This window comes from Triticum aestivum, chromosome 3A, assembly GCF_018294505.1.
Source record: "Triticum aestivum cultivar Chinese Spring chromosome 3A, IWGSC CS RefSeq v2.1, whole genome shotgun sequence".
Lineage (NCBI taxonomy): Eukaryota > Viridiplantae > Streptophyta > Magnoliopsida > Poales > Poaceae > Triticum > Triticum aestivum.
The window spans coordinates 727486692-727557575 of NC_057800.1; the positions used below are offsets into that span (position 1 = coordinate 727486692).

The window sequence follows — 70884 nt, forward strand, 5'->3', positions numbered from 1 at the left end:
GAAATGGCATTTGAAGAATAACCAAGGATATCAAGAAGCTTTTGGATGTAGGCAAGCTTGGAGCTGCTGTTTCAATGTCATGCTTTGATGGTTGTCTTTTGAGCTGTTGTTTCTATGTGTAATCCTTTAAGTCTGTTGGCTGTACCGGACTATTTAAACTCTGAACTATGCTGTGATGCTTGAACTGTTGTTGGACTGTTAAGGGTTATGATGGAGGCCACTTTATAACTAATGTGTGCCTGTTAAGTTGGACAGATGCAGTTTTATTAATCCCTAGAGCTTATTTGCTGAAGTTTATATGATCAATCCTGATGGTCGTTGTGCTGCTATATTTATGCTCTGTTTTATTTCAAATCTTGTTTGAATTTTGGCCGAATTTCGGACAAATTTTGGCCAAATTTTCAAATTTTGATTTTGAAATTTCGTCCGAGATTTTGCCGAAAAATTTAAAATTCCCAAAATTCGGCCATTTCGGCCAAGGACGAAAAAAAACACAAACCGAAAATCAAAACGCAGGTCCAGATCCGAGAGCCTGCTGCTCTCTGGTATGGCACGCTGGGTGTCGATCTCCGGATCGCCCTTGATCAGGGATTTCCACCACTCGCTCTTCATGAGCAGTATGGACTATGGACAGCGACCTCCCGTCCTCGATGCTCCAGAAGCAGTCCTCGACCTTGACCGGTTTGTGGAGGTCGCCGTCGATGATGAGAGGCTGGCCCTTGAGCCCGACCTTGAGATGGTCCTTCTTGATCTCGCATAGGACGAACCTCGCCTTGGTTCCTTCGGGGACGGGGATGGAGAGGTTCACCTCCGGTAGCTGCTGCGACCACGAGTACTTGTCCAGGTCAAGGCCGTTGCCAGCGTTTGGTTGTCTCGCTTTGCTCTCCTCCTTCCCCTTCTCCATCTCTGTGTTGTTATCCTTCTTGGCGGCGAGGACGGGGCGTCGACCCGTTGGCTGGGCAGCTAAGGTTGCTGCCAGCCCACCCGAGTTCGAGTCCTCGCTCGGACGTGCGGTGCTCGTGGAGTTTCTTCTATAAAAAAATGCCAACAAGGGTTAGCTCTTGGGTTGATCTCATTTTTTTATCCTTCTTGGCGGCTGCCGCCTGCTGCTGCTGGGTGGCGACGCCTCGTCCTCCTGCATGATGTCCTCGAAGATGATCGCCATGGCAGGGCTTCGATTGCCTAGGGGAGGTGCCGGACTGCCGGCCCTTGCGCTCGCGTCGAGATCTCGGTGAGACGTATTGGGGTGGGTTTTGGATCACAGACGAGTTGACGAGGCTCTGGCCTTTGGCTTCCGTCCGTTTATACTGTGACATGTTCGAGGCCGACCCGGCTGAGATTTCCTAGTAAATGGTACTGGTGGTCTGAGAATTTGCATTGCGGGTGCACTTCAGTCACGGTACTTGCAAACCGGAAAAACCCGTCATAAAACTTGCGTTGCGGGTGCAGTTTGGTCATAGAGGCCATCTGAACCGGCCAGCCGCCCGGTTTATATACTTGCGCAACATGATGTGCCCCACCGTGCCAAGGCAGCCGCACGTCCGCACAGCAAGCACATAGGCGCTGCATGCATAGAGCACATGCATGCGTGATATTTTTTTCTCTTACGATTTTTCTTGTTTTTTCCCTTTTAGTCATACGTACTCTGTAAAAATATTTATAGAAAACTGGGCGGCTGGCCGGTTCAGATGCCCCGTATGATCAAACTGCACCCGTGACCCAAGTTTTATGACGGTTTTTTTCAGTTTGCAAGTACCGTGATTAAAGTGCTCCTACAGTGCAAGTTTTTAGACTGCCAGTGTCATTTACTCAAGATTTCCGGAGGTGCCCGGCCCCGGACTGGAGTCGTATTCCGCTTCGACTACGTACGTTATGTGCAGGCACCCCGTCTTAGCTGTCCGCAAGTGTCCGATGCCACGTACGTACTGCTCAATGCCTCCGATGCGCCGACGTTCCTTGTCTTCTTCACTTCATCCTGACCTGAAGTCCAACTCATTTACATCCTACTATGATTCGAGTTGCTGATTACATGCATGACTGCAAACAGTACAAGGGCGCTCATCTAAACGAAGCGGCCTATTGCACTTGGAAAAGGCAAATTAGGCCTAAGAGCATCTCTAGCTGATGCCTAAAAATTTAGGCACTTACACGGCCCCTTATACCTTAACTCCTTATATCTGATCCGCTAAATAAAAATGGTTCCTAGCCAAATCCCTTAAACTTAACTCCATATAACTTACATTTGGCTCATGCATTTCATCGAACACTTGCAATGAAGCGCACACACACAACACACATACAAGCTAGAATGTGGTGGCCGGGCGACCGCAGCGGTACCGGAAGTATCGGCGGCGGCGAAAGCAACAACACCAGAAAGCCCGTAAAAACCAAATTTAATCATGGGCCACTATACCGGTTGTGATTGCAAAATAAACTAAAAATAGCGTTGGCGCAAAATAAAGCACGTGATTTGGATAAAGCTTTCTGCGTGAATCCCAAATCATAGAGCTACGGCTGATGCAAATAAAAGGTGCACATCTTTCACCGTGCTCACCTTGTTCCTCAAACCGTAGGAGACAGGGGAGCCTCGCCGGGGAGGCAGAGGGCGGCGCTCGAGCCTGCGGCGGCATCAACGGGTAGGCAGAGAGGCGGCGACTCGTCAGGCCGTGGCTGGTGACAACCGTCAAAGGTGGTGTGGCCTTTCACCCGCAAAAAAAAAAAAGGTGGTGTGGCCATGCACGGAGTGGTCCGTGACTAGCCTGCTCCGTTGAGCGGCACGTTGTCGCACAAGTGGCAGGTGGATGCTAAGCACTAGACCCCTGCAACCCCGCAGTCAGAGAGAGAAGCCGGAACCCAAAGTGAAACAAGCCCGAGCCTCACCTAGCGCATGAAGAACAATAAACCGTGCGACCAAGCCAGCAACCCCCCCCCCCCCCCCCCCCCCCCCAACGATCGGCCCCCCTCAACAATACGTACGTACGTATATGTGAGCCTGATTTGATTAGAATTAGGCCTAATCTATATTGGCTGGCCTGTAGTTACGTGCGTATGGCTAGAAGCCCACGAACATTTACAGCCCAGCTCACCGTTTTAATCATGCCATCGTAGACATTCCTTCCGTCGCGTATCAAACTCCTTTCTCAAACCCTAAAAAAGGATTGAACTCCTTCTACGGCGTCCGCCGCCGCCGCCGATCTCGCCCGCTTGCCATCGGAAGGAGTCATCAGCCATGTGATCTGACTAAGGCAATGGGAGCGGTGCAGCCGGTGCTAGCACCTTCTCCATCCACGCTGCGCTGATCCTGATGGACTGCCGCCTGCCGGCTAGCTCTATCCGCCTCGGTGCGGTGCCCCCGATTCTACCCGGCCGTCACAGCATCGATCAAGTAGGTATGAACTTGTAGTACATGATTATCTTATTGAACACTCAATTCTGAAGTTACACAGTATATACAAGCTGTAGCTAGTATCTAAAGTAATTGAATAATAATACTAATTAGATGTGTCTTTTTTCTACTTATGCCATGACTCAAGGATTAAAAGAACACACCAGGCCCCCCGGTGATTGTTAAAAAAAAAGAACATACCAACAATAAATTCCTTGGTTTATATACTAATATGAATGCACTTTCGTTTTTATAGACAAACATATGTTGCCATACGTTGCACATGTGGTAGAAAGCTCCAAAATCCTTATCAAATGAAGATGTGTCTACCAGGAAATATATTAAACAAACGCTATATTGACACTCGATATGTTGTAGTTTTTATGTCAGTTTTGCTAAACCACATCTAGATATCAGCTTTTTATGTCTTAGTTGATCATTTTGCCATTTCGCCCCCCTATGTTCAAATCCTGGCTCCGCCCCTGAAGCCAGCGACACCGAATCGTTTGTCACACTCGAAGCCGGCAACACTCCTAGGAGAAAAATCAGAGTTGGGAACGCCCAACGGGCTAGTCTCCAAAATTGTGCCTCCGAGAAATTCAACAAAATGTAGACATTAATACATTTTTTTCATAAACTTGGTCAAACATAAAGAAATTTGACTTAGAACAAAACTAAACCTTCAACGAATTTGGAACAAAAGTACTTGATAGTATTATATGAACATCCATTGAATATATTTTTTTTACAAAAAGATATTACATTTGGACGGCAATTACTGCTGTTTGCGAGAAGCTCGTGCGAAGCTTCCGGGCGAAGAAGAAAGTCCTGAAATTCCATCCAACATGTCGGGTAGGGTGGGGTTTCGCCTGTCAAGTTGGCTCGACCCACCTGTGTCGCGCCATGGAACGCGGGACCGCGTCTCCGTGTCTCTGTAGTCGCTTCCCTCCCGACACCAATTAGAAACCTTTTATGAAATTTGACCAAACTTACATAAAAATGTATCTACATTTACAATACAAAATAATGTTATTAGATTAATGTGAACCAAGCTATTATTAGTTTGTTAGAAGGACAGTAGGACCCTTGGCCCATCAGTGTTTAATTTTTAGACTTGACATTGATGCTCGCACACTCTTGAATTTATTTTCAGTCTTTTCGGCAATGTTGTGGTAGAAGACGTTCCTGTCGACGACAAGGCACATGTGGTGACTTCGTCAATCTGAAGATGTGATGCCAACTCAGTCTTTCAGAGGTGCTCTTAGGATAGAGTGTGTGTGCGCTTTCATAGGGGTGAGTGTATGTGAGCGACTTCGATTGTACTGTGTCAAAAATGGCAATAGATTAATATAAAAAAATTGTTATTACAAATGGTCATATTTTTTTTATAAACTTGACAAAATATTATAAAGTTTACCTGGACAAAAATAAATTATATGTCCTATAATCTGGCCAAGATGCATAAACTTGATCAAAAATTAAACTGAATAAAAATAAATTATATGCACTATGATTTGGCCAAAATGGAGAAAGAGCTAAGAAGCATCACCATGTTAAATTGTATTGTATCCGTCGAAAAAATGTCCAAGAAAACATATGGATGGCAACTGTTGGTGAGAAATTCATGTTGGAGTAGGGTTGGGTCTTGGGTGCGGCCTGTGAGTTGGCTTGACCCGCCTGCGCTTGGTCCGTGGACTGCGGGGCCGCGTCGTCAGTGCCTCAGAAGTTGATCTCATTTCCTACCCGGCCCTCTCTTCTACTCCTATATCCTCCTCGTCCGCCCGCACGCCATCCCTACCGGACTCCATAGGAGCGGAGCGGAGATCTTCCTCCTCCTCTCGGTAGGCCCCGGCCAGTTCTGGGCAGGTGGTCCGGCGCCGTCTCTCTTTTGCGGCCGCTCACGCCAATGGCCCAAGCGCAGACGCCGCCCGGAGGCACAAGGCGGCGCTGTCGGCAGAGCCAGGAGAAGCAGCGGCGCCAACTAATTCTTATTCCTGGCTCCATGGGGAGCAGCGGTAAGGCGGTGTTCCTGTGCAGTTCATGGCCTCTGTGCTCTGTCGTGTACATGAAGAAGTTTGAAAAAAGGGGACTCACATTGCCAGATCCAATCGTGAACAAAGGTTAACCAGTGTAGTATTGTGAGTGGATATATAGGAGTGACATCGACATGCTTATAGCCTCTGGATATTCTCTGTTGTGGACAATCATTTTGACCTGTGCCTGCTAGATGGGTTTACAAATAGAGAGGCAGCCTGCAGATGCAAATTGCTGAATTTTTTTTTACCTGCTCTTTGTATGAAACGCCCATGTCTAATGGTATGTAGTAGTACCAAGTAGGAATTCTTTTTCGAGATGTACTTTTCTTCCCTTTTTGCTGCTTATTTCTGACAGATATACATACATGCTCTGTTTTCTAGGGAGGGAGAAGAATGCACTTGGAGTTGGGAGGATCTAAGACTCACAAGAATATTCTAGTTTCTGCACCTTCTGTCATTGGTTTCTTTTGGATGGTTCTCAACAGGCAATAATCTTCCCCTTCGCTCAATATTTATTTATATTCAACTTACTTTAATAATAGTCTTTGACCATTTTGTGTCAGGTTAGCTTAATTCTATATTGACATATTGCTTTGGTTCGCCTATACAACATTTACCTTGCTGGACCGCATTATCCATTCAAATATGTGCTAGCATAGGTGCTTTGAAATGTGCAATGAATATAATATAGCTTTCAAATGGGCAAGGAATATAATATAGCTTTCAAATGTGCAATGCTGTTGTGTTGCATGTTTACGGTGTGTTAGAGTTGGATGACATGTGACTACTCTTGAACAATTACTGCCGTGGCAAAATGTCTGCATCCCGTGTGCAGCTGCTAGGGTATCAGACTTTGTCCTTGGATATTGGATACATAAAGACATCAGCTCCTTTAAACGAGTTCACTGATGTCTCAGCTTCCAATTAAGAACCTCATCACTATATTTTCTTTTGTGTTGAGCTCTTCCTGGATACAATTTTCTATATTTATCTATTAAAAATGGGAAATCTTGATAAGGCCTCATACTTTCATGTATGGCTTGGCATAAAATATGGAAAGATTGAGCTGCATCATTGTACATTATCGATAGTACATATATCAATTGAACAGCTTACAGTATCATCAATTAGGAACATAATCAGAATGTACAGTGCGCAGATAATAATAAAGTTCAAAACAAAGAAAAATGAATTAATAAAAAAAGAAAAATAACAGAAAAATCGAAGAAAAAATGGCAAGGGATTGGTCCAACTAGGCGACGGCACCGCTCCAGTCAGGCACCCGTTCGGCCAGCCAAGCGCTCATGGCTTTCAGAAAAGTTCAATAGTTAAAAAATTCAAGGAGTTTCAAATAATGCTCATGCTTTCAAAATTTGTTTAGAATTTTAGAAAATGTTCCCGTTTTCTAATCTTTTCTACACAAATACAAAAATATTGGTCAAAGTAAAAAAAATTGGTTTCAATTTTTTTTCGTATTCTCTGATTTTTTTAAACTCCAATTTTTTTACTGTTTTCAAAAAAAACCATGATCTAAATTTTGTTCGCTCTTTTTTAAAATGTTCGTCTTTTGTCAATGTGAGCAATTTTTAAGATACAAACATTTTCACTAGTTTTATCTACAACTTATTAAAATAGAAATATTTTTAATTCCTTGAACATATTTTGAAAAAACAAACGTGTTTTAAAATTTTGAACCAATTTTAAAAGAATGAGTATTTTTGGAAAATAAAAAAGGGAAAACGAGAAAATGAAAAAGAAACAGAATACAAACTAGGAAAAAAAAGAAAAAGACACAAGTTTTCTGTGGAAAAATCGATAATCCAAAAAAATATTCACGAATTTGAGAAAATAAATCTGGATTTGAAAAGGTTCACCGGTTTTGAATAAAAAGTGGCAAATAAAATATAAAGGTTCTTGGATATGAAAAAACCTCACTAGATTGTTCGCAAGAAACTGAAAAAAGTTCATGGATTGGGAAAAAGTTTGTGAAATTTGAAAAAGTTCGCAAACTTGAAAAAGATTCACAAATTGAAGGAAATTTCACGAATTAAAAAAACAATTTTTCAAAATGTCACGCATTTAATAATATTATTAAAAAGTAGAAAAAGTAGGAGAAAGAAAAAGAAAATAAAACCCTGAAGAAAAACAGGCAAAAAAAAAGGAAAACCAGAGTCTTTCTTTTTAGCGTTATATTTGACGCACTACAAAAGATGGAAAAAGAAGAACATAGAGATAGCAGGTGAGGTATCTCATGTGGTTAATGTGTCTCGGTCTAAACCGTGAGGTTTCGAGTTCGAGTCTGACATAATGCGCTTAGTCCTTGAAGGTTGCAAGCAAGAACAAGAAAATTGGGCGAGCCCAAGTCAGAGGGGGTGTGCACAATACATCGTATACGTGCCAATGGGCATACGGAAGTGGATACAATTATCGAAAGGTCCATATTACCCTTTATACGTTTAATAAAGGGTGTATCAAGGCGGGGCTCATATCAATATAAAGTAGGTGATTTGGAGCAAGATTTCTGCCCAAATCCCGGATCATAGAGCTCCAGCTTGTGCAAATAAAAGGCGCATCTATACCTTCGCAACGCTCACCTATCATAGATCAAGATTTCTGCCTGAATGCTTGAACCATAGAGCTCCAGCTCCTCAATCCGTAGTAGGCTGGGGAGCCTCGCTAGGGAGGTAGAGAGAGGCGCCCGAGCCCTGCCGTTGGCATAAACCAGGTAGGCACATAGGTGGTGGGTGTCATCAGAGGTGGTGTGGCTGGCCTGCTCCATTATGCGACGCTTTGTCACACGTGTGGCATGTGGAAGTGGCCTCAATCAACTATCGACTTGTTGATGGGGTGAAGAGGAGACGGAGGAGTTAGGCCGGGATGGGACGGGGCCTCCGCCTTTGTAACTGCGTTGGGCGGAGGACCTAGCTAGGCTATGCTTGGAGGGAGTGGGACGGGAGGCGGGCGAGAGGTAGTTGGCATGCTTCGACGAGTTCCATTGAGCGACAGGACGGAAGAGGAGCCGGCACAGATGTGCAAACACCAAGGGAGGTCCGGGCGCACCTTTGAAGCAAACATAAGCCGTAGACGAGTACATTTGAGAAATCGGAGACACGAGGAGTAAAAAATTTACTCCTCAAAGGGATAAGGGATCGGCTAGGTATCCAAAAACTACACAACTCACGGTTTATCTCACGGAACCAAATGAAAACTCATACTCCATAGAGAAAATCAGAGTTGGGAACGCCAAACGTGCCTAGTCTCCAAAATTGTGCCTTCAAGGAGGTCAACAAAATGTAAGAATTTGACTTAGTATAAATTGATTGTAGATATCAATACATTGTTTCATAAACTTGGTCAAACATTTTTTTTTAAGTTAGAGCAAAACTAAACCTTCAAAGAATTTGGAATCAAAGTACTAGTTGATAGTATTATACGAAGCATCATCACTTGCATGAAATGCATCCATTTTTTTAAGATATTATATTTGTATGACAGTTACTTCTACTTATGAGAAGCTCATGGGAAGCTTCCCGGCGAAGAGGAAAGTTCTGAAATTTCCAGACATATGGATGGCAACTACCGTTGGTGAGAAATTTATGCCGCAAGAAGAAAAGTAGAAAACCATATGGACGGTAGGGCAGGTAGGGGTGGGTCGGGGTGCCGCGTGTCAGTTGGGTTGACCCGCCTGCGCCTGGTCCGTGGACCGCGGGCCCACGTCGTCAGTGCCTTGGAGGAGATATTTGTATGTCTCAAAAAAATAAAAAATAAACATCTCCTCTGGTCTCCTCACTCTCTTCTACCGTGTATCCTCCTCCGCCGCCGCAGCGCCGCCCGCACGCCATACCTACTGCTGTACTCCACAGGAGCGGAGCGGAGATCTTCCTCTTCTTCTCGGTAGCCCCCGGCGAGTTCTCGGCAGGTGGTCGGGCGCCGTCTCTGTTTTGCGGCCGCCACACCACATGCCGCTCACGCCAATGGCCCAAGCGCAGACGCCGGAGCCACAAGGCGGCGCTGTCGGCAGACCCGGGAAGGAGAAGCAGCGGTAAGGCGGTGTTCCTCTGCAGTTCATGGCCTCTGTGGTGTACGTACATGAAGAATTTTGAAAAGAGGGGACTCGCATTGCCAGATCCCAACTCTTCTGCCTGCCTCAATGATACCAATCGAGAACAAAGATTAACCAGTGTAGTGTTGTGAGTGGACATACAGGAGTGACATTGCCATGTTTATCGCCTCAGGATACTCTCTGTTGTGGACAATCATTTTGACCTGTGCCGGCCAGATGGGTTTACAGACAGAGGTGACTGCAGATGCAAATTGCTGAATTTTTTTGACCTGCTCTTTGTATGAAACGCCCATGTCTAATGGTATGTAGTAGTACCAAGTAGGAATTCTTATTCGAGATGTACTTTTCTTCCCTTTTTGCTGCTTATTTCTGACAGATATACATACATGCTCTGTTTTCTGGGGAGGGAGAAGAATGCACTTGGAGTTGGGAGGATCTAAAGCTCAGCAGAGCATTCTAGTTTCAGCACCATCACTTGGTCATTTGGTCTCTACAGGATGGTTCTCAACAGGCAAGAATCTTCCCCTTTGCTCAACATTTATTTATTTTCAACTTATTTTATGGCACATTACATAGTTGATAGTGAAACCAGAAAGGTTAACTGTTAATCGTGCATCTACGAAAAGACTGTAGGAAACTCTCCTACAGTCATTCACATTTATAAAAAAAAAAATCGTGCATCTACAAAAGTGTGAGCCATTGCGTCTTGTATTCCGTATCCTGCTTAGTGGACATAGTCTGTAACCATTTTGTGTCAGGTTAACTTAATTGTTTTGGTTCGGCTATACAAAATTGACCTTGCTGGTCCGCATTATCCATGAGTTCACTGATGTCTCAGCTTCTGATTTTAAGAACCCTTCCACTGTACTTTTTCTATTAAGAAAGGGAAATCTTTGAATGGCCTGATACTTTCATGTATGTCTTGGCACAAAACATGGAAAGATTGAGCTGCATCATAGTACATATTGGTAGTACATATATCAATTCAACAACTTACAGTATTATCAGTTAGGAACATAATCAGAATGTACAGTTGCGCAGACATATATATGAAACTGCTAAACAGCAGACCCGCTAGTACATAAGGAGCAAATCCACCTGTAAGTTGTAAATCTTAATCTACCTGCTTTACAAAATCAGCAGATCATAACTAAAAGTCCTGAACGTACAGGAGTTCCTTCTTATCGGCCATCTGGATGCATGATCTCTGAGAATACAGCTTTCTTTCCTGAGAGGCTCATTGTTGAACCTGAAGATGGTCGCACCATGGGGGCCATGAGTGATGGCATGTTCAATAATGGTGTATCCTCAGAGAGGTTCTGGTCGTCCTCCTGCAGCTGTAGTGCGGCCTGGAGGCTCCACAGAACATCACCCATAGATGGCCTATCCAGGCTATGTTCAGCAACACATTGCTCTGCAGTCTCTGCAAATTTCTGAAGCACTGGGGGTGATTTTGTCCATAAGATAGGGGTCGATGATCTCGTTGAGCACGCCTTTCCTCTGGCAAGACAGCGCCCATTCACGCAAGCCCACTTGCTCCTCAAACAAAACAACCCCAAAGGAGTACACATCTGATTTGTTGGTGAGTCTCTGCCGTGGGAAGTACTCAGGATCTAGATATCCAAAGGTGCCTTTCACAACAGTGCTCACATGGGTGTTGTCCACATCGGCAGTAGCCTTAGATAACCCAAAGTCGGAAACCTTTGCGACCCACTTGTCATCCAACAGAATGTTGGTACTCTTCACATCACGGTGGATGATGGTCCGCTGCGCACCGGTGTGCAGGTAGTGCAGCCCCAGTGCGGCTCCAATGCATATCACAAGACGGTGCCCCCATGGCAATGGTGGTTTGTCGGTGTTGTACAAGTGCTCCTGAAGTGTCCCATTGGACATGTAATCATATAGCAAGATCATCTCGGACTCTTCATCGCAATAGCCAATCAGTGACCACTAGTGCAGAACCGGGCAATAGCATCGGTTCGTAAGGCCCTTTAGTGCCGGTTCAGGAACCGGCACTAAAGGTTCGGCACTAAAGGCCCCCCCCTTTAGTACCGGTTCAGCATGAACCGGTGCTAAAGGGGAACCACGTGGCACGAGCCAGCTCCGGGGGCCGGGAGCCCTTTAGTACCGGTTGGTAACACCAACCGGTACTAAATGGTTGTGGGTTTTTGGTTTTATGATTTTTTTTCATTTTATTTTGTGTTTTCCATTTTAATTCTTTTTCGTTTGCTGGTATTTTACGGTACTACACATTGTACACGTTATGCATATATATATATATATATATATATATATATATATATATATATGTATATCTTTCCCTACTAATAAAGCACGGAGTGCTTCTGCCCGTCCGTCGTTGGCACTTTTCCAGAAAAGCCCCTCTGCTTGTGAGAATTCAACCCGCAGTCCCTGTTTAAGTGGATCTGAGATAACGATTCATTTTTACAAAAAAGAACCCTACGTTTGTAAGAATTCGGTCCGCGACCCTTTGTTCTATCTTATCCACATGCTTCCTTTCCGGCGTGGTGGGGCGGCGCTCTTCGCGGCGGCGACAGCTCCGGATGGTTGGATTTCTGTTGTCCGTCACGCTTTTTTACAAAGAAGCCCCTGTGGTTTACAAAGAAGCTCGCGGCCCACGTGATGCTCAATCCGCTGCCGGCCGACGCCGGCGACCGCATCACCCGGCACCACCGTTCCACTTCGGCTCCTCTCACCAGCGCGCCCGAGCTCCTCCTCTTCCTGCCTTAGGAACCAAGTCTTGTGCCTGTGCTAAAATTTCAGATTCCAATTAATAGTCCTACCTGCTCTATTACATAAAATCCAACCAACTTATTTCATGCATTACAAGATCAACAAGCCAACAAAAAGCGGATGAGATGTTCATGTTTACCCTAGAGAAAAATCAAGAAAGCTGCCTGCCGCATCTACTATATGCGTCACCAATTGAAAATGAGCAAAGAGGAGATGCACATGAATCCAAAGAAAAGCACCGAGCCTAATAGAAAGAAATGTCTTAATTGCCATTTGAGCTAATAATCCTAAAGAAGGAGAGAGAGCCGAACTAAAGATATAGAGAAAATTGATGCCCATTGCTGATACAGAGACCAGCTCATGGAAGAGAAAACCGGGGCCCAGGGGCTTTCACCGGAGGCAGCTTCGGCACTCCCACATCCGTGGCCACCGGCAGACGAACACCACCACCAGACCGCCCCCCGCGCGTGCTGGCCAGCCGCCAGATCTGGCGCAACCGAGCCACTGCACACCTGCCCCGCAACCTCGGTTGCCCCCAGCCACCCTCTGGGAGGAGGGGCTCCATCACCACTGCAAGGAAGGGGGCTCCGCCCCGGCCCGAGTGCGCCGATGAGCAGGCCACCAACGCCCCAGCCGTAGCCAGAAAGCACGCCGACGCTGTCAGCTGGGATGTGGCTCAGGCCAGCCACCGCGGCCAAGAACAGGAAAGCAACACTTGGGTGTGAGGCGGATGGAGAAGAGGAGAAGAGGAGGAGGAGCAACGATGGGTGGTCAGGCAGCAGGAGGAAGATGGAGGCGGAGCGGCGCTTGGGTGATGAGGAATGGCGACGTGTTGTGGATAAGAAGGGGCACGCAGTGGGTGGTGACATCGGTGGGGATTTGGTGGTGCCTCTTGCTTTTTTTAATCAACTGTGGACTAGAAGCTGCTGGATGCAGACGTGGTCATCCGAGCGACATCACCAAGGAACAATTCCAGCCACATCTTGCTAAAACGGGACCTAGGATGTAGTACTAATCACACCAAGATGAATAGTAAGTAATGTGGTATTTCTGCTAATTGTATTGCTGTGAGCTATTCGTGGGTGTATATCAATAAAGGGATAGTGTTATTCAGTTTGATTCTGCTTTATTCCATTGCTGCAAGACAAAATATTTGTACAATTTTGATAGTTTTTCATTCATATTTCATCCCATTTTTGTCCAAAAATTCAAATTTTGGATTGTTCATTTCGCCTGAGATCTTTGGAAAAAGTTCCAAAATTTGCTCATTTCATTCAAGGGTGGTAATATTTCAAAATGATAAACAAAACCTACAAAATCATGGATGGATGCTATGCGTGCTAGCATCGTTTTCCGGATGAGCACCAATTATAACTACTTGTTGTTGTTGTTTGTTGTTACTATCATAGTTTACTATTCATGCCTACCACACCTTACAAATACATTATCAAATAGACTAATTAAAAGTGAGTGAAAAATTGGAAAGAAATACTACTTTTTAAGGGAGAAGATATTTGGGGCTCACGAGTACTTTGTGGCGGAGGCAGGGGGTGCGAGCAGGGGCCCCAGCCGAGGCCAACATGCAGATTTTTCCATTACATGACTAATTACCTGTTGCTAATATTGTGTTCCCCGACATGATTTAACATCAGTTGGCCCCCCGATTAAGTTTCTCCTGGCTCCGCCACTGCCGGTACTTGCTGACCATCAACTTATACCTCAAATCTGCTTGTCATCGATGTCGTTGGTGAGATAGGGAGGAGAAAGGGGGAATGAAGAGTGGAGAGAGTGCGACAATAGTGCATCTTGCTCGCGTCTTGTTTAGCCCCGCACGCCAGGGGGTTATGGCACACACGGCGAACTTAAAAAATATGTTTCACATCCAACTTATAAATTATTCTTTTTTGTGAGATCAATAGTAATTTATAAATTATCCTTTTGATTACACCTTTTCTGGTATATAAATTATTGCAACGTCACTAATTTTGCCTTTTTTTTCTCCCGTTGCAACGCACGGGCTCTTTTGCTAGTATATATATATATAAATAGAATTTCTAGTAGAACCAATCATATATATATCATCAATGTCTCACAAACCATATTAATTCACACATACACACATGTATAGCTATATACAATTTCTCCTACATATGCATGTTGCCTTCGGAGCACGATGACAATTGGAAGTGGTTCATGGGGGCGGTAGCGGGTAATAGTATTCTCCCTTCGGATTTATGACCTGGTCGAGCAAAAATCCCGCTATTTCCTCTTGAAGTGCTTCTACGCGCTCCATTGGTAGGAGCTTGTCCCGCACCTCTTTGAACTGTTTAGAAGGAGATCAATATGCATGTGTATTAGTTGTGTGACTAGATGTCGATAATGGTGTAAAAATTGTGAATAGTATTCTGACAAGCGTACCCATTCCCGTCTTTGAGATCTGCTCATTTCGGACGCCATCATGCGAATGTTCTCGCAAACGCAGAATACACACAAATCAGTCCCCTGCGCCTGCTTCAGGGCCTTTATTACGAGAATGGAATTTAATTTGATCAGATAATAATTAATCAAGCATGATAATTAAAGAGATGGCAGCTAGCTAGCTAGGTAGCTAGTACTATTTAATTACTTACCTTGGCTCGAAACCATTTCAGCTTTGGTTTCCATTCGTCTTTCGTGACGTTGATGAACCTTGCCCAAGCCCTGCCCGTCGACAAAAAAATAAATAAAGGGGTTATTAAATAGTTCATATCATGAAATGACGAATTACTAAATAGGCCGAGATATATAGTTAATAATGATTGAATTACCTGTTGACTATCCCAAACAAGATGTTATAGTCACTTTGTTTTTTAAGTAGCGAGTCCAGTATTTCAACTGTTCCGGCGTCAACTTTAATGATACACAAGATCCAGTGAAATCTGCATGCACACACGTTTGCATGTCTTAATTAAGCGGGCATATGTAAGCAAAAATATGTAGCTAGCTAGCTAGTAGGCAAAAACAGAGAATTTGTAGTACAAGAAAATGTGACTCACTGGAAGTTGTAAGGAAGTAGTATATCTTCATTGTATTTGAGGCGCTTCAAGAACTCTAGCATTCTGTCCTCTACCTCTTTTTCTTGATGCTTGTTCATTTTCCATGTGTATTCATTAACGGTGTTTGGGTCAATGAACCCAATGCCATAGGGTTCACCTTTTCTCATTTCATACATCTTCATCCTGCATAATACCACAGAAAAGAATATAGTGAGGATAATTACAGGTAATAATTGATCAAAAGGATCACTACCGCTAGCTTGAGACTTAAATTATAGAAAGAAATCACTTACAAACAATAGCAAGTGACGATAGATTTGTCGAGTGTGTCTTGATTGTATAACTGAAACAGTTCAGGATACTCAACGGCCATAGCTTTCTCATGGTAGTAATCATCCTTCTTGACATTCACCATGAGGGACTCTCGATTGGATCTCTTGGTAATGTCCATGTATCATTGATGCAATTCATACATTCTCGTTGGGAGCTTGTTGACATCTTCTGGCTCGACCAAAGGTTGGCCCCAGATATATTTTCGTTTTATTTCCTCTGTAATCCCAGGCATGTCCTCGATCTCGAGGAGTTGTCCAACAGTGATCTTGAGTTCTTCAGCCTGCATTATATGCTCCTGGGTTATTACCACATCGCCCACCTCGGGAACGTAAACTGTTTGGCCACAATAATATTGGGCGCGCGTACTGTCACGTGTTATTGGCGGCACAACAAGCGGGGGGATCGATTGCGCCGCCTGTTTTCCCAGCTGGGCAACGGTTTTCCCGCATTTTTTGACAGCTGCTTGTTGTTTGCTCAAGCTCGAGCTCGCCTCCTTCTATAGACGTCGTCGATGTAACTTCCTGATGTGGCGCTCATAGTCTGTGTCAACAGGCTTAGGAACTGGTGGTTCAGCCATACGAATGAAGTGGTCAACTACTTCCACAAGCACTTTCTCCCTTGGCGGCGGTGGCGGTTTCGGTCCAAAATGGGCGTCGACTTGTGCCTGCACTATGGCATTGGTTTGCTCCTCGGTCCTGTCGTAAGCCCTCACAGGAAGAGGAGTAGTGAGGTTTGGACCATATTTATATCGCTTGCCTCCGCCTGTACTTCCTGTACTATGACCTCGACTCGTACCGCTACGCACCATAGCTGCGGGGTGTCTCTTCTGCGATTGTTGAGGCGGCGGAGACGGTTGACGGGGCTGAGTTGGACGAGGAGGAGTGGCCTGAAGCTGTGCCGGACTTGCAGTGGCCTGAGGTTGTGCCGGACTTGGAGGAGGAGTGGACGTCTGACGCTGTGTCGGACTTGGAGGAGGAGTGGCCTGACACTTTACCGGACTTGGAGGAGGAGGAGTGGCCTCACGCGTTGGTGGACTTGGAGGAGCGGGAGTCTGCTGACTCGGTGGCGGACTTCGACGAGGAGTCGGGTGACGCGGTGTCGGTGGCCTTCGAAAGATGATGCAATCCTTTCTCCATAGGATGACACGATGTATGGCCTCTCCCAATGTGTGCTCGTCGTCACCTCCAGGAATGTCAAGCTGTAGCTCCGAGTATGGGTCCACCACCTCATCAACCAAGACACGAGTATAGCCCGCTGGAATCGGGTTGCAATGGAAGGTTGCCCCGGGGGAATTTGAAAAAGCAACGGCGTCCGCCACCTTCATGGATATGTTCTTCATTTTGAAGTGTACCTCGCAGTTAGTGTTCTCCGTGATGTCATCCACGGGGTATCTATCCAGCACTACTGCGTCGCCCGGGGCGAACCCACGCTGCTTCTCGGCATGGATGGGGCGGTGGTATCCAATGCTGGATCATCCGCTAGCTGCTGCAGATGCTGAGACCCCCTTTGCTGGCTAAGTGAGTCGATCTGCTCCTGCTGCCGCTGGAATTTAGCTGCCAATTCCGCTTGACTTGCTTCTAGGCCTTGAAGGCGTTCATAGTCCCGCTTCCTCTGCTCCTCCTCCATCTTCCTCTTCTTCTCCTCCGCAATCTTCTTTCTCGCACGGGTTCTGTAGTCGGCGTTCCAGTCCGAAAACCCCTCATACCACGGAAGAGCGCCCTTGCCTCGTGTTCTTCCCGGGTGTTCAGGATTTCCCAGGGCACGCGTAAGCTCGTCGTTCTCTCTGTTGGGCTGGAACACCCCCGATCGAGCCTCTTCTATTGCAACAAGTAGTGCATCGTCGGCTCCGTTCAGACATGCCTTCGTCGAAACATTGCCTGTCTTCGGGTCCAACTCCCCCCCATGCGCATAGAACCAAGTCCTGCACCTGGGGGGCCAGCTCTTAGTAACCGGAGTGACACTTGCATCCTCCATCTCTTTCTCAGACTTATCCCACTTAGGCATTGCCACCGCGTAGCCACCTGCCCAGCTTATGAAACTTATCCTTTTTTTCGGCATTCTTCTTGTTTATTCTCGACCATTCCTTAGCTAATTCTGAATCCTTGAATTTCACGAAATCGTCCCAATGAGCACTTTGATTCTCTAGTATCCCCTCGAATACTGGAGTCTTCCTTCCTCCCTTGACGTACTTCTCCCACGTCATTCTCTTATGGTTCTTGAATGCAACCGCAATTTTTCTAAAAGCAGCGTCCTTGACTTTCCGCACATCTGCTTCTGTGATATTATCTGGTAGGGTGAAATGTTCCATGAGAGTATCCCAAAGCAGTTTTTTTTATTCTCGCCAACAAAAGTAACATCTGGACGTGGCTTTGCTGGCTTTCTCCATTCTTGAAGGGAGATCGGGAGTTGGTCCTTCACAAGAACTTCGCACTGACGAACGAACTTGTCCGCAATCTTCTTAGGCGCTAATGGTTCGCCATTAGGTTTGAATGCCTCGATATTGTACTTTACGCCCTCCTTTAACATTTTGTTCGGGCCTCGTTTCGTCCTTGTGCCTGAAGATTTGCTCGATCCGGATGGCTGAAAGAAGAAAGATCGATTCATTAATATATCTTCAACTCATTTAAAACATGCGATGATCACCAGATTCTTGCTTATATAAATATATATACCTCGCCGGTGTTTGTTGTTTCAGGATCAACATGTTCTTCGTCGTAGTTCATGACTTCATCTTCTCGGTCGTCGCGATCGAATATCATATCACCCTCTTCGGTGTTGTTTAGAAATTCGGAGCCGTCAAAATCTTCTTCATTCTGATCATCATCTGGCCCGCGTATGATATCGAACATGGTCTGTTCTCTCTCTCTGTCGGTATTGTCCGCCATAGCTTTTATTTAACTATGCCAAAAGAAATATAAAATTATTTAGTATAATCTTGAATAATAGATATAATCTCGAATACATCGTCTCGAATAATAGATATAATCTCGAATACATCGTCTCGAATAATAGATTTAATCTCGAATACATCGTCTCGAATAATAGATATAATCTCGAATACATCGTCTCAAATAATATATATAATCTCGAATAAATCATCTCAAATATTATATATCGAATACATCACTAGCTAGCTAGCTAGCTAATAAAGATCGAATACTAGAGAGTAATCTAGGCGGTGGACAACCAAAGTGAAGGAACCATCACTGGATCATAGCTCGGGTGATCTCCCCAAAGAACCTGCCAGGTATTGAAGAACCTGACGTCCATAGCAGCCATGTAGTGATGGACGTGCTCGTCCTCCTCCCTGACACGGCGACGTACCACCTCCAGCGGGGCCGGCTCCGTCCGCACCGAAAGTGGCCCACGCGAATGCCACCAAAGGAGATGAGGGTCGACGACGGCACCCGGGGCCGGGTTCCTCACCAAGCGTCGCGCCCCTGAAGGTAGCACCTCCCAGTGCCAGCCCGGCGGAGCCCAGTCCCGGGCATGGGTCCTCTGAAGCAGGACGTCGTCGCGAACGGGTCGACGGCGAGGATGCGCGCCGGGCATCGTCGACAACAAATACTATATGCAAATGTAACACTAATTATGCTATCATTGCATATGTCAAAATTCTATATGCTATTTCATACTAATTAAGCATCTAACACTAAAAACAGAAAAAACAACTTCTATACATCCATTAAAAACAGAAAAACAACATTATATAAAAAAATTCCATACTAATTAAACACTAATTAGATCCATCTAACATGCATTCATACATATATACTAGTGAAAAAATAATAATCTGAAAAATCTAAACTAATTAAACATACAAAATACGTATATACTAATTAACTTAAGGAAATGTGCGTGTGTGTGTGTTCATCATGCATGCTTGTGTGTGTGTATATGGGCTCGGGGGGGGGGGGCGGCGCCCATGGTGGCCACCGGGGGCGAGGGAGAGGGGTTAGAGGGGGAGAGCTCACAGCGGGGCGACGGCGACGGCGAGGCGACGGGCCGGGGCGGCGACGCGGGGATGGCGCGACGGGGACGGGCCCGGGGCGGCGACAGAGACGAGGGCGGCGACGGCGACAGGGGCGGCGACGGGGATGAGGGCGGCGACGAGGATGGGGGCGGCGACGGCAACGGCGCGCGACGGGGGCGGCGGACGGGGCGGCGTCGATCGATCGGGAAGAAACAGAGGGGGAAGAATGAAATTTTTCGAAGTGCTGTATATATAGAAGACACCTTTAGTACCGGTTGGAGCCACCAACCGGTACTAAAGGCCTGTTTTGGCCAGGCCAAGCAGCGGGAAGGGCAGGCCTTTAGTACCGGGTGGTGGCTCCAACCGGTACTAAAGACCCCCCCCCTTTAGTACCGGTTGTTGCCACGACCCGGTACTAAAGGGGGTGCGCTGCCAGGCGAGGGGCGCAGAAGTTTAGTCCCACCTCGCTAGCTGAAGGGCGCTCACACCTGCTTATAAGCCCCGGCGCCGCTGCTGTCTCGAGCTCCTCTCTAAAGCAGGCCTTCTGGGCCTACCTCTGCTACTCTGCCCTGTGGGGCCTATTGGGCTTGCGGGCCTGCATCCTGGCCCAACAACAGGTTGGGTTTCTAGTCGTATGCAGGCCGCTGTGGCCCGGTAGGTGGCCTTTTTTTCCATTTAGTTTTTTCTTTTCTACTTTATTTATTTTGTTTTATTTATTTTTAGTTGTTTTTTTACTTTATTTAGAGTTTCTTTGTGAATATTTTTGATAGTTTTTAGAAACTTTCAGTTAGTGCCGGTAGTTTTTAAATTTGAATAGTTTAAATTTTGAATTATTTGAAATTTGTGTGAATCACTAGTTTGTGGATAACTTAACTTTAAAAATACATTTTTCAGTGATTCTTTTTCTTATGTTTAATATTAGTGTGTTTTATCATTATATTTAATTTGGTAATGCTTAAGTTATTTAAAAAATGAAATGCCTTTGTAACGGATGAGTTTTCATCCGAAACCCTGATACTTCAAAACAGATTGTCCATTTTGTACACGAAGTGCATCCAATTTTTGCGGTTACCCTCTCTACTTTTTTGCACATGCTATGTGGGTGAAATTATGATACCATGCCAACTTTCATCCTTTTCTGAGTTTCATTTGAAATGCTTTTCAATTTCAGGGTCATTTAGCTGAAAAAATCAGTAAATGCATGAAAGAATTTGCTTGCACATAAAATTTCTTCGCGTTTCAAATGCCAAAACACATAACTAGCTACCCTAACTATTACAGAGATTCCCTCCTGGGTGTGAAACACAGAAGAAAGTGATGATAGTTAAGCCGATCACATCCCAGATCTTTGAGTGTGAAACTTTTTCTTCGTGTGTGTCCCTTTGCGTCGTAGCCATGGAAAATCTTCATCATTTAACGGGATGCTTGGGTCAATATTCACTGTGAATGGAGCAATTTCATCAAACTTTTCATAATCTTCTGACTTGTCTGTCTTGTCATCCACTCCCACGATGTTTCTCTTCCCAGAAAGAACTATGTGCCGCTTTGGCTCATCGTACGATGCATTCGCTTCCTTATCTTTTCTTTTTCTTGGCTTGGTAGACATGTCCTTCACATAGAAAACCTGTGCCACATCATTGGCTAGGACGAATGGTTCGTCTGCATACGCAAGATTGTTGAGATCCACTGTTGTCATTCCGTACTACTGGTCTTCCGTTACCCCGCCTCGTGTCATATTGACCCATTTGCACCGAAACAGAGGGACCTTCAAACCACGTCGATAGTCAAGTTCCCATATGTCATGTATATAACCATAATATGTTTCTTTTCCCGTCTTGGTTTCTGCATCAAAGCGGACACCACTGTTTTGGTTGGTGCTCTTCTTATTTTGGGCGATCGTGTAAAATGTATTACCATTTATCTCGTACCCTTTGAAAGTCATTATATTCGAAGATGGTAACTCGGACAGCAAGTACAGGTCATCTTCAATAGAGGTGTCATGCATGGTACGTGCTTGCAACCAGCTGGCGAAACTCCTGGTTTGTTCACGTGTAATCCAGTCATCAGACCGCTCCGGGTGTTTGGAGCGTAGCAAATTCTTGTGTTCATCCATATACGGAGCCACCAAGGCGGAATTCTGTAGAACTGTGTAGTGTGCTTCAGTGAGAGAATGTCCGTCCATACATATTATTTGTTCCCCTCCTAGCGTGCCTTTTCCATCCAGTCTGCCCTTATGCCGCGATTCAGGAACACTAATCGGCTTAAGGTCAGGAATAAAGTCGATACAAAACTCAATGACCTCCTCATTTTGACGGCCCTTGGAGATGCTTCCTTCTGGCCTAGCACGGTTATGAACATATTTCTTTAAGACTCCCATGAACCTCTCAAAGGGGAACATATTGTGTAGAAATACAGGACCCAAAACGTTAATCTCTTCGCATAGGTGAACTAGGACGTGCGTCATGATGTTAAAGAAGGATGGTGGGAACACCAACTCGAAACTGACAAGACATTGCACCAAATCATTCTGTAACCTTGGTATGATTTCTGAGAGATTGCATTGAGAAATGCACATAGCTTCACAATGGCTAATCGAACGTTTTCCGGTAGAAGCCCCCTCAATGCAACCGGAAGCAGTTGCATCATAATCACGTGGCAGTCATGAGACTTTAGGTTCTGGAACTTTTTCTCTGCCATGTTTGTTATTCCCTTTATATTCGACGAGAAGCCAGACGGTACCTTAATACTAAGCAGGCATTCAAAGAAGATTTCCTTCTCTTCTTTGGTAAGAGCGTAGCTTGCATGACCCTGATGTATGCCGTATTTTCCGTGCATACGTTGCTGGTCCTCCCGTGTCTCAGGTGTATCTTTTGTCTTCCCATACACGCCCAAGAAGCCAAGCAGGGTCACAGAAAGATTTTTTGTCACGTGCATCACGTCGATTGCGGAGCGGACCTCGAGGTCTTTCCAATAGGGCAGGTCCCAAAATATAGATTTCTTCTTCCACATGGGTGCGCGTCCGTCAGCGTCATTCGGAACAGGTTGTCCACCAGGACCCTTTCCAAAGACCACCTTCAAATCCTTGACCATATCATGTACATCAGCACCAGTACGGTGGCGAGGCTTCATCCGGTGATCCGCCTCACCTTTGAAATGCTTGCCTTTCTTTCTTACGGGATGCCTGCTCAGAAGAAATCGACGATGTCTCAGGTACACATTCTTATTAGCCAAATATATACTGTCGGTATCGTCCAAACAGTGCGTGCATGCGCGGTATCCCTTGTTTGTCTGTCCTGAAAGGTTACTGAGAGCAGGCCAATCATTGATGGTCACGAACAGCAACGCCTTTAGGTCAAATTCTTCCCCCATGTGCTCATCCCACGCACGTACACCTGTTCCATTCCATAGTTGTAAGAGTTCTTCAACTAATGACCTTAGATACACATCAATGTCGTTGCCGGGTTGCTTAGGGCCTTGGATGAGCACTGGCATCATAATGAACTTCCGCTTCATGCACAACCAAGGAGGAAGGTTATACAAACATAGAGTCACAGGCCAGGTGCTATGGTTGCTGCTCTGCTCCCCAAAAGGATTAATTCCATCTGCGCTTAGACCAAACCATACGCTCCTTGCGTCATCTGCAAACTCCTTCCCGTACTTTCTTTCGATTTTTCTCCACTGCGACCCGTCAGCGGGTACTCTCAACTTTCCGTCTTTCTTACGGTCTTCTCTGTGCCATCGCATCGCCTTGGCATGCTCTTTGTTTTGGAACAAACGTTTCAACCGTGGTATTATAGGAGCATACCACATCACCTTGGCAGGAATCTTCTTCCTGGGGCGCCGGCCCTCGACATCACCAGGGTCATCGCGGGTGATCTTATAGCGCAATGCACCACATACCGGGCAAGAGTTCAAATCCTCGTACTCACCGCGGTAGAGGATGCAATCATTAGGGCATGCATGTATCTTCTGCACCTCTAACCCTAGAGGGCAGACAGCCTTCTTTGCTTCGTACGTACTCTCGGGCAATTCGTTGTCCTTTGGAAGCATATCCTTTATCATTACCAGCAACTTTCCAAATCCTTTGTTAGATACACCATTCTCTGTCTTCCATTGCAGCAATTCCAGTGTGGTGCCCAACTTTTTCTTGTCACCTACGCAATTCGGGTACAGTACTTTTTTGTGATCCTCTAACATGCGCTGCAACTTCTTCTTCTCCAAATTACTTGCACAGTTTCTCTTTGCATCGGCAATGGCCCGACCTAGATTATCAACGGGCTCATCTGATGCCTCTTCTTCAGCTTCTTCCCGCATTGCCGGCTCAGCTTCTTCCCGCATTACTGGCTCAGCTTCTTCGCCCATTGTTGTATCATCGTATTCAGGGAACCCATGGCCAGGATAGCTGTCGTCGTCCTCTTCTTCTTCATTGTCTTCCATCATAACCCCTCTTTCTCCGTGCTTGGTCCAAACATTATAATGGGGCATGAAACCGGACTTAAACAGGTGGACGTGAATGGTTCTTGACGTAGAGTAATTGTGACCATTCTTACAGCGAGCACATGGACAAGGCATAAAACCATCCGCCCGCTTGTTTGCCTTAGCCGCAAGCAGAAAAGTATGCACGCCCTCAACGAACTGGGGAGAGCATCGGTCATCGTACATCCATTGCCGGCTCATCTTCATTACACAACACCGAATAGACCAAATTAATACAAGTTCATACAACACTTAAATGCAACAAACAAACAACTCTCTAGCTAAAGCATTTAAATGCAACAACAAATACGATCAAGATCGCAACTAAGGTAACAATGGATCCAACAGCATAATGATACCAAGCCTCACTATCGATGGCATATTTTCTAATCTTTCTAATCTTCAAGCGCATTTTCTCCATCTTGATCTTCTGATCATCGACGACATCGGCAATATGCAACTCCAATTCCATCTTCTCCCCCTCAATTCTTTTCAATTTTTCTTTCAAGTACTCGTTTTCTCTTTCAACTAAATTTAACCTCTCGGCAATAGGGTCGGTTGGAATTTCCGGTTCACATACCTCCTAGAAAAAATTTCTATGTCAACTTGATGGGCATAATTTGTCATAAACACGAAATGCAACTAGTTTTAAAAGAGAATATACATACCACATCCGAATCATAACAAGGACTAGGGCCGACGGGGACGGATATCAAAATCATGGCACTATATGTATAACAAACAACGTACGGGTAAGATAATTATACGAGTAACTATATATCCAAATCACACAAACATCAATTTTTATATAAAATTTCATGAACAAGAGGCTCACCACAAGGTGGTGCCGGCGACGGGACGGTGCGGGCGATCAACGGTGGCTACGATGGAGATTTAGAAGGCACTAAGTAAACCACACCTACATATGCAAACTAAGTGTTATTTTTGACCTCAAATTGCATATAAATCAAATACTAGCACATATATATATATCCTCCCAAATCACTAAACTCACAAATTAATCACTATATAAAGCATTACAAGAGCTAATCTAGCAATGAGAGATGAAAGGACAAAGTTGCTAACCTTTGTGATCATTTGAATGGATGGGGGCCTTCAAATCTTACAAATTTTGGGCAAAATATGTGATAAGCTCGAGAGGAAGAGGGGAAGAACAGAGAGGAGAGGGGAAAGGGGAAGAACAGAGCAAGCTCGGGTGGACGAAGGGTTTATGTAGGATGACCTTTAGTACCGGTTTGTGCCAAGAACCGGTACTAAAGAGGCTGGAGGGGCCCCATTCTGACAACATCCTGCCACCACTCTCATTAGCACCGGTTCGTGGCACGAACCGGTGATAAAGGTTCGTCACGAACCGGTACTAATGAAAGGGGCCCGGCTAGCCGTTGGAACCGGCACTAATGTATACATTAGTGCCGGCTCAAATACAAACCGGCACTAATGTGCTTTACATTTGACCCTTTTTCTACTAGTGGACACAAGGTGGCGATGCCGGAGATTGGTCAACATCTCAATTTCATTCTGAAATTCCTGGATGCCCTGCTGGGGCTGAGGGTTACCACGCTTGATTGCCACCTTCAGCCTACCAGCTATCTGACCGTGGTATACATTCCCAAACCCACCTTTGCCTAGGAGAAAGGTCTCATCGAAGTTGTTGGTGGCTTCCTGGATTTGCTTGAACGAGAAGTTGTGGCAAAGCTTCAAATCCTTCGAGTGCGAGGTGGCCAATAGCAATTCTCTATCTCCGTTGGGAGGATGCCCATTGGTCTTGCCATGAGTGTAGTTAGTTTTCTTCCGCCTGTACATAACATAAATGCAGAAACTGGAAATGAACAAAGCCAAGACACCAGAAGCAGCTCCACCACCAATGATCGCTGGGATTCTAGCATTTGTTTTATCTTGACCATGAGATGCTGCCCTATCACGATTTTGCTTGGGTGTAGGGTTGACACCTGCAAGATTATTATTGCTGTTATCCTGTAGCTTGAATACTTCCAGGCCATTTAGAATTGCATCATAATATTGTGGTCGGCTACTGAGATCAGGGTGGAGTGCTACCCACAGATCTGTCTGACCATGACCAACTGTGACAACAACGTAGTTGGTGTAAACTGGTATACCGATTCCTCCGCTCCAAAGAATGACATCCATCTGCTCCACTGCTGTCTGGTTGTTGATGTATATGAAGAAACTCCTCTGGTTTACCTTGGTTATTGGATACTGGATCTCACAGAAATGGAACCTCAGAAGGTAGTAGAACCCTGCATCGACAAGCAAAATCCATGTAAGATTGTACCCCATGTTGATACCTGCATCTCTCCCCATGGATACTGCTGTCTCATAGATATAGATTGGTGCTATGTAATCCGGCATGCGAAGTGGGTAACTGATTGTGACATTTCTGTTTTTGAACAAATTCAAGCCAACTGAAGATCCAGAAATATAGCGGCCGTGATCTTCCCATGAGCGGTAAAAGCCATTATCATATCTCGCAGGGAGCGTCGTACCCCCAACATTAAGACGGTACATTGTTTCAAGGGCTATGCTAGAGGAAATTGGGAATAGATCTGGGTTCCCACCATTCGTGAATCTTGGCACTGGCATCGTGAAAATGTCAGGAGTGTGCACAATTTCGATGCCATTCACAAACGCATAAGACCCAGCATGGTGTGTTGATGGGGAAAATGTGACATTGAGTTGATCTGAAGTAACATTCAAGGAGTATTCACGGATGAGGTAAGTGCGACCCATGGCCTGAGCAGTCTGGAAAGGATTGAAGTCACTTAGAAGGCTATGGATCCCTGCAGTGACACTAAACAAGGCATCTGCAGCAGTATGTTCAGCATAAGAAGTTGGATAGAAGTAGAGCCGAAGGAACATGCGGCCAGGGCCAAACCCAAAAGGATATGTGAAATTCGAAGTGAGGATGCGAGCAGTCATGTAAGGTACTGGGGAAGGAAGTGAAGGGTCCTGGTATGATGCCTTGGCTGAAAAGCCAGGAAAATCTAACCCATAGTTAGCGTCCCCATACCATGTTCGACCATCAGAATCACTGGCATTGCTGGTGGTACCACAGCTTACGCTGAACTGTTCAGAGCCTTTCCAGTCGGCAGACACCACGGGAAACAAGAGAGCTATCAGTGCAAGGCATAGGTAGGCAAATATCTGGAATGATGGATTGAGTAAGCCATTGCTCATGTCTGTCAAGATCTAATGCCTGGGACCTTCTCTTCTTTGATATATTGTTCCAAGAGCAAATGTATCAAGCAAATGCAGAGTTTTCAAGAATTAGCGGAACAAAGTTCATTTTCTATCCTTTTCTTGCTTTCTGGTGAATGTGCAACAGGACCTGACCTGAATATGCAGAAAAGAAGGACAAAAAGAATTAATTGCAAACTGAGTTGAGGACTAACCTGATTTACACCAATATTAGTCAACAAGAAAATGACCCACCATAGCGTTTGAAAAGACTAGGACAGTTATGAAGGACTTTATGTCTAACCACCAACTACAAATTACAAACCCTACAAGAGCCGTAGAAAGCTAATAATTTGAAAACAAGTCAAGACTACTTGCTGTTGGAACATGGGAGTAGCAGATGTGTTTCCCAGTCAAAAAGCATATTATGGTTGCCATAAGATGACAAACTTCCATTCAAATTACCATCTCATCATGTTTTATGTAAATAGGAACATCATTACAGCCGGGGATTTGAGTATGCACTATAATTCTCCAATTTATCTTACCAGTCATGCACCTATGATTTTAGTATGCACTAAATCTTGGGATACGCCCTCCTGTTCTGTATATGTTGTATGGCTAGAGAGATATCCCAAAAATTAGAGATATATATTATTAGTTGGTAGCGTTTTAGTAGTTGCTATCTTTACATATTAGCTCTATATAAGGAGGTCCACTTGTACTTGTTACAATTAAGCAGGGAATAAACTGATCTAATCCTTTCTGTAAAAGAACTGATCTAATCCCGGTGTCCTTTCTCGAGTCCTCCCCTGCCCCTGAAGCACGGCAGCCATTAAGGTGCTGTCGTGCCTCTTGCGGTTCCAGTTACTTAATCCTAACATGCTCCATAACACCTCCCATAATAGAGATTAAGTTTAGCATCCATTATTATGCTAACAAATCTCAAGGAGTGCACAAATAAAGAGAAGTAATCAAAGAAGGGATTGAAGAAATCATAAGGTTGCGTGTACCTGATAAGATAGCTGAAGTTGCCAGTGAAGACAAGGTCGAATGTCTACAGGACGGATGATACATCATTGGCAGTGTAGCTACGCCTTGGGTTGGTGGTCTAAGGACCAGGCGATCAGAAAACGGAGGATAAATGCAGTGGAGTTTGACAAACAAGTACCTATGCTTTGTACAAAATACGATGAATAACTATTTTCTTTTTACATGTAGTATTTCTGTTTTTAGCTTCTACTGATTTCAGCACATCAAATTTATGCGCCCTCGAAAGATTGGCTTGTAATCATGCTTATAAAGTATGTTTAAATCCTTTCCTATCTGAGAATTCAGTTGTTTTAATTATCATCTCATATTGTGTGCTCTCACCATTCCATATCACACCTCGACAGCAGGAACATGACACTTCAGTAAAATTTATGCTCTATTCCATACATACACCCATTATAGTTTAGGTACTTCTACTGTTTGAAAATACTTGGCTGGAACATGGTAAAATACATGTGCATGCATTCTTTTGTACAAAATTATGTTCTATTCCACGTAGAAAGAAAGAAAAGAAATACTTATATTATGAAATGTACTAAACTGACCTGACCACATCCTTAAATCTGAAATAGGGACAAGAAACTAAGGAAGAAGGTGTGATCGAGAAAACGGAAAATGCAAGAAAGAAATACTTATATTATGAAATGTACTAAACTGACCTGACCACATCCTTAAATCTGAAATAGGGACAAGAAACTAAGGAAGAAGGTGTGATCGAGAAAACGGAAAATGCAAGAGGATTTTATAGCAAACAAACAATACAAAGACCGGCACTCTGCTCAATGGCATGCCGGACAAAACAAATCAATAACTTTCATGACTGACTTGCAAATTGCCCTGAATGGTATCTCCAGAATTGATAACTCTATAGAAAGTGACTTTTTTTGTTTATATTTGGATTTATAATTTGTATTGTAGCAAAGAAGCGAATACGATGGATGACCTTGACTATTAAAATAAATCAGAATCCAAATAGAAAATTAATCCCCCCCCCCCCCCCCCCCCCCCCCCCCCCCCCCCCCCCCCCGCGGCACACACACAAAAAGGAAATATCTTATATATTTACTTGCAGGCTTCTTTCATGCTACCATAATAGTCCACATCACGTTATCTGAACAATTGGACCCATATTTTGTGGCTACAATGAAACGAGGTGTAGAGTCCACGCAAAATATCAGGCCTAGCATGCATGGGGTTTATGTACCTCAAGACATCGATGAAGCCTGTGCTTAATTGCAAGGATCGTTTTCAACAAAATTAAAGAGGGTTGTTTTCAATGAAATAAAAAAGCAGGTTTGTTTTCTTTCAACGAATAAAAAAGGGTTGTTTTGAATGTACATAGTCTGAACATGTTACATAATTAAGCACACGCATAGTGTGCTTATCTAGCTTGATGGAGGAATATTTGTAGACAATAAGCGTCCAGCTACATCCTTGGGTGTGTCTGGACTGGAGTTGGGAGAGTTGTCTGAACGGATGAGCATCTTAGGGGAGATTTTACCTTACTGAGTAGGATGATTATATCCGCTGTTTGCTACATCACTCCTATACACGGCTAAGATATGCATCGAGCTCTTTGACTTTTGTTTCATGGGAGTGTTATACAAGGCTAAGATACTCCTGTGAAAATGCTTTGAGGGCTTCAGATTCCTCTGAAGAACAGAATTCCTATGAGGGAACAACTTCAGAAAAGATAATCAAAATGGCCCAATTGAACGCTCTTTTCCTTTTTGTAGCTTAAGGAGAGTGTTGATGGTGTTTTCTTCTCCTGTCCTGTTATTTGGATTTGCGCCTCGGCGCTTTTATCTGTGCGATGATATGTGGTGCACTATTGCTTGTTTGAGTTTTAGAAGCTGAGCTTCTCTGACAGCCTGCTGATGTAACTCGCAGGTCGACCGTCTTCTTGCAGAGACCACCAGTTGGTTTCGTCTCGAGTGTTACATTCGGCCGTTGGTCGGGCCTAGCTTGTGGGTTGGGTTATCGGCCTTCCTGGCCGCCGTTTTGGTTCTGCTGAATGCATGCGCTGGTTTTCTGTTTTGTCCCGAGTCAGGTTTCCCTTCCCCTGGGCTGTTTGTGTCCCTGAACCTGCTGGCTCTGTATGGGAGCTGGTCCATAAACGAAGCGTACAGCTCGCTACCTTCGTATACCGTATCATTGCTAGTCACGATGGAGTTGCTTGGTGAATTGGTGATGTTTAATAGTCAGAATGTATGCTCCTGTTGCAAGGGTTTAATGATGCACAAAATGCATGCCCCTATCTATCGTCCACCAAGCAAGCTAGGCTTGAACAACCGGGGGTTGATGTGAGGCATGCAATCAACCTGCCCTGGGCGTGGTCACCGCGGTGCAGTATGCATTCAGTCACTAAGGTACTGTTTATTTATGGCGGATAGGCTGCTTCGGCGATGGAGCTGCACGGCGAGGAGATGGCGGTGATCAAGGTCTCCGGTAGTCGTGTGGCTTGTCTGATGATGACGTCCTAGACCTGGTTTAACAAGGCATGCTGTCGTGTTAAAATATGCCATAATTAATTTTCAGCCACAAAATTAATAAATACTACTCCCTCCGTAAACTAATATAAGAGCGTTTAGAATGCTAAAGTAGTTATCTAAACACTCTTATATTAGTTTACAGAGGGAGTAGTATTCTTGTAGATGTGCAGTACCACATGTTTCTATGGAAAATATAACATTACAGAGTTTGAATCATTAATCATTGCCATCTCTCTTCAAACTAAACTAACGTACCCTTGTAAGGTCCTACGAATATAGAAAAAGGCACATTTTATTTAACAAAAAAATGTTCCTATGATTCATGAGATTTACTGAAATATAGTCTGGTGCGTCCGGTGTAGCACTCTTGCGGCCTTGGACGGTTTCGGGAAGAGAAGCCGCGAGAACATGCAACCCCCCCCCCCCCCCCCCCCCCCCCCCAAACCCCCAAATAGCGAATTGATGAGATTGCACATTTCTACAAGTTCGCCATTAGTCCAGTAGCATCACCAAACAGCGCCAGAAGCTCTTTCATAGACAGCAATTCGCTCTCTTTTGGTTTGAGGAAAGGCACTGCATCATCTACTTATAGCGACAGGCGATGACGCACACCCCATCTATCCAGCGGTTCGAACACACCAGCAGCCTCTGCCTTGTCCACCATCGTAAGAACATCCATGATCCGAAGGAACAAGAGGGCAAGAGGGGATCTCCCTACCTCAACCTGTGCGCGTGCCAAATACGATGGCCCGGTTTACCATTCATCAACATCTTTGAACTTGCCGTGGTAAGAAGCAGAGAAACTCAAGAACACCATCTTGGCCCAAAACACCTCTTCTCTAAGACTTACATCAATAGAGGCCACTAGATGGAATAAAAAGCTCGCACCATTTCCAATTTAATTTATATGGGAGGGACCTTGCGACAATGAAACAAATTGACCTATTGATCGACCAGTAGGAAATTATATTGGATTGATCGTCTCCGGATGAATGCCCTTCGATTCACCATAATGAGCATATTCAACATAGGACTCACCTGCAACGCAAGAGCCTTGGTGAAAATCTTAGCTAAAACATGAATCCGAATAATGGGCCGGAAGACCATGACTCGCTGTCTGGTTGTAGATGGCTGAGTTTTGACGCGGATCTTCATACAACTCCACATAGCCTCCACTGTGCGTCAGATTTTAGGTTTTTTCTGGCCCAAGCCAAGATGGCCGAGTTTCAGTCATTTAAAAAATTTCCACAAAACCTTGGACGAAATTGCAAAATCAAAGTTAGATTTTGAATGAAATTTGACCAAATTTTTGACTAGGCCGAAAGGTACTTTTCCGCCCCAAGCCGAGATGGCCGAAATTGGATTTTTTCAGCCGAAAATCAAAATTATGGTGTGCGTTGAGTCGATGATCGCCTACGACGAAGTCTGAGTCGTTTGCTCAAGATTTTGGATGGCGATGATGCCTCTAAGTGTTGAGTGATGATGATGACGCCTCTGTGCTGTCTCGGTGAGGCCCTCTTTGGAGGAGTGTGCGTAGGGTATGTGTGTGCCGCTCATCAGTTGTGATGGTTTCATTATGTTTTCACTCATAACTGGGCAATCTTGTTTTCGCTCGGTTTTCTTTAATTAACTGAGTAACTCTTTTCTTTTTAATGAACGCATAAATCCTCTCATTTCAAACAAAAAAAGTATCTCAGTACTAATAAATGATACTACATCGTAACTGGTAACACATCCCTACTTGAAAGCAACAAGACTGGAGCAAGATATTCTAACACACTAGAATGTTAGTTTTACTCATAAGTCACAAACACACCACAAATTTCACCCGGAAGGAAGACTCCAGCAAAATAAAACTAGTGGTTGCCACGGCCATCCATCCATCTCAACCACCACGAAGACGTAGACACAAATGAAGGGTGCACTCCTCATGAACCTTGTAGTCCGCCAAGGTGCCACTCTCCAGCTGCCTGGCAGCAAAGATGAGGCGTTGCTCCTTCGGGAAAGGGGCGTAGTTCCTCTCATAGATCTTCACCTTGACGCTATCAATGGTGTCCAAGCTCCCAACCTCGAGAGTGATGGTCTTCCCAGTCAGCACCTTCACGAAGATCTGGATCATGTCTCCTCTCGGAATACACGGGTGGAGGACAAGGAGTATTGTGGACTCCTTGCAGATGTTGTGGTCTGCCAAGGTGCGGTTCCCGTTTTCTAGGCGCCTGCCAGCGAAGATGAGGCACTGCTGATCTATGGGGAAGCCCTGGAGGGCATAGATCTTGGCCTTCACACGGTCGATAGTGTCTAGGATGTCAACGTCAAGGTTGTTGATGATCCTGCCCATCAGTGTCTCCATCACGTAGATCTGCGTCTTCTCTTCAAGGTCAATAGTGGAGTCCTGCTGGATGTTGTAATCGGCCAATGTACTGTCATCCTCTAGCTGCACCCCATTGAAGATGAGGTGATACCGCTTCTGGATATCTTCTCATTGACGGAACGGAAGGTGTCTGATGGGTGCACCCAGACCCGGATGGTTCTACCGGTGGGGTTCTTGACAAAGATGTTCATTGTTCTGGATGAGCAAAAACCAAACACCGGCAGTCGTTAGGCACTTGTATGTTTAAGCTATAGAGCAATGCACAAAAACGTCAACAATTCCAGCAGGTACGTACTTAAGCAACGGGAGAAATCTTGTCACAAGGTGGAGCAGTACATATAAAGATAGTTTCTTCCCAAAAGAAGTTAGTGATGAACAGTTTATAACGTTGTCCTAAGATCTAAAACTGAGATGATCCTAGCAATCACCGACATGAGATCCTCGCACTAGCTAGTAGCATAGAATATGGATACGCCCAAAACAACAATGACCAGCTCTGTACCTTGAAGTGGATCGACCACACGTCGATGCTTGTTGCTTCCGCCGGAGAGAGAGCAGGCAGGGAAGGAGATCGCGATCCGGAGTAGTACGAGAGTTAGGGTTGGGGATAGAATATATAGATGGCGTTCTTTTTATAGGGTCCGGTCCAGTCTATTAGGTTTTACAATACCATCGCACATATATACACCCTTAATTAATTTCTGTCACAAAATTGGAATATCATTTTTTTTCTTGCACGGATCCCACTCATTTTGGCCGATTTTTTCATTGGTTTCCTTACCCCGGTTTTCCTTTGCTTCTTATGCGTTTCTTTTTCTGGATTCATGCTGCTTCGATCGTCGGGGTTTTTGCCTTTCTGCTTGTTTTTTTCTGTTTCTTTTGTTTTCCTAGTTTTTAAACATTTTTACAAAATACATGAATATTTTTTTAAAAATATAAATATTTTAGAGAATTATGCATTTTTTCAAATCTCATGATTTATTGTAATTTTGTATAAAAAATTAAATTACAATTTTTGAAATTTCATAAACATCCTAAATTATATAAAATAATGCTTTTTCATAAGAGGAGTTGCTGGCTTTTTAACCTGTTTTTTTTGGTGAATTCGATTTTCTTTTGGACCGAAGGAGAAACGCTGCAGCGCTATTGGTCCTGGCCAACAGTGAGTAATACTATCATCTATTCATCACCGTGGGTGATGCCATGTTATTATCAGTATTTTTGAAAGATATATTATTATTTTTAAGAAAATAGTTGCCACAAGTATGAATACTTCCCAGAAAATTAATAAATAGTAGTCTTAATTTATTTTAGAATAATTTCCCGGATGCTGTTCAGTTTCTAAGCGAAGTGCATCACAATTTTTCCGCAACTCTCTCATTTTTTACCACACACACCACGTGGGCATGCCATGTGATCATGCCAAGTTTCATATTTTTTTAAGAATTCATTTACACCTTTTTAGAAATCAAAATTCATTTATCCCAATTAAATACCTAAAAATTCATTCACAGCTCGCACATGCGACGACCCTGCCAACAGGACAAACAGCTCCAACTTTCCCTTCAAAGACTAGACTGTCTGCCGGCTTTGGTATGGCTGCTGGACCTCCACCTCTACACCGTTCGTCCAATGGCCATCGGCACCGGTCATCTGGTGCTAACAACAAACAAGCGCCTAAAGCACTTCCCACTCGTCATCCCAAGAACAAGCTCAAGGGGGACGTCGTGATGCTGCAACTGCTAGTGTTGACCCCCCCCCCCCCCCCCCCCCCCCGGCGATGTGTGCTCTTCACCGGCGTTCCCGTCGTTGTCAGTTACGGTCGCCCCCACCACTCAAACTCAATCAGCCCTAGACGGTAATGCGGCGACTTCGGCCTCTTTTGACACTATTGGCCATCTGACGAAGAGTAAAAAAATTGGGTCTTTGGTGTTTCAAATGCAGTTCATATGACCATCTATCTAAGGATTGCACGGTGGTTCATTTTTGTCGCATTTGCAACAACTACGAGCATATTTGTGTTTGCAGATCTTGTTATGTAATATGTACAGTTGTCCTTTTTTCTGTCATTGTACAAGGGTTCAAAGGAAAGGAATCAAGGTAATACTTCTGTCCAATATTATTTTTTGTTGAAAATAGCATATTTTAGTGCTGAAAACCTGAGATTTGAAAAAAAAGGCCAAATAATAGTCAACCGATAAAATCGATTAATCGTCTGATTTCCGATTAATCATTTAATACGCAGCCGATCGAGATATAACGATAAGTGATACCCTCAACGGTATATACTACCGATGTAGGGTCTCCGCGCGAGTAGCAATGTTTTTGGAATGACATTACCAGGCTTTTCCCTACTATTGAAACAGGTAGCACATCTGTACTTGAAAACAACAAGATTGGAGCAACATATACTAATAGTAGTAGAATTATAGTTTTTACTCATAAGTCACAACACACCGCTAATGTCAGCTGGATGGAAGACTCCAGCAAAAATAAAACTAGTGGTTGGACGGCCATCCATGCATCTCAACCACCATGAAGGCGTAAACTCTCCCTAGAGGGGAGAATATCTAGTGATACCAGACCTTAAATGCTCCCATGATACTATTTCAAAAAACTTAATTTTAAATGCTTCAAAAAATTGTGAGATAAATCATGAATGTTCATAAGGTATGTGTCAACAGCACCTAAAAATTTCAGCTTCAAATTCGAAATGCACATTGAGAACAAAAAAGACAAATCCAGATGTGAATAGGCTTTTGTCTTTGTGACACTATTCATGCTAGATTTTTCATTTTTGTTTCTTAATGTGTTTTTCAAATTTGGATTTGATTTTTTAAGGGGTTGTAGTCACATATGCTGTGAACATCCACAAAAAAAATCAGTATTTTTTGAAACATCTAAAATTGATTTTCCAAAATTGGTATCACGGGAGCATTTAGTGTGTGGTATACTCTCCCTAGAGTCAAATGAAGGGTGCAATGCTTTGTAATCTTGGAGTCCGCCAAGGTGCGCCCTCCCTCCAGCTGCCCTGCCAGCAAAGATGAGGCGTTGCACATTCGGGAAAGGGGCGTGGTTCCTCTCATAGATCTTCACCTTGACACTATCGACGGTGTCCGAGCTCCCAACCTGGAGAGTGATGGTCTTCCCAGTTATCCCCTTCACGAAGATCTGCATCATGTGTCCTCTCGGAATACATGGGAGGAGGACAAGGAGTATCGTGGACTCCATGCATATGTTGTGGTCTGCCAAGGTGCGGTTCCCGTTCTCTAGACGCTTGCCGGCGAAGAGGAGGCACTGCTGATCTACAGGAAAGCCCTCGAGGCGATAGATCTTGGCCTTCACGCCGTCGATAGTGTCTAGGCTGTTGAAGTCAAGGTCGATGGTGTTGCCCATCAGCGTCTCCATCACGTGGATCTGCATCTTCTCTTCAAGGTCAAGAGTGGAGTCCTCCTGGATGTTGTAATCGGCCAATCTACAGTTATCCTGTAGCTGCACCCCATTGAAGATGAGGCGATACCGCTTGTGGATGTTCTCCATGACGGAACACACGGTGTCTGATGGGTGAACCCAGACCCGGAACGCTGTTCCGGTGGGGTTATTGACAAAGATGTTCATTGTTCTGGATGAGCAAAAACCGAACACTGGCAGTCGTTAGACACTTATATATTTAAGGCTATAGAGCAATGCAAAAAAACGTCAACGGTTCAAGCTCGTACGCAGTTAAGCAACAGGAGAAATCAAGTCACAAAGGTTGAGCAGTACGTATAAAGATAGTTTCTTCCCAAGAAAAGCTGATGCTGAACAGTTTATAACGTTGTCTTAAGATCTACTCTCTCTCCCTTCCAAAATAAGTGTCGCTGATTTAGTAAGACGGAGGGAGTAACTGATAATTAGATGAACAATTAACAAATTACATCAGACAACCATCCAATGTAATCCTAGAAAACACCGACATGAGATCCTCGCACTAGTAGCATAGAATATGGATACGCCCAAAACAACAATGAACAGCTCCGTACGTACCTTGAAGTGGATCGACCACACGTCGATGCTTGTTGCTTCCGCCGGTGAGAGAGCAGGCAGGGAGGGAGATCGCGATCCGGAGTAGTACGAGAGTTAGGGTTGGGGATAGAATATATAGATGGCGTTCTTTTTATAGGGTCCGGTCCAATCAATTAGGTTTTACAATACCATCGCACATATACACACCCTTAATTAATTTCTGTCACAAAATTGGAATATCATTTTTTTTCTTGCACGGATCCCACTCATTCTGGTCGATTTTTTTCATTGGTTTCCTGACCCCGGTTTTCCTTTGCTTTTTGTGTGATTCTTTTTCTGGATTCATGCTGCTTCTTTCGTCGGGGTTTTTCCCTTTCTGCTTGTTTTTTCTGTTTCTTTTGTTTTCCTATTTTTTAAACATTTTTTACAAAATACATTAATATTTTTTAAAAATAAATATATATATTTTAGAGAATTATGCATTTTTTCAAATCTCATGATTTATTGTAATTTTGTAAAAAAATAATTTCTGATTTTTGAAATTTCATAAACACCATAAATTCTATAAAATAATGCTTTTTTGTAAGGAGTTGCTGGCTTTTTAACCTTTTTTTTTTGGTGAATTCGGTTTTCTTTTGGACCAAAGGAGCAACGTTGCAGCGCTATTGGTCCTGGCCAACAGTGAGTAATACTATCATCTATTCATCACCGTGGGTGATGCCATGTTATTATCAGTATTTTTGAAAGATATGTTATTATTTTTAAGAAAATAGTTGCCACATGTATGAATACTTCCCAGAAAATTAATAAATAGTAGTCTTAATTTATTTTAGAATAATTTCCCGGATGCTGTTCAGTTTCTAAGAGAAGTGCATCACAATTTTTGCTCAACTCTCTCATTTTTTACCACACACACCACATGGGCATGCCATGTGATCATGCCAAGTTTCATATTTTTTTAAGAATTCATTTACACCTTTTTAGAAATCAAAATTCATTTATCCCAATTAAATACCTAAAAATTCATTCACAGCTCGCACATGCGATGACCCTGCCGACAGGACAAACAACTCCAACTTACCCTTCAAAGCCTAGACTGTCTGCCGGCTTTGGTATGGCTGCTGGACCTCCATCTCTACACCATTCGTCCAATGGCCCTCGGCGCCAGTCATCTTCGGTGCTAACAACCAACAAGCGCCTAAAGCACTTCCCACTCGTCATCCCAAGAACAAGCTCAAGGGGGGCGTCGTGATGCTGCAACTGCTAGTGTTGAACCCCCCCCCCCCCCCCCCCGGCGATGTGTGCTCTTCACCGGCGTTCCCGTCGTTGTCAGTTACGGTTGCCCCCACCGCTCAAACTCAATCAGCCCTAGACGGTAATGCGGCGACTTCGGCCTCTTTTGACACTACTAGCCACCTGACGAAGAGTAAAAAAACGGGTCTTTGGTGTTTCAAATGCAGTTCATATGACCATCTATCTAAGGATTGCACCGTGGTTCATTTTTGTCGCATTTGCACCAACTACAAGCATCATATGCACCGCTACCCTGTTCTCAAGCAATCAATGCCAGCCGCCATTTTTTTTAGAAAAGGAGGAATACCCCCGGCCTCTGCATCTAGATGATGCATACGGCCAATTTATTAATTATGAACACAAGACCTTACAAAGTCGTACAACAGTAAGACCAAAGCCACCATCTGAGCAACCTCTGTCGCTACTCCTATCTAGCTGATGAAGGGGCGCTGATGGTCTGGACCTAATACCAAACAGATCTCGCAGCCAAACCTAACATCTAAGACCTGAGGTCCCAACCAGGACGCTTGCCGGGTATGGGCACCCACCAGTCCAGCGTGCTCCTCAACCAGGACGCCTGCCGGGTATGAGGCCGCCACAGCCACCTGCCACATATCCATCTTCAGAGCTGTACTGCTGCACCGGTGTTGCCCGGTCTCGCTGCCGCCGACGCCACCACGACGCCAGACAGCGTCGACCTCCTGCGCGTGTCCGTCACCACACATCTGACGCCAAGCCTCCGCTGCTCCATACCGCCAAGAGCCGCCGCCAAGAATATGCAGAAAGAAACACCGCTCCACCGAAAAGGGAGGCAACACACCCCCACCCCTCACCTGCAGACCCTCCCATCCGATCCCAATGTCTTTGGCGCCGCCTCCAGGAAGACGGGGCGCCACCGACGCCCGATCCGCATCGGATCTTGGGCTTTCACCCAGACATGGGTCGAAGTGGAGAGATGGTGTCCTCAGCAGCGCCCCCAAGGAGGAAAGCGGCGCCAAAAGGCGGCGTCGCTGCTGCCGCCCAGCCAAGGCGGCCAAGGTTTCCCTCGGACCCCGATCTGCTCCACCAGAACACACCGGAGGTGGATCCGGCAAGATCCAAAACCCAACCGGGGACTGGGAAGGGATGCATGGAAGGGAGGGGGGCAATACCTCCAGATCTGGCATGGGAAGATCCCTCAGGCACGCCGCACGCCACGCAAGCAGGGGCCGCCGCCCCTGGAACCGAGGGCCTCCGCGGGAAAGGAGCGCCGAATACCCCGCCGCCACCTTCCCCGGCGCCCGCTCGGGCTTTCCCGGCGGTCGTCTCCGGTGGCGGCGGTGGGGGGTGGGGGGTGGCGGCGGGGGATAACCCTAGACTCCCCCGAGTCGCCCTAGGGACGACGCGAGGGACGGGACGAAGGATTTCCCTCGCGCAATGTGGGTTGATTTGATAGTTATTACAATGTTTGTGCAACTTCTGGACTCACTCTTCAAGGAGAACCTTGTCTTCTTATGTGGTGGAGGCCGAGGTTGCAAAAATCTCCGCGGTTCAAACTTCGTGGAAGTGGGAAGCCGTGCCTCATGGAGCCAATGCTTTTTTAGTTTCTTTCCGTCCCGTGGAGATTTTGCAGCATGTGACAACGTTTGAGTATAATGTCAAATCACATGACGTGAAGATTGCTTTTAGTGAATGGAATGTCAAGGAGGTTCCGTCGCTACTTCCCTTGCAGCTTGTTTGGGTGCACGTCACCGATTTCCACCACCTCTACGCCATTTCCTTAGTCTGTGGGCGGTCGGATCAGGTATTTGTGCCACTCAGGATGTTGACTTGGTTTGCTTGCGTTGACACGATATTGTGTGGATCCAGGTGGCTGTTTATGACATGGATATTTTAGTCAAACATGATGGGTCTGATGAAGCCTCAGTCTCCTCTGTTGCTTATGTCAAACTTAATTGGGGTGCATTTCGGTTTGTGCTAGAGGATGATGATTTTATGGCTCATGACGACCTCATTCCTCGGATTTGGGAAAACCATGATGATGGGCATGCTGATGGTGCTAACAGGGATGAGGATATACCAAATAGAGATGCTAGTAAGCGAGCAAAAAACGTCCGAATTCATGGTGGTAATACGACGTCTGGGGCATAAACTGTATCAACTGTTGTCCCCATGCAGACTACTCATGTGGGCTTTATACATGCGTCACCACTGTTTCTTCTACATTTCTTGTGCCAACCGTGTCTCCTCAAGCACTGGCGTCATCCGACGCTCATTCAGGCCAAGGAACCGTACACATGCATGTGCAGGGCAGTGTCAATGCTTCCAATTATTGAGATTTCTGCTGTCTCCATTTATGAAGGGACCCAGGGTGCCAGTTTGAGGAGTTTTTTCTTTCTTTCTTCAACTAGCAAAGTGATCCGCGCAATTGCGCAGGCTAGACCTTAAGTATTTATTTATATTTAAAAAAAATAATATACCAAAAAATAATAGGTTTTGTTGTCAATCATTGTAAACTTTGTGACTACTCAATCTCATGATATTAGTAATATTTTTTTTTCATATTGAGTGTTTTATTTTGTTGTTGAAATATGGAAAATCCATGTATTTTTTAGTTCAACATGATGATTTAATATGTAGCAATACAATGCATTCACTTATTGAAAGGTGTTCACTCAGTATACTGGGTTTGGTTTGATTTAGTGAGCATTAAGTGTCCATATCAAGCAATAATCCACACTAACTCTTTCCTAATAAATGGTTCGTCCATAAGAAACAAGCAATAATTCTTTCTTGATAAAAAATGTGTCCATATCAATCAATAATCAACAGTAATTCTTTCCTAAAAGATGCACTTTTTATAGTCCTTTTTTCTGGCAGTAGTTTATAGAAGCCACGTAGTTCCATGTCCTTATGATATTATATATTGTCCCTTTTCTTTGGTTGGAATGTATCAAGCAAGAATGGATGGAAGGTCTGCCACTGCTTGTTTACTGGTGATGCTTGTGTTGTTCGGAAGCACTACATCTGGAGGTATGTTCTCTGTGTTGTTGTTTATGTAGAGTTCTTAGTGCATATGTTATTCCAAGCAAGAACATTGAAAAATATAAATAAGATTTCAAGATCATATTACCAAAGTGTTCTCAAATAGTACGTTGATGCACATTTTGCGTATGTCCTTTACGATTTGGGTACATCTTACTACTTTTATGCAGCGTTGTAAGAATCATGTCATTACAATCAATGTCTCACCTTTATGTATAATTTTTATTATGTTTGCGGTATGCAGAGAAATGTGCGGTGGTTAAATTTCCGCTCGTGATCTGCAACAATCTAGCATGCAAGCATGAGTGTGAGTTTTGGGGCCAGGGCAGGAGGGGGGAAGAGGGAGGAGGAGGAGGACGAGCGCCGGAGGGAGGAGGAGGAGGAGGAGGAGGGGGCCGCCGGAGAGGGAGGAGGAGGAGGGGGCCGCCGGCGGAGAGGGAGGAGGAGGGGGCCGCCAGCAAAGAGGGAGGAGGAGGGGAGGAGGAGGGAGGGACCTTGGGGGGAGAAGGATGACGACGACGAAGGAGGAGGGAGGAGGGAGGACGGCGGCGGCGACGATGATGGAGGCGACAGAGGCGATGAGAGAGTGTGAGGGCGAGAGTGAGTGGACGCGCTCGGGGCGCCGGTTTGGATAGGGGCCCTTAGTGGTAGTGCTTGTCCATGAAAAGCGCTATTGCTAAAATCTATAGCAGCAGTACTTTTAACTGGAAAAGCGCTACTAGTACACCTATAGCAGTAGGGCTTTCTGCAAAACGCGCTACTGCTAAGGCTAAGCATGTAAAAAAAATCAAAAATACATTGATCATCAATGATCTTTTTGTGTAGAATCTAAATTTTCAATAGGAATCTTCCCTGGTTCAGTTTAAGAACTGGTAAAGATTCCTATTGCGGCCACAGATCCTACACACATAGAGTTTAATGAAGATCAAGTGGTTGTGATGGTTTGAGAAGCACCATATTTGAGGTGGTAAATATTCTGTTCGCGGAGCGAGGTGGGACTAAACTTTGGTCTTATTGGGACTGAATTTAGCAGTAGCGCTGGTTAGGGAAAAAGCGCTAATGCTGAGATCAATAGCAGTAGCGCTTTTAACGAATGAGCGCTACTAGTATCCCTAGCATACCTGGAACGGTATGGCAATTTTAGTAGTAGCGCGTTTCCTAGCTACAACGCTACTCCTATCATCATATTCGCAGCGCTAATCCTACCCAAGCGCTACTGCCATTTGGCAGCAACGCTTGCTTTTTAAAAGCGCTACTGGTGAGCTCAGGTGTATAAGCATTTCCCTAGTAGTGTGGTTCTTACGAGGAAAGATCCAGTGATGACGGTGTGGATTTGGACAAGCTCGAGGCCGAAGAAGATCAGTTAGTTATGTTTAGTATGTTAGAAGTAGTTATATGTTCTTCGAATCGAATATTTTGAATCAAGTAGTTCAAACTTATGTTATGCAGTGCATTATGTATTACTTTTGTTTCAAAATGTGTTTGAATCAAGTGGCTTCAATTAGTGTTTGAAATGAAGTTTTGTGCAAACTAGTTCCAGAGAGTTACATTTTGCTCTGTTTACCATGGTGTGCGTCCAGTTCCATCCCCGACGGACGTCGGGCACTTTTTTACCCGTGTCCACGACTTGATCTTCTTCTGCTCCTCGTTAGAGTGAGTCTACTTAGTGAACTGACAGGACACGGAGATCGATTGAACAATATGCAGGAGTCGTGAACCGCGCACAAGGTCCTTCTTAAACTAGAAACAAGTGAAATAATTGTTCCGGGTCACCTTGGTTGTATTCAGTAGTTAGTAGGGGAAGTTGTCTGGCTTGATATCTCTCTTCCCTGTAAGGAAACCCATCACAAGTCCTCAAACTGACATGCCCTTCCAATCGGGGTTATAACGGGTCCGATTTCGTAATACCATCCAATCGTGTTGGTACGGTGGGTTCCCCATACCCACTATTTGGGAAAAAAAGTTTGTCATAGTAGCTCAAACCTCCAATCGGGAAATGGGAGTTCTAACCAGTCCTAACCTCAAAGAAAACAAGAAATGGGTCTTTTCTAATCACATAATATGAGAACAACATGCAAGGGAGAAGGATTTAGGGAAAGCTACTCAAAAGAAAAGGGGTGGATTTTTTCTCGCTTTTGGCGTAGGAGGCCTTCCTTTGGGAGGGCCGCGCGACGGGCTATTAGCTTAGTGGTAGAGCGCGGCCTTGATAATTACGTTGTGCCTTGGGCCGATTTATCAAGAAATCCCTATTTGATGCGCTTTGCGTCAAAATGTCGTTGTTTCGCGTAGGAGATAGAGCGGTTGTTTGGATTGGGCCGGCCTGTTTCAGCGTTCCCGGTTTTGGAAACTTTCTAGAGGTTCTCAGCCATTTTTCTACGGTTTTGGGAAACTTCTAGAAGGTTCTTGAACTGTCATTTTTTTCTGTTCTATTTTTATCCTTTTTGTCTTCCTGTTCCTTTTCTTTTCTCTCCTTTTTTCGATTTTCTTTTTTTATGAACTGTTTATTTTCTTTTCTTTCCTGTTTTAGTTTCTTTGTATTTCAATTTGCATTTTATTTTTTTACCTTTTTCATAAAATGTTTAGAAAATTACAAAATGTTCGCATTTTTACAAATATTTTTGGAAATTTCATAAAATGTTCCTGTTTTTTAAATTTTGTTCAGAAATTTGTAAAAATGGTCAGTAGTCTAAAAATGCTTAGATGTTCAGACTTTTTGTTTGCTTCTTTAAAAAAAGTAATCGCAAATTCATAAAACATATAGAATATTCGAGTTTTTGAAAATGTTTCCATTTTTATGTATTAATAAATTGTTCGTGTTTCCAAAAAAAATTTGGGACTTTCAAATTGTTCTTTACTTCAAATTTTGTTCTCTAATTTCAAAAAATGTTGAGGAATTTGAATTTTTTTTGTTCCCATGTTAAATTGTTGGTCTCGATTTTAAGGAAAAATATCTAAATTAAAAATGTTACGCATTTTTTTGTTCCCATATTCAAATTTGTTCTTGATATCAAAATTTTGTTCTCTAAATTCATAAAATATTCGGCATTTTAATAAAAAAATCCCATGTTCAAATTTTGTTCTTAATTTGAAAATGTTGTTGTCTAAATTCAAAAAAAATAGGGATTTCAATTTTTTGTTCAAAATTAGAATGTATTCATAATTTTTGAAAATTTGGTCGTGTTTGTCAAGGATTGTTTGGAAGTACTCCCTCCGTTCGGAATTACTTATCTCGAAAATGAATGTATCTAGAACTAAAATACGTCTAGATACATCCATTTCCACGACAAGTAATTTCGAACGGAGGGAGTACAAAATTTTGCTCCATTTTTTTGGAAATCTGTTCATGATTGTTTTCAAGTGTTATGTTTTGCGGCTGTCTTTAGGTCTTGTAGTATCGTGTTGTACTTCTGTCAGTATATGTCGAAAGGCCCTTTGGCTAGCAGCACGCCCACAAATGAGTGGGCGGTGGCAGGTTCAAATCCCTTAAACTCCTGTTTTTCGCGTTCGTCAGTTTTCACCTTGCACCGTGTGGGCCGGCCCAGTTAGCCCCCCCCCCCCCTCTGCGTCAGGTTCCTATATGACGCAAAATGCATCATATAGGAGGTCCTCTGCCAAACGATTTATCGGGAACATACTGATAAATCGAGCCTATTCCTAACACTGTGTATTTGTGTTTGCAGATCTTGTTATGTAATATGTACAATTGTCCTTTTTTCTGTCATTGTACAAGGATTCAAAGGAAAGGAATCAAGGTAATACTTTTGTCCAATATTATTTTTTATTGAAAATAGCATATTTTAGTGCTGAAAACTTGAGATTTGAAAAAAAGGCCAAATAATAGTCAACCGATAAAATCGATTAATCGTCTGATTTCTGATTAATCATTTAATCCACAACCGATCGAGATATAACGATAAGTGATATCCTCAACGGTATATACTACCGATGTAGGGTCTCCGCGCGAGTAGCAACGTTTTTCGAATGACATTACCGGGCTTTTTCCTACTATTGTACTCCCTCTGCCCGAAAATACTTGTCATCAAAATGGATAAAAAGAGATGTATCTAGAACTAAAACACGTCTAGATACATCCCCTTTTATCTATTTTGATGACAAGTATTTCTGGACGGAGGGAGTAACAGGTAACACATCCGTACTTGAAAACAACAAGATTGGAGCAACATATACTAATAGTAGTAGAATTATAGTTTTTACTAATAAGTCACAACAGACCGCTAATGTCAGCTGGATGGAAGACTCCAGCAAAAATAAAACTAGTGGTTGGACAGCCATCCATGCATCTCAACCACCACGAAGGCGTAAACTCTCCCTAGAGGGGAGAATATCTAGTGATACCAGACCTTAAATGCTCCCATGATACTATTTCAAAAAACTTAATTTTAAATGCTTCAAAAAATTGTGAGATAAATCATGAATGTTCATAAGGTATGTGTCAACAGCACCTAAAAATTTCAGCTTCAAATTCGAAATGCACATTGAGAAACAAAAAAGACAAATCCAGATGTGAATAGGCTTTTGTCTTTTTGTGACACTATTCATGCTAGATTTTTCATTTTTGTTTCTTAATGTGTTTTTCGAATTTGGATCTGATTTTTAAAGGGGTTGTAGTCACATATGCTGTGAACATCTAAAATTGATTTTCCAAAATTGGTATCACGGGAGCATTTAGTGTGTGGTATCACCTGATACTCTCCCTAGAGTCAAATGAAGGGTGCAATGCTTTGTAATCTTGGAGTCCGCCAAGGTGCGCCCTCCCTCCAGCTGCCTGCCAGCAAAGATGAGGCGTTGCACATTCGGGAAAGGGGCGTGGTTCCTCTCATAGATCTTCACCTTGACACTATCGACGGTGTCCGAGCTCCCAACCTGGAGAGTGATGGTCTTCCCAGTTATCCCCTTCACGAAGATCTGCATCATGTGTCCTTTCGGAATATATGGGAGGAGGACAAGGAGTATCGTGGACTCCATGCATATGTTGTGGTCTGCCAAGGTGCGGTTCCCGTTCTCTAGACGCTTGCCGGCGAAGAGGAGGCACTGCTGATCTACAGGAAAGCCCTTGAGGCGATAGATCTTGGCCTTCACGCTGTCGATAGTGTCTAGGCTGTTGAAGTCAAGGTCGATGGTGTTGCCCATCAGCGTCTCCATCACGTGAATCTGCATCTTCTCTTCAAGGTCAAGAGTGGAGTCCTCCTGGATGTTGTAATCGGCCAATCTACAGTTATCCTGTAGCTGCACCCCATTGAAGATGAGGCGATACCGCTTGTCTATGTTCTTCATGACGGAACACACGGTGTCTGATGGGTGCACCCAGACCCGGAACGCTGTTCCGGTGGGGTTATTGACAAAGATGTTCATTGTTCTGGAGGAGCAACAACCGAACACCGACAGTCGTTAGACACACTATATATATTTATGCTATAGAGCAATGCACAAAAACGTCAACAATTCCAGCAGGTACGTGGATAAGCAAAAGGAGAAATCTAGTCACACTTGAGCAGTACATATAAGTTTATAAGGATAGTTTCTTCCCAAGAAAAGTTAATGATTAACAGTTTATAACATTGTTCTAAGTTCTATCTGAGATTACCAGATGAAGAACAAATTCCATCGGGCAACCATTCAATGTAATCCTAGAAAATACCGACATGAGATCCTCTAGCTAGTAGTATATAGGATATATAGAATAGAAAGGCGCAAAACAACAATGACCAGCTCTGTACCTTGAAGTGGATCGACCATACGTCGATGCTTGTTGCTCCCGCTGGAGAGAGAGCAGGCAGGGAGGGAGATCGATCCGGAGCAGTACGAGAGTTAGGGTTGGGGATAGAATATATAGATGGCGTTCTATTTATAGGGTCCAGTCCAATCGATTAGGTTTTACAATACCATCGCACATATATACACCCTTAATTAATTTCTGTCACAAAATTGGAATATCATTTTTTTCTTGCACGGATCCCACTCATTTCGGCCGATTTTTTTCATTGGTTTCCTGACCCCGGTTTTCCTTTGCTTTTTGTGCATTTCTTTTTCTGGATTCATGCTGCTTCTTTCGTCGGGGGTTTTGCCTTTCTGCTTCTTTTTTTCTGTTTCTTTTGTTTTCCTAGTTTTTAATATTTTGTACAAAACACATGAATATTTTTAAAAATTTATAAATATTTTAGAGAATTGTGCATTTATCAAATCTCATGATTTATTGTAATTTTGTAAACAAAATTTTAATTTATGCTTTTTGAAATTTCATAAACATCCTAAATTCTATAAAAAATGCTTTTTTGTAAGAGGAGTTGCTGGCTTCTTAACATGTTTTGTTTTTGGTGAATTCGGTTTTCTTTTGGAGCGAAGGAGCAACGCTACAGCACTATTGGTCTTGGCCCACAGTGAGTAATACTATCATCTATTCATCACCGTGGGTGATGCCATGTTATTATCAGCATTTTTGAAAAAATGTTATTATTTTTACATGGTAGAAAAAAATCAAAACAAATACTAGAAAAAATTGCATTTCTTTTGCATGGTAGTTAATTTGGTGCATGAGGTCCGCTTCAATTTTTAGATCATTTTTAGATCATTTTGACTACTGATTTACTCGTCCTATTTCGTCCCAAGCGTCCGTCCTTGTTCCCTTTCATCTTCACATACTTGTTTTCCAATCCAGTACCTTATGCACCGACGGTCTGCATCCTAATTGGTATGGGCTGTCTTTGTGTCTCATATATCACTCTCCTCGTGCGCGCTCGGCAGTAGCAGATGTGTTGTGTGGGCCTAATCTAGTCTCAGGCGGGCCCGTTGGTGGTGCCTGCGGGGGCGACATGTTGTCTCAAGCACATTAAGGTGGCGATGATCTGAGCTGGCCATGGAGATCGCTCTCTTATATACTCTCTCTGTTCCATAATATAAGAGCTGACCGGGATTTGAGACTCTTTGGCTTGACCTTGGAGAAGACCTGTTGACCTGTTGACCGCAGTTGTTCGTTAATTCCATGCGGGTTGTTTGGTTGGTGGTGCCTCTGCTATGCGCGCACCTCCGTGGCCAGTGGCGGAGGCCCCCGGTGGGCAAGATATGGCGGCTGCCATACCTTAATTGGGTGCAAAACATGTTTTATATGTATGCATCTCGTCTCGCCGGACACTGGCTAAGCTAATTCGCTGGCTATGCTAATTAGAGTCTCTAGGAAAATCGCTAAAGACGCTGAGAAAAGGCCCGTTCGGGACTGATTAATGGGCCATTGAGGCAGTTGGGCCAAGAGCGGTTGAGCCAGAGCCCAACACAAGAACGACGCATTGTACCTCTCGCAAGCACAGGACGCACACGCCCCACTCGACACTCCCAAACCTATCGCGGCGGCGTCGGCTGGCCAGGAGGATGCGGACCGGCGGCGGCGTCGAGCAAGCGGGCGGGTGGGCGCTGCCGCGCAGGGCGCACTGTCTAGCGAGCGGCGGCTGAGGGTGAGGGCTAGCGGGCGGCAGCAGCGACAAAATTGCCCCCAACATTAGAGATGATGTTATGTTTACTTATATATGAGTGGCTCCAACTCGGCCAATTAGTCACAATTGCTACTACTGGTGCCAACAGTTAGAAGGGCCCTCTCATCGATGAAAATCATTAAGACTGAATTGCGTAGCAAGATGTCTGATGGATGTCTTAATGACTTAATGGTGTGTTACATTAAGCGAGGGATCTTCAAAAGCATTCATCTTGGTAAAATTAAGAAAGATTTTCAGAAGGAGGGTAGGGCACTGCCATTTAATTCCTGGGTCTTCTAGACGCCACTGAAAGCTTCATTACTGGTATGTTTTAGGTTGTTTTTCTATTGAAACATGTCTAAATTTTCATTGTATTTGTCTATTCGTTTGTAGTGTGCATTGTTAGTGTGTATTGACTCTTTTGGTTTCCATAAAAAATTTCTTTGCTTGAGACTTCGCCACACCTTAGTTTTTTTTCGTCCTCCGCCTATGTCCGTGGCTGGTAATGTGCTGATTTTAGTTAAATTGCTTAGTTCCGATAAGTGCTTGGCTGTGCTGCCTTGTGTGATTTTCAGCGTTATGGGGGAGAGTTTGATGCCATTTTGTTCGGGGCCGTGCATTTGGCATCTGTAGATGTGTTATGAATATGATGCAGGGTTTGCAGCTCGGATCATGTTTGTCTTGTAATTGTTGTGTGGCATCTGGCATGTCTGATCATTCCTAGACATTATGTTATATGTATGGACCTTGTGCGCTTGTGGAACTTCAGATGCTTGTCCATGTAAGTCTAGTGCATTAATTCGTGCAATGTTTGAGTCCATGGCAGTGTCAATTGCTGGTACTGGAATGCTCAATTATGCTGCTTTGCTTACTTCAGTTTGATGCTCGACTCGGCTAGTCGGCTTTGTGTTTTGGGCTGCTGGTTAGTTTGACTGCTGGCAAACGCTTTGGTCCTGGACCATTGATAAACAAAATTACTCACTCATTTGTTTGTGTACAGGACATTGCATTGTGGGGGTGTGGCTACAGGGATCTGTCCTTCGGCCATCCAATTGCCCTGTTTGTCGTCGCCCCATAACGCTGCTGGTACCTTCTGAAGTTGCTTCCCTGCTGCGTGATGAGCCAGAAATCGCTCCTGTCATGAACCGAATTCAGCAGTACAATGGCCGTTTTGCTGGAGTACCTCACAGTATGATACAGGTATACCTGCCATGTCTTCTAGATAGACCCTTTCTACCTATACTGAGTGCCATTGCAGTCTAGATTACATCAGTGGAAAAGGCCGAAGTGCACTTGATTAGAGATCAGTACATGATTTTTTCCCCTTGGCTTCTTTCTCATGTATAAATTTCGGACATTTTCAAATGAAATTTTACTTCCATCTCTGAAAATATAACTAAACAGAGTTGTACTATTTTAGATTTGTTTGATCAAATCCTATTAATTTATCTATATCAGTCTGTTGAAGAAGTTATATTATCACCGCATACTTGTACAGTCTGTTGTCCTAAAAGTTGCAAGTAAGTAAGTAACCCTTTGAATTTGCTTTGAAATAAATCCAGGTACTGAGACTCAAATGTCTATCTGAGGGCAGTAGGGTACATTTGATACTCGGTTGTTGATACACTGTATTGACAACTAACTAATTGAGCAATGTAAATTATCAGAGACAATTCTTGGTTAAATGGCTTGTGCAACATTATTTGAGTTCACACATTATGTTAAATTGTTACTGTATGTTCATATATATTTGTAAGACTTGCCTGTAAAGACAACTGTTCTGCCCAGCTAGAAAGGCTGCACCCATCCATGTTAGTCCATTAGAAGTAAGAGTACGTGTAATCCTCACCATGCTGCCAAATTCATGGTCTTGAACTTTGATTGTCTGTTGTACAATAGTGAAGTCAAACAAGTACTAATTACTAATTTGTTCTCTATCTGGAACTGAGCATGCTCGGCAATTGTTAGACATAATCACTATCCAACGCAGATGCATGTTGTATGTGAATCACAAGCTAAGAGTCAAAAGCATGCTCTTATCACATAAAACTGTGGTTGTTTTTCTTTTCATCTCATCTAATGGCAGGCAATGCTTTTCATTTGCTGGATATCTGTTTTTGCAGTGGTTGCTGGACCAGCCCTTTTACATGAGGAGGATGCTGGCAGAATTCAGAGACACACGCCAAGAACCTCCCTCCCCCTTCAAAATCCAAGTCGCATTGGCAGTAAGTCCATCCATGTGTCCATTAGTTCAGTTCTACCATCTTCATTTATCATGCGATGTTGTTGGGCCTGATAGTTGGATAATGGCAATCAGGGACCAGATAGCATACTCTAGTGCTTGCAGTGAGCTATTTACTAGATTCTGGATGGTGTCAGTGGATCAGTAGAGCGATATCAGTATTCCAAAATCCTAGTTAATTACTTCATGATGTTCTGAGTTGTCGCTTCTAGATTACTAGTTTACCAACTGAAAGTCGTTTTTTGGGTTGCTACACTCTAAAAGGAATTACAGAGCCTGTCCATGTCAAACACCCAAATTCATAGGTCGAATTCATATGGAAAATCATAGAAAGTGTGAGATTATTGTACATCATAGTTCCTTCTTGTGGTTTTTTATAATTTCACCTGTAGTGGGCCAATATTTATGTTCTCTTTGTTATTTTCTTCATATTTTACTATATTTTTTTATATTTCCACATCACTCATGTAATGCACTTTGAATAACAACTGTTATCTCATTGGAAATTCTGTTTTGAGTAATGGGGGATCAATTTCATATTTCTCAAGAGAATGGCGTTTTTTATTGGATGAACTTTTCGTTATATATATGGCTAAATTTCATTTCCTGAATGCTTGTCGATTCTTGGCATGCGGTGATTTAGAAACTACTCCCTCCATTCCTAAATATAAGCCCTTTTAGAGATTCCAATATGGACTACATACGGAGCAAAATGAGTGAATCTACACTCTAAAATATGTCTATATACATCCGTACTAGTCCGTATTGAAATCTCTAAAAAGGCTTATATTTAGAAACGGAGGCAGTACTTGATAAGAATTAGGAAAATATGTGTGAGTTCAGAAAGCCCATCTCATCTAGCATATCACCACCAGTCATTGCATATTGAAACCCTTGTACCTTTCTGAGTTAATTATACTTCCATAATATTCCGAGTTATCTTGCTTGGATACTGGCATATACTCTGCTGAAACTCCACCATGCAAAGCTTTTGAAATTGAACATAGAATATTATGTTGCTGTCGAGGTTTAGACTGTCGTGAAGATAAATGAACTATGATCAAGTCTTGAAGAATCACCGAATTTTCTCCTCGGTGTTTGTCTGTTTAGGCCATTGTAGGATCTTGTTTTACTATGTCATCCTCTGCTCTAGGTCTGGGCCATCGTCCGGATTAGATAGGATATGCTATCGTGTCTGATTTCAGTTACTCTTCTGTGTGAACCTTGAACTACTGGTTTAGCTTCGGCCACTGAGTTTACTATTAGCAATGTTTCAGTCTTACCGGTAACTAGCAGCAGTTATGATACAAATTCGTCAAGCATGTACAATCTAACATCACTTTGATCATTTAAAATCTTGCTATTCTAAACCGACTTTGTTGGATGGCTTGCAGGCAACCCTCGCTCTGGTGTACCTCGCGAGCCCTATTGACCTTTTCCCTGAAGGTAAGGCAGCTAGTTGGTTCAGTCATCTTACTCCTCTCCTCTGGCAAACAAGAGCGTATGTATATGATTACGCTGTTTTGTTTCCAGCTTTCCTGGGGTGCCGTGGTCTGCTGGACGACATCCTAGTGCTCATCGTCGCGTACGCCTTCATCTGCGCCGCCTACCGGGATATCCTCGTTGCCCGACACGCCGTGTGAACTGGTTGGTCGGTATGATGCCAGCAGTTACTGACTGACGGATAGACGGAACTGAACTTGGTGAAGGCAACATAGTGAGTGATGTATACAGCACATATACTTTGACTTTGGGTGGTAATCTCGTTCTGGTAGATACGTACGCACGACCCGTTGGGCTCAAGCTATATTGGTGGGTTAGGGTCTTGGGTTCGAGATTCATATGCCATGCTCGTGCCTGAATGCTCAAATGATAGGTCGGGAGATATATAGTTAGATCTCTTTGACAGTATGCGTGTTTCGTGAATGACTTGTAGCCATCCCAGCTCATGCCATAGTGCTCATTAGCCATTGTAATGTTGAATGATAGGTCTGTTGGTACAAGTGCCCTATGCTGTAAGCTAGATAGTCGGTTAGTTGTATTTTGTCAGATTGGTTGCATTCCAACGCCTGAACCGTCTACTTTTCTGAAAAACTCAACGTACATCGATTATTGCCTGATGTGATCCGATTGATAAGATCGGGTCCAACGGAGAGATTCTATATATCCCATTGTTTGACAATCACAATCGGACGGCCAACGATCTTTTGATTAGGGTTTATTTACCATCAACATAATACTTACCATATTAGCCATGCACCGTCCTTATATACGTACCTCTACAGCCATCAGCCGTCCTTAATTTACGCCAACACTTCAACATCGTCCGTCAATCGCATCGGACGCCATGGGAGACCAGGAGGTGGAGAGGCCAAGCAAGAAGGCGCGCGGGTCGTCGCCGCCACCCGCCATCTCCGACGGCCTGACAGCGTTCGCGCTCCGCCTGACCAAGAAGCTCGCCGAGGGAGACGACACCAGGGGCGCTGTCCCTCTACACCACGCTCGGCCTGGTGGCCGCCAGAGCCCGCGGCAGAACCCTGGTTCAGCTCCTAGCCCTGCTCGGCGCCGCGTCGGCCGATGAGGTCGCCGGGTTCGTGCGTGGCCTGGCCGCCGTCCCGTCCGGCTCCGGTGGGCCGGTCATCACCTACGCCTACGGTGTGTTTCACCAGAAACACATGGAGCTCACGCCTGACTTCCTCCACACCGCCACCGAGTCTTATATTATAACGCTGAGATACGCGCCGTCGACTTCACCGAGGTCAGCACAACAAGCACTTAATAATATTTTCGTTCCTATCCGCCGTCGATCACGGGTTGACATAACCTTGTTAAACTGTTACACGACGTGCGTCCTTGTGCTTGCAGGGTGATAGGAAGAAGATCAGGAAAGAGATCAACAAGTGGGCGGCGGCGGCGACGAACAATCTCATCTCGGAGATCCTGCCGGAGAGGTCATTGTCCCAACTTTCAAGGTTCGTGCTCACCAACGCCGTCTACTTCAAGGGCGTCTGGGAGACCCGCTTCCCTGAAAAGCTCACCGAGAAGCGCGAGTTCCACCGCCTCGGGGACGCGGACCCAGACCACGTCCCCTTCATGACCCTGCCGGGAGAATGCAAGCTCTTCGCTTCACACCGCAAAGGCTTCAAGGTGCTCAAACTCCCGTACAAGGCCGGTGATTCCTCCGCCACCCCTGCCACCATGTCATGTGCGTCTTCCTCCCCGACAAGGACGACGGGCTGCATGCCATGGCCAGCACTCTGGCGAAGGTGGGCGGCTCTCTGCTGGACCACGTGCCCAAGCACCGTAGCAGGGTGAGGAAGCTAATGCTGCCCAAGTTCAAGATGTCATTCTTCTGCCGTCTCGCCAATGTCCTACGGGGCCTCGGACTCCGCGATGCGTTCAGCGAGAATGCTGACCTCTCCGGCCTCGTGAGGAAGACCGCCGACTGCGACGTGCGCCTGGACGAGGTGTTCCACAAGCCGGTCCTCGAGGTGAACGAGGAAGGCACCGTGGCTGCAGCCTGCACTGCCGTCACTGGACGTGTCAAGCAGACTGCAAGGAGGCCGTTAACGTTGGAGTTCATCGCCGACCACCCGTTCGCGTTTTATATCGTGGAGGAGGTCTCAGGGGCCGTGGTCTTTGCCGGTCATGTCCTTGACCCTTCTAGCTCACAGTAGTACTAATAAGGAGTATTTATGTCTCAAACAACAATAATAGATAAGTAGTAGAAAATAAACTAAACAAGTACTAATAAGGAGTATTTATGTCTCAAACAACTATAAATCGACAATACTTAATTGTAAATATCGATAGACATCCATCTCCGCATATTGTTAAGCTCAACGATGATGCATCAGTTCTTTTTATCATGACCGGACGGATGCATGAAAATCACGTTGCGGCGTGGCAGTGTCAAGACCAGTACAGAAACACGGGTACTAGGCTCACATCGACATAAGGCAAGCATGGAATGGAAAACGCACAACAACGTCCAAGTGCGTCGAAAAATATATTCTTGGTTTACATACAGAACTCGCATGTAGGAAAAAGGCACTCGGCTTACAGCTAGGCTCGACAATGGCCTTGCCATGTGGCAATCACGGAGATGATGAATGACTCCGTGATGTTGCAGGCTTGCTTACACGTGGCCTGTTTTTTCCAAATCTATTTTTAGTGTAAAATTGATTTTTGATGTGGTGCATTGCAATTCTATTTACTTATTATTGCATTTTATTTATTTTCTGTTTTTCTCACCATTTTGTCAGAGCTAATTTTCATTGCTCTTTTTGATGCCCAGATTATCTCTCTCTAATTAATTACCATCATCTTGCCACTTCAAAGTTGTGGGGTATTGCCTTGTACTCTTCACACCCTCTAGTGTATCCATATTAAGATCACAAAGGAAAATGATAGGTTGTTCTAAACCTTAACGCGATTTGAATAATCTCTTGGTCGCAAGCCCGGAAATGTCCACCCCTTGCTTTTCTTCTCAAGGGGTGATTCCATCTGCACTATGCTATTTCTTTGTGTTAAAAGTTGTTACATGGCCATTAGAGAATCACTATGACCCACGGGACTATCCGGCAAGAAGGTTCAAGTTTTCTCTAAAAGGTGATGCTGAAATTGGTATAATTGATTGTCTCAAGAAAGTATAACCAGCTGGTTGAGGTGTGCTGGTTCAAAGATTACTAAACTTCGAAGAAACCTCACCTTGTTCGTTCAAGAAGATGGTGAAAGTTTACATGGAGCCTGGGGAAGATATTCTAAATTCTTGAATATGTGCCCTAACTATGGTTATGGTGAACATGTTATATATCATATGTTTTCTCATGGAATTAATAATGAATCAAAATCTATTCTTGATCTGAGTGCAAGAGGACGATTCATGTCTTTGACTCTTGAAGAAGGAAGAGAACGTATAGAGAAGATAATGAATGGTAAAGAGCAGTGGAAATGTTGAGGACGGAACGAAGCCCATTGAAAAAATACGCCTACTCTTTGCCGCCTACCGGGATCCTCGTTGCCTGATGTGCCGCAGGAACTGGTTGGTTGGTATGATGCCAGCAGTTACTGGCTGACGGATACAGTGAACTAAACTTGTTTTTTTTGAGACATGTGAACTAAAGTTGGTGAAGCTACATAGTGAGTGATGTATATACAACATATATACTATGGGTAGGCCGTATGCACCGGGGCCTTTTGCCCACGGCCGGGCAAGATGAAAGGGATTTCCTTCTTAATTCTTGCTTGATTAGATTGATACATCTCCTCTTTTTATATAGAGAGGTTTAATTGAGTCCCAAGTAAGGCTTACTTGACTCCTAAGCAAGCGACCCTTATGTCTAATTAACCATAAGACTAACGTGCTATACCGCCAGCCCAGGCCATTAGGCCCATTACATACTCTAACACTACACCCCACCTGGACATCCAGCTTGTCCTTGAGCTGCAGCCTAACCAACTTATAACCATGACTCGACGCAAAACAAACCTAACACTTAAAAAACAAGCCTTTTACATCTTGGCTTGTTTTATTACTCTCAACCTGAAATGGACTGGGTTGATTTATTTATGACCCCTTAACAAAAAATGGACACCATCCGCACGTCGGACGTGCACATGTACAGCCACCTGGATCCCATGGACACCATCTGGAGAAAAGGAGTGCATGTGTATGGCCACCTGGAAGTGGTCGCAAGAGCGACCAGCAGAGGCGCCCTCGCGGCGGCCGGCGGAATGCAGTTGTGCTACGCGGTGCACTCCTGTCTGTGACACCCTTCCTTCTCCCCGCCGGACAGCTGTTGGTCTGCACCGCACAAAGAAGAGTGGAGGGCTTGCGATGGAGAATGACGAGGAGGGGTGCGCCCCCCAACCGCCGATCTCGCAGACTTTGAGATCGTTGCCCGCGGGGAAAACAGCATGCCCAAGATCCTCGACGCAGCGGACGAGATCGAGGTCCTTTGCGCAGCGAAGCATAGCTGGGAGGTGTGACAGCTGTAGACCACGCACCTCCCGCACATGCTGACGTGCTAGGAGACCGCGCACAGCAGCCTATAGCCTCACCGCCGCCGACACGTGGCGGGTAGTGATCCAAGCCGGAAGTGGTGATGGCGACGGCAGGAACTTGATCAGCTGGATGGGGACACCATGGGGAAGCGGTAATGGCGACGGTAGGAACTTGATCTGGTGGATCGGGACTCCCGCCGGCGCGGTCGATGCGGGGCCGAAGCTGACCAGCGGTGGCTGCTGCAGTGGAGCACCGGGCGCGGCGGAGGCTGCCAGGAGCTGTGGCCGCCGCTGTAGCCAGGGCGGGGGGGTGGTGGTGGTGGATGGCAGCTGCAGCAGCGAGCGCGGCGGGGACGCCCTGGGGCACCGACAGATGCGGCGGAGCGCCGGGCGCGGTGGAGGCCGCCAGGAGCGGCGCCTGCCACTGCAGCCAGGGCGCGGCGGTGGATGGCAGCTGCAGCAGCCCGGCGAGCACGGCGGAGGCCTCCTGGTGCAGCGGCAGCCACGGCAGCCACGGCGGCACGGTGGCGGCGATGGGCGGTGCAGCCGGGTGTGGCCCGTAGCACCCGGCCAAGAACATGCGGATCTCCTGGACCAATTGGATTGGGTCCTGCAGCGCTCCGGGGTGAGGACGGTGGGGGTGGGCGCGACGGAGTAACCCGGCGCGGGCAGGAGCGGGGCGACGGTCGTGGTGGTCGTCGGAGGCGACGAGGTGACCGGCAGCGGAAGAGATGGGTTGGGCGGCGGTGAAGACATGATCGAACCGAAGCTAGCTCTGATACCAAATTGTTATGGCGCTGCTAGAAAGAGAACGCGAGAGGGCCGGCCGTGGCCAAAAAGGCCATCAGCCGGGCAAGATGGAAGGGATTTTCTTCTTAATTCTTACTTGATTAGATTGATACATCTTCTCTCTTTATATAGAGAGGTTACTTGACTCCTAAATATGGTTTACTTGACCCCTAAATAAGTGATTCTTATCTCTAATTAACCTTAAGACTAACGGGCTATACCGTCAGCCTAGAGGCCCATTACGTACTCTAATAGGTAAACTGGTAATTGGTTTCGGTAGGTACATACGCACGAACCGTCGGTCATACTGTAGTGATGGGTTCGGTTTTTGGGTATCAAGATTCACATGCCATATACTTGTGTTGAATGCTAGGTCAGGTGATAGATAAGAGACCCTGTTTGACAGTATGCGTGTTTCGTGAATGACTTGTAATCATCCAAGCTCATGTCATGCTGCCGCATTTATGATCTTATTAGGGATCCTGAATTGATTAGGGATTTTATGTTATCCACATGCCAATTTAATGTCGATTAGGTCAGTAAATATATAGATCTGTTCGATAGTATAATGTCTCAAAACATTGTATGTATTTTAATCTGCTATTTCATGTATAGTGTCAGGATCATGCTCGCTCACTCACCAATTAGAGTGAATTACAAAAAACCATCACATTTTAAGTTCATATCCGAATTTACTACCACGTTTCGTGTGCGCCTCAAAAATCTACCAGTTTCCTTGCTAATTTTCTTAATAAACACTTATGAGCGATTAAGGGCGATTTAATACAATTCCTGACATCCTGGGCCGTGTTTAGGTCCGCATGACACTGTTTGCGTTGTCTGTTTGCGTTGAGTGTTAAATCAGAGATGACGCCGTGTTGCTCCCAGTCGGGCACCTCCTCCCACCTCGGACATCGCCGTGGCACGCCCAGCAGCTCAGGTTCCCCGCACATGGCGTCGTCCTTCTGGCTGGCCGACATGTCCGCCACTGTGAGTGCCACGGGCACGCCGGTATGGATGAGCATGGCCACGAGGAGCTGGGCAGAGAAGAGGTCGGAAGAAAGATGGCAGATAGTCATAGGAGAGCAATGGGCCGCCGATGCGGTGAGGCGGCGTGCCATGGCTGTGAGCGCACATGACCTCAAGGCGGCTCAGGGCGTCGCGAGGGAGGCTGGGAAGGAGCAGGAGGAGGTGGAGAAGTTCGGGGGGCATCGCTCTCCGGTGGCGTCGCCGGAGGCCGGCAGGAGGAGGGTTCACGGCGGCGTGCCGCCGTCGAGCGCGCATGCGGCGGTCTCCCTGGTGGTTGTGCGATCCGGTCATGGTTAGGATTAAGATGTAGGTGGACTGCTGGCTTAGTGGGTTGGCTGGAAAACTGGGTGGCTGACGGATGGGCCCTCCCTCAAAACTAAAAGCCAACAAACACGGGCTGTCAGAAATTGGATTAAATCATCCCAAACCGGTCATCAGTGTTTATTGAGAAAATTAGCAAGGAAAATGGTAGATATTTGGGGCCCCTAAGAAATGTGGTAGCAAATTCAGATATGTACTTGATTGCAATTCACTCCACCAATTACATAAGGACTCAGTCGCTAGCCTGGAATTTAGAGGGGAGTCATGCTAGGGTTTATATTGCAAAGGGGAATGTAGAGCCCAATTACTCCAGTGGCAGCTAGGGTTTACAACCCGATTACATTCGATGCCTTGTCGAGGAGGGATCCAAGGCTTTATATAGAGCTATTACATTACTGAAAGGTAAAAGAGAAGGGGAAGATGACAGCGACTTGATTAAAAGGCGCCAGCAGGGTACTTGAATGCCGGCTATTGGATAGAGATCAGAGGTGGAGCCTCACATATAGTGGTATCTAATTAAACAGCTAATTCAGAGTGGAGCCTGACATATACGTTGCATCTGCAGTTGGCTAGTTGTATTTTGTCAGATGCATTCTGTCCCAAAGCCTGAACCCTCATCCGCTGATATCAAAGTCTGAACCCAGCACTATGCCATGCTGATATCGAATGTTTTCAGTCAGGACATATATAGAGACCATCCAAAGGCCACCCAAGCCTGAACTTTTTTTTTTCTGATTCTGAAACCCTGAGTCTGAACCTGATCTGGTTGGCCTCAACTCGGATGATGATTATTGGCTGATCATATTGATAAGATCAGATCCAACGGAGAGATCATATCCCATTGTTTGGCAATCAAAATCCAACGGCCAAAACATCTTTTTGGTTAGGGTTTTAGCATCCACATACTTACCATATTAGATATGCGCCGTTCTTATATATTGTCCCGTAGTCACCCGCCGTCTTATTGCTAATTTACGCCAACGCTTGTAAACATCGTCAATGGGAGACCAGGAGGAAGCGAGGCCAACCAAGAAGGCACGCGGGTCCTCGCCGCCACCTGTCCCTCTACACCACGCTTGGTCTGGTGGCCGCCGGAGCCCGTGGCAGAACCCTGGATGAGCTCCTAGCCCTGCTCGGTGCCGCATCGGCTGACGAGGCCGCCAGATTCGTACGCGACCTCGCTGCTGACCCGTCCGGGTCCGGTGGGCCGATCATCACCTACGCCTATGTTGTGTTTCACCAGAAACACATGGAGCTCACGCCGGACTTTCTCCACACCGCCACCGAGTCCTACAGCGCCGAAATACGCGCAGTGGACTTCGCTAAGGTAGCAATTGACTCAACTATTACATCCGTCCCAAAATTCTTGCTTTAGAATTTAGATTTGTCTAGACACAATACAGATGTATCTAATACTAAAATGCGACTATATACTTTCGTATCCGTATCTAAAAATATCTAAGACACTTTTTTTTGTAGCCTCTATCACCAAGAAGTGGCCAAGGCGACTTCATCGGAAACATTTCGAATTAGTTGTAGCCTCTATCACCAACACCTTGCCTGCCCCTTATTTTGCTGGTGTTTCGACTAGAAATGCTTCTGGGACCCTTTGTATGGCTTGTGGTAGTCGGGCGCCCGTGGTAGTCCCGGGAGGTGCTGGATCAGGTAGCATTACATGCATGCTCACAATGAGCAGCTGGAATCAGTGGGGTCGGCATTATTGCAGCCAAGGAACACGCCCAACACACAACAGCTTCCTGCCCAGTGTTAAACAATGTATATACGGTGTATCTATAAATCGTATACGCGTGCGTGCATCTAGTTAGTTGTAACCATAGTTGGGCTGTTGTGATTGTGTCTTATCTAGATTATGACTTGTAGATCAACCCACAGCCCAACAACCCTTGTATATCTCGCGGCCTTGTGCCTATATAAACATGCACGCCTCCCTGCTAAGAGCATACGCTATAGCCTCATTTTTCACATGGTATGAGAGCCAAGAGGTCTTGAGTCCAAGACCCGGCTGGCGCAATAAAATTGCAGTCCACTTTCGATCCACGTTTAGGCCTAAGGGAGCCACACGTGAGGAGGAGTGTTGACGTATAATATGTTGCCTAGTCTCTTCCATCAGATCAGTCTTTTGGTTTTCTTGTGTCAAAGGGAGATACATTGCTGTTCCAACTCATCTAGTTATGTCATCCTCCTCCTCTGTTGCCATGGCTTCTCCCTCCCTCGTGTCGCTCGGCCACACCATCACCGAAGAGCTCACCAGGGAAAATTTCTTGGTGTGGAAGGCGCAAGTCCTGCCGCATGATACATCCATTTTGCATCAAAACCCTAGTTCATCTCTTGTATTCAATTCTTGTCTGCAACTCCGGGATTGGTGCTAGTAGGTTGCTAGTAGTGTTAATTACTCCTTGTAGTTGATGCTAGTTGGTTTAATTGGTGGAAGATCATATGTTCAGATCCTTTATGCATATTATTACCCCTCTGATTATGAACATGAATATGCTTTGTGAGTAGTTACGTTTGTTCCTGAGGACAAGGGAGAAGTCTTGCTATTAGTAGTCATGTGAATTTGGTATTTGTTCGATATTTTGATAAGATGTATGTTGTCTAGCCTTTAGTGGTGTTATGTGAACGTCGACTACATAACACTTCACCATTATTTGGGCCTAGAGGAAGGCATTGGGAAGTAATAAGTAGATGATGGGTTGCTAGAGTGACAGAAGCTTAAACCCTAGTTTATGTGTTGCTTCATAAGGGGCTGTTTTGGATCCATATGTTTCATGCTATGGTTATGTTTACCTTAATACTTTTGTTGTAGTTGCGGATGCTTGCAATAGAGGTTAATCATAAGTGGGATGCTTGTTCAAGTAAGAACAGCACCCAAGCACCGGTCCACCCACATGTCAAATTATCAAAGTGCCGAACGCGAATCATATGAACGTGATGAAAACTAGCTTGACGATATTCCCATGTGTCCTCGGGAGCACTTTTCCTTATATAAGAGTTTGTCCAGGCTTGTCCTTTGCTACAAAAAGGATTGGGCCACCTTGCTGCACTTTATTTACTTTTGTTACTTGTTGCTCGTTATAAATTATCTTATCACAAGACTATCTGTTACCACTTATTTCAGTACTTGCAGAGAATACCTTGTTGAAAACTGCTTATCATTTCCTTCTGCTCCTCATTGGGTTCGACACTCTTACGTATCGAAAGGACTACGATAGATCCCCTATACTTGTGGGTCATCACCGCATATCAAAGAGACAGGGATGATGGGCTACCTCAACGGCTCTATCAAGGAACCGGACGCCCTCCTTGTCTCTGAGAAGGAGATCGCAGATGGGAAGAAGGAGATCGTCACCACGCCCAACCCGGAGTACTCCATCTGGGTAACGGAGGATCAACAGGTGCTTACATTCCTGATTGCTTCTCTTTCTCGCGATGTTCTCATGCAAGTCTCCAATCACACCACCTTTGTTAGCATCTAGCAAGCCCTGCTTCAGAGCTTCTCATCGCAGTCCAGGGCACGCACCATCCAGCTCCGCTCCGTCCTGGGCAACACGCGCAAGGGAGACCTCTCGGGCGCGGCCTACTTCACCAAGATGAAGGACATCGCCGATGAACTCACAGCCGCCGGGAAGCCTCTTGGAGAGGATGATCTTGTCGATCAAATCCTCCAAGGCCTGGTGCACGAACCCGACTACAACGGCTTCGTCTCTGCCGTCTCCACACGCGCTGCCACAGATCAATAGATCGAGCTCACTGAGCTCTTCTCATTGCTCCTGGAGGCTGAGGCCCACATCACCGCCCAGCAGGCGGCCTTCCACTCCAACCACTCGGCCAACCTCACGTCTCATGGTGGCCGCGGCCGCGGCGGCGGCTGCTGCAGCGGTGGTGGTCGTGGCGGCTACAACAACAACTCAGGACCACCCCGCTACAACGACAACTCCGGTGGCGGCTTTCTGGTGGTGCGCCGCGCAAGTAGGGTGGTGACTGCGGTGACCGCGAGCGCTGCCAGATTTGCAAGGAGGAAGGGCATGGAGCGTGGCGCTGCAGGAAACGCTACGACAGGAACTACAACAACAATGTTCGCAACCCCGCAGGAGGTGGTGGTGGTAGCGGCAACAATGGTGGTGGCGATGGTGGCAATGGCAGCCAACATCGTGCTGCCAACGCTACTCATTCATACAGTGTTGATACAAATTGGTATCTTGACACCGGTGCCACCGATCACCTCACCAGAGAACTGGAAAAGCTCGCTGTTTGGGACCGCTACACCGGCAACGAACAGATTCATACGGCCAGCGGACAAGGTATGGACATTGCACACATCGGACACTCAGTTTTATCTACTCCCTCCGGATCATTGAAACTAAACAATATCTTGCATGTTCCTAATTCTCCGCAAAGCCTACTTTCTGCCTATCAACTCATGAAAGATAATCATGTGTTTATTGAACTTCACCCTGAAACTTTTCTTGTCAAGGATCAGGATACCCGGAGGACCATACTACAAAGCAAGAGTAGGTGGCGTTTGTTTCCAGCACCGGGCGACACAGTGCTCCCCAAGGGCAAGCCCTTGGGGCGATCAAACCATCTACATCCCGGTGGCACAAGCGACTAGGGCATCCTTCTCTTCCGGTCGTCTAGAAAATTGTTCGAGATTTTAATCTTCCCGTGTCCAATAAACAAGATCATCTTCTAGTTTGTGATGCATGTCAGATGGCCAAGAGCCATCAACTTCCTTATCCTCGCTCAGTTAGTGAATCCCAAGCTCCTTTAGAGCTAGTTTTCTTTGATGTTTGGGGTCATGGACCCGTCTATGTAGGCAGGCAAAAGTACTATGTCAGTTTTATTGATGGTTTCAGCAAGTTTAGTTGGATCTATTTGCTTAAAAACAAATCTGATGTGTGTGAGAAATTCCATCTTTTTCAAGCTCATGTTGAACGTTTGTTTAATCGCAAAATTATTGCTATGCAAACGGACTGGGTTGGTGAGTATCAAAGTTTGAACTCTTTCTTTGAGCGCATTGGCATTACTCATCACGTTTCTTGTGCCCATGCGCACCAACAGAATGGATCCGCTGAGCGGAAACATCAACATATAGTGGAAGTTGGTCTTTCTCTCTTGGCACATGCGTTTATGCCCATGAAGTTTTGGGAAGAAGTGTTCCTCACAGCCGTGTACCTCATTAATTGTGTGCCTAGTAGAGTCATCAAAAATCAAACTCCACTAGAATGTCTCTTTGGCACAAAACCCAACTATAGCTTTCTTCGCATTTTTGGTTGTGCCGTATGGCCAAATTTGCGTCCCTTTAACAAGCATAAACTTGAGTTCCGCTCCAAACAATGTGCTTTTTTGGGTTATAGTACTCTCCACAAAGGATATAAATGTCTAGACATCTCCTCCGGACGAGTCTATATTTCTCGTGACGTGGTCTTTGATGAACAAGTTTTTCCCTTTGCTAGTCTTCATCCAAATGCCGGTGCCCAACTCCACAAAGAACTTGTTTTGCTCCCCTCCCATCTTCTACCTTCACCCAACTTTATTCCAGGGGGAGTCGATGCTGCTGGTCCTGTGTCAATGCCTAATACTCTTGATGAAGGGTCTGCTCATAGTGTGCAGAAAACAGGGCCGGTCAATCACGAAGAAATTGGCGAAAACAGTCATGACTTTATGCAGCAAATGGGAGATTCCACAGAAGATCCAGGCGCGCGGCCTTCGATGCTGATTCTGGCGGGCGTATCTCCTCGGGATCTGGCGCTGCAGCGACGTCAGGCGAATCTCCCATGGGATCGCTGCATGTAGATGAGATCGGCGGTCGGCCAGGCGGGCCCGCTATCGCCCTGTCCCCTGGTCGCGCCAGCCCGCCTCGGTGCGGGCCGCAGATCCCTCTTTTGCGGTCGAGCGCGGCCCACGTGGCCGTCCTGGCGCGGGGCGCACTGGCCTGGGCGGATCGGGCTCCTCCCAGCCGCCGGTGCCGAGTCCGTCGCCGCCAAGTGGCGGGTCTGCACCAAGCTCTGCCACGGGATCTCAACAGGAGTTCTCCCTTGGATCTGGTGCGGCACACTCTGGATCTTCTGCAGATTCTGTGTACAATTCCGATTATGCTGTTTCTGCATCAACAAACAGGCTTCAGGTTCGGGCTGATCAACCAGCCCTGCCCTCTCCTGTGCGCATGTTAGGGAACGTAGTAATTTCAAAAAAATTCCTATGCACACGCAAGATCATGGTGATGCATAGCAACGCGAGGGGAGAGTGTTTTCCACGTACCCTCGTAGACCGAAAGTGGAAGCGTTAGCACAACGCGGTTGATGTAGTCATACGTCTTCACGATCCGACCAATCAAGTACCGAACGCACGGCACCTCCGAGTTCAGCACACGTTCAGCCCGATGACGTCCCTCGAACTCCGATCCAGCCGAGTGTTGAGGGAGAGTTTTGTCAGCACGACGGCGTGGTGATGATGATGATGTTCTATCGACGCAGGGCTTAGCCTAAGCACCGCTACAGTATTATCGAGGTGGACTATGGTGGAGGGGGGCACCGCACATGGCTAAAAGATCAACTGATCAATTGTTGTGTCTCTAGGGTGCCCCCTGCCCCCGTATATATAGGAGCAAGGGGGGGGGGTGCGGCCGGCCATGACTCCCCCCCCTTTTCCTAGTTGGATTAGGACTTGGGAGGGGGAAAGAGGAGGGAGAGAGGAAGGAAGGGGGGCGCCCCCCCTCTCCTTGTCCTATTCATACTAGGGGGGAGGGGCGCGCAGCCCAGCCCTGGCCGCCTCTCCTCTTCTCCGTAAAGGCCCACTAAGGCCCATTAACCTCCCGTGGGGTTCCGGTAACCTCCCGGTAGTCCGGTAAAATCCCGATTTCACCCGGAACACTTCCGATATCCAAACGTAGGCTTCCAATATATCAATCTCCATGTCTCGACCATTTCGAGACTCCTCGTCATGTCCGTGATCACATCCGGTACTCCGAACAACCTTCGGTACATCAAAACATATAAACTCATAATATAACTGTCATCGAAACGTTAAGCATGTGGACCCTACGGGTTCGAGAACTATGTAGACATGACCGAGACACGTCTCCGGCCAATAACCAATAGCGGAACCTAGATGCTCATATTGGCTCCCACATATTCTATGGAGATCTTTACCGGTTAGACCGCATAACTACATACGTTGTTCCCTTTGTCATCGGTATGTTACTTGCCCGAGATTCGATCGTCAGTATCTCAATACCTAGTTCAATCTCGTTACCGGCAAGTCTCTTTACTCGTTCCATAGTACATCATTCCGCAACTAACTCATTAGTTGCAATCCTTGCAAGGCTTAAGTGATATGCATTACCGAGAGGGCCTAGAGATACCTCTCCGACAATCGGAGTGACAAATCCTAATCTCGAAATACGCCAACCCAACAAGTACCTTCGGAGACACCTGTAGAGCACCTTTATAATCACCCAGTTACGTTGTGATGTTTGATAGCACACAAAGTGTTCCTCCGGTAAACGGGAGTTGCATAATCTCATAGTCATAGGAACATGTATAAGTCATGAAGAAAGCAATAGCAACATACTAAACGATTGGGTGCTAAGCTAATGGAATGGGTCAAGTCAATCACATCATTCTCCTAATAATGTGATCCCGTTAATCAAATGGCAACCCATGTCAATGGCTAGGAAACTTAACCATCTTTGATCAATGAGCTAGTCAAGTAGAGGCATACTAGTGACATACTGTTTGTCTATGTATTCACACATGTATATGTTTCCGGTTAATACAATTCTAGCATGAATAATAAACATTTTGTCACATCCCTGTGTTAGTCATGCATTAGGATTGGTTGAACATTTGCATCATGTTTAAATTTCCAGAAAACTGAAATGGGGAATGACAGAACCCCCAGCACCCCCCTGGAACAACTAGGGTTTACTAAAAACTTTTTCAATGAACCTGAAATGCCCTTCTAAAAAGCCCACCCTTTTTGTTTTGGGTTAAAACCTTTGAAAAAAATGGTGCAAATTTTTCTAGGACATCTTAAGGACATTGGATTAATTCCTATAGTATTGGCATTTGGGCATTTAAATGCTATAAAATATTTTAAATGCTCAAATAATCATAAACTAAAATGTTTGCTATTGGATATATTCTAAGAAGTAGCCATGATTAATTTTATGATTTTTGGAAATGCCCTGGCATTTTTATTAAAGCCCTAAAGTTACAGAAACAAAGGAACTTACCTGGCGCAGCCCACCTAGCCCACCAGCCGGCCCACCTCGCGGCCCAACACTGTGCTGGCCCGCGCCAGCCAGCTGCTTCTTCCCCGCCAGGCAGGCAGGGAGGTGACGCTGGCGTGCCTGAGATTGCTACGGCGCCACCTGCTTGCCGCCCGCGCCCCTGGACATCTGGACGACCTCCACCTCGACGCCCCGAGCCCCTGGACACGCCCATTCCCCCTGCCTCTCTCCCTCGCTCCCTCGACGCCATGGCCGACGCAGCCGCGCCTGCGCCGTCGTGAAACCCGCAGCCACCGCCGTCCACTCGTTGCCTCGCCGTGCCAAAAGGTTCCACCGTCGTCCACTGCTTCGCCTCGACCCATCCCCGAGCACTCGCTCGCCCCGGAGACGTTGCACCGAGCTCGTCTTCAGCTCCGTCCACCAGAGATCCCCTTCGCCGTCCCCGCCGCATCAGCTCGTCCTCGTCCTCGCCGACTGCCTCGACGTGACCCCAGTGAGCTTAGCTACCTCCCCACCCTCTCCGTTCCCTCTCTCGAGCCCCGTAGCGACTGCATGTAGCTCACCCGCACGCGCCGCCGCGGAGCTCGTCGCCGACGAGGCTCCGGCCACCCAATGGCCGCGCCACCCTATCCACTAGCCCTACCGCAACCCCAGGAGCTCAACGCACTAACCCACGCGCCTCTCCGTGCCCCCTGGCGACGAGTCCGAGCTCACCCGAGCTTCGGCCGCCGCCAAACTCGTTGCCAGCATCGTTTCCGGCCACCGCAGCTCCACCCACTGCCACCACTCGACGCGGCTCACTCCCCGCATCACGTAGATGGTCTCCGCCGTCCTTTTGGTCGCCGGAGTGCAAAACCCGCGCTGCTCCGCCGCGTCTGGCCTCGCCGGCGGCTAAACGCCGGCGAGTTTGACCCCGTTTAACCCCGTGTGGGCCCAGGTTGACCTCCCCCGAGTCTTTGACATGTGGGACCGCCCAACTAATTAACTTAGATTAGCACTAATCAAAAATTAGTTATTTAATTAACTACTGACACGCGGGTCCCACTGGTCAGGTTTGACCTGGACCGGCCCGTTGACCCCTAACGTCACTCTGATGCAATGCTGACGCAGTAAATCCTTTTCTAGATTATTCTTTAATAGGAAATTCCAGAAAATAGCTAAAACTTCTAATAATCATAGAAAATCAACCATAGCTCCAAATCAAACAATTTATATATGAAAAATGATTAGAAAAATTCAATCTATCCATCTGTAATGGTTTCATGCATGACAAAACAAGATAACCTTGTTGTTTAAGCAAAATAAGATAATGCACTAATAAGGCTATGTTAAATGAACTAACATTTGAATCTTTGATTCAAATGAGTTCATTCCTTTCTGTTTTAGCTTGCATTAGGCCAAGACACATTCATTTTGCCATGTCATAGCATGCATCATATTGTTGCATATTGTCATGTGTTGATTATGTTCGGTGTGTCTTTCGTGGTAGGTTCTGCCTCCGAGGACCCCGAGTATCCGTCTGAAGGGCAGTACCCTACTACCACTACATCAGGCAAGCAACCCATTGATCATTCCGATACAAACCCATGTTCCTGCTTCTGCTCTTGTTTACTGCATTAAGACAATGCGATTCAAACTGCTGTGTGCTACGGTAGTTGAACCCTTATCCTCTGCATGACCTGTTATTGCCACAGTAACTAGATGAAACCCACTAGCATGTGTAGGAGTTGATTGAGCCATGTATGTGATTCCTACCTTGCTATGCCTGCTATGCTTAGAGTTGTGTCAGGTCTGGTTCATCTGGGTGATGGGCTAGAGTGAAATGATTATGTCGGTAATGTGAGGGATGTGTTGAACATGTTTTGGTAAAGGTATCGATGAGAGGCCATGTAGGAGTACATGGTGGGTTGTTTCATTGAGGCCGTCCATAAGAACTGAGTTCTGTATGCGTGATTTAAGATTCAGCTACTACCACACATTGGGCCCTGAAATATGACCCCGCTCGACTTACTGACCCCCCTCGTCCCCTCTCCAGGAGTTGCAACTAGTTTCTGGTGTTTGTAGGGTATGTGTTGGTGGCCGTGCGTAGCGCTGACCCTAGGGGTGGGCTATGATGCGGTAGATACACTGTGGCCGGGTATGTCGGGCGCCCGTTTGGCGTCTCGGGACCCTGTACACATCGTTTGGGGCCGTTGAGGACACCCCAGCCGGATTTTCTTGCGGATGGAACCTGAATAGGCGATAAACCTGGACTAGAGACTTGGCGGTTAGTCAGGTCGTGGTCTACACCCACATCGGTTTTCGCTTGAAGTCTGCCGAGCACATGTCGTGTGCAGACGCTAAGTGGTGAAAACATGTGTGATGAAGTACACCCCTGCAGGGTATAAAACTATTCAAATAGCCGCGTCCGCGGTAAAGGACTACTTGGTTGCCTATATAGTTCATAGATGAGTTAATGGATACTACTAAAAGACTCAAGATAAGTGTGAGTATCGAGGGTGTCCCCCTCGTAGGATGATGAGGGAGGATCCCCGGTGGAGTATTGTGTTGGTGATTAGTGGACTCGTGTGCGAAAACTATTTTACTAGTGGAGTTCCGTAGGATAGCTTAGCCAAGAGTCAAAGCTGGCTTGCTGCAATAACTCCACCCCCTTCTTGAGAATGAGCATGTATAGTAGGTTCTGATGTAAGACTTGCTGAGTACCTTTGTACTCATGTTTGCTTAATTACTGTTTTCAGATGACAACACCGCCCCCTCCGATGGGTTTTATGTAGATCTCGACGTCGATGAGTGACTTGCCACCCAGGTGGTGATCATGGCCATGGAGGGCCCTATGTAGATAGATAGGCTTCGAGAAACCTTCTTGCTTTCTAGTGTCTGTACTCAGACTATTTGCTTCTGCATGTGCTTGTATGTTTGTATGACTTGAGTGTCGGGTCATGTGACCCCTACCTGTATGAACATGTTATGTATGGCTCTCTGGAGACTTTAAATAAAGTACTTGATTTGTAGAGTTTTGTTGTGATGCCATGTTGTATTTGCACATATCGAGCATATTGTGTGTATGATTGAAATGCTTGGTATGTGTGGGATCCGACAATCTAGTTGTTTATCCTTGGCAGCCTTTCTTATGGGGAAATGTAGTCTAGTGCTCCTCGAGCCATTGTGGTCCGCTACACCCCGGTTCACCGGAGTCCTGCTAGCCCATCACTACTGCTCAGGATACTTGACTGGCCGGCATGTGTTTCAC

The 70884-nt window shown here is 45.5% G+C and overlaps 5 protein-coding genes, 2 long non-coding RNA genes and 2 pseudogenes across 7 annotated transcripts in view; 4 read left to right on the forward strand and 5 right to left on the reverse strand.

The window, feature by feature from the left end:
* Positions 1–306, forward strand: part of LOC123059485 (uncharacterized) — a 981-nt gene extending 675 nt beyond the window's left edge. The window contains exon 2 of the long non-coding RNA XR_006427460.1: positions 2–306. This is a non-coding gene — a long non-coding RNA (uncharacterized lncRNA). The remainder of the gene's footprint in view (position 1) is intronic.
* The window catches only part of LOC123057285 (protein BOBBER 1-like), a 2795-nt pseudogene extending 1337 nt beyond the window's left edge, over positions 1–1458 (reverse strand).
* Positions 1459–9205: 7747 nt separating this feature from the next.
* On the forward strand, positions 9206–11481 carry LOC123063538 (uncharacterized). Its single transcript, XR_006430384.1, has 3 exons — positions 9206–9463; positions 9657–9785; positions 9898–11481. It is a non-coding gene; the product is annotated as an uncharacterized lncRNA (long non-coding RNA).
* A 13828-nt stretch (positions 11482–25309) lies between these two features.
* On the reverse strand, positions 25310–28406 carry LOC123063537 (receptor-like protein kinase FERONIA). Its single transcript, XM_044487345.1, has 2 exons — positions 28285–28406; positions 25310–27427 (listed from the first exon to the last, which is right to left on the reverse strand). Exon 2 carries the CDS (start codon positions 27269–27271, stop codon positions 25511–25513), a length of 1761 nt encoding a protein of 586 aa, XP_044343280.1. The 5' UTR covers positions 27272–27427; positions 28285–28406; the 3' UTR covers positions 25310–25510.
* A 4142-nt stretch (positions 28407–32548) lies between these two features.
* On the reverse strand, positions 32549–33818 carry LOC123059488 (polyubiquitin-like). Its single transcript, XM_044482050.1, has 2 exons — positions 33690–33818; positions 32549–33382 (listed from the first exon to the last, which is right to left on the reverse strand). The coding sequence occupies exon 2, from the start codon at positions 33164–33166 to the stop codon at positions 32702–32704; it is 465 nt and encodes a 154-aa protein (XP_044337985.1). The 5' UTR covers positions 33167–33382; positions 33690–33818; the 3' UTR covers positions 32549–32701.
* Positions 33819–35592: 1774 nt separating this feature from the next.
* LOC123059486 (polyubiquitin-like) lies at positions 35593–37339 on the reverse strand. Its single transcript, XM_044482048.1, has 2 exons — positions 37214–37339; positions 35593–36809 (listed from the first exon to the last, which is right to left on the reverse strand). Exon 2 carries the CDS (start codon positions 36803–36805, stop codon positions 36038–36040), a length of 768 nt encoding a protein of 255 aa, XP_044337983.1. The 5' UTR covers positions 36806–36809; positions 37214–37339; the 3' UTR covers positions 35593–36037.
* An 8409-nt stretch (positions 37340–45748) lies between these two features.
* On the reverse strand, positions 45749–47497 carry LOC123059487 (polyubiquitin-like). The gene is made up of 2 exons (XM_044482049.1): positions 47248–47497; positions 45749–46886 (listed from the first exon to the last, which is right to left on the reverse strand). The coding sequence occupies exon 2, from the start codon at positions 46880–46882 to the stop codon at positions 46196–46198; it is 687 nt and encodes a 228-aa protein (XP_044337984.1). The 5' UTR covers positions 46883–46886; positions 47248–47497; the 3' UTR covers positions 45749–46195.
* Positions 47498–49998: 2501 nt separating this feature from the next.
* Positions 49999–53169, forward strand: LOC123059489 (E3 ubiquitin-protein ligase RNF170-like). Its single transcript, XM_044482051.1, has 4 exons — positions 49999–50193; positions 51117–51218; positions 52630–52681; positions 52769–53169. The coding sequence occupies exons 1-4, from the start codon at positions 50134–50136 to the stop codon at positions 52876–52878; spliced, it is 324 nt and encodes a 107-aa protein (XP_044337986.1). The 5' UTR covers positions 49999–50133; the 3' UTR covers positions 52879–53169.
* A 393-nt stretch (positions 53170–53562) lies between these two features.
* Positions 53563–55144, forward strand: LOC123059490 (putative serpin-Z6C; annotated as a pseudogene).
* The last annotated feature ends 15740 nt before the right edge of the window (positions 55145–70884 follow it).

Excerpts from the sequence above, each read along its gene's own strand:
- LOC123063537 (XM_044487345.1), bottom strand. The coding sequence starts at position 27,271 with ATGAGCAATGGCTTACTCAATCCATCATTCCAGATATTTGCCTACCTA.
- LOC123059488 (XM_044482050.1), bottom strand. The coding sequence starts at position 33,166 with ATGGAGACACTGATGGGCAGGATCATCAACAACCTTGACGTTGACATC.
- LOC123059486 (XM_044482048.1), bottom strand. The coding sequence starts at position 36,805 with ATGAACATCTTTGTCAATAACCCCACCGGAACAGCGTTCCGGGTCTGG.
- LOC123059487 (XM_044482049.1), bottom strand. The coding sequence starts at position 46,882 with ATGAACATCTTTGTCAATAACCCCACCGGAACAGCGTTCCGGGTCTGG.
- LOC123059489 (XM_044482051.1), top strand. The coding sequence starts at position 50,134 with ATGAACCGAATTCAGCAGTACAATGGCCGTTTTGCTGGAGTACCTCAC. Across the intron at positions 50,194-51,116 it reads TACCTCACAGTATGATACAG|TGGTTGCTGGACCAGCCCTT; the intron begins GTATACCTGCCA and ends CTGTTTTTGCAG. Across the intron at positions 51,219-52,629 it reads AAATCCAAGTCGCATTGGCA|GCAACCCTCGCTCTGGTGTA; the intron begins GTAAGTCCATCC and ends GATGGCTTGCAG.